Source organism: Lepus europaeus, chromosome 9 (genome assembly GCF_033115175.1).
Source record: "Lepus europaeus isolate LE1 chromosome 9, mLepTim1.pri, whole genome shotgun sequence".
NCBI classification, from domain to species: Eukaryota; Metazoa; Chordata; class Mammalia; order Lagomorpha; family Leporidae; genus Lepus; species Lepus europaeus.
The window spans coordinates 99,430,409-99,502,497 of NC_084835.1; positions in this window are offsets into that span (position 1 = coordinate 99,430,409).

Sequence of the window (72,089 nt, forward strand, 5' to 3'; positions counted from 1 at the left end):
CAAAGAAATTATTTGCACATACACAAACATATATAGTCTGAAAAACTTAAATAGTCAAATGTTGTTGCCTACAAGATGAAGAATGAACTGAGTTCTAGTGGGTACATTCTGAGCTGGCTGTTTGAGGTTGTACTCCACAATTCTTGACTGTATCATTCAGGTTTCTGGAACCCAAGAGTGTGTAATGGGGATTCCCTTCATCCCCCTGAAGCCTGGTCTCGCTGAGGAGGAGGGTGGAAGGTTGTGTCAATGGCGGCACTCCTTGGAAACATCATACCTTGAGTCCTACCTGAGATGGCTCTGGGCATTGCAAGGAGAGCAGATGGGGCACTTCGTTCCTCTCATGCACAAGGACTCCAGGCCTTTGATAGACAGGAACCACATGTCATAGCAAAGGCAGAGTATTAGGAGACAGCTTTATCTCAGTTTAGCTGTCTGATCTCATGAAATCAATCAGGACATACTTCCTTCTTGTCTGGAAGAGGTCTGGATTGGGTGGCCATCTTCAAAGGTTAACATCCAGCTTGAGTCTGGATAACTGTTCTTGGCTGACACAGACAACACCCCTATCGCCAGCACACATCTATACCAGTCTGTTTCTTTTCTGCATTCACTTTCCTGGGGGTTTCCACTGCTGTAATAGAGTAAGCATTGGAGTTTGGTGGAAAGAGGGTAAAAGGGTAGGAAATTTTCTCCCAGACCACATTCCTCCACTGAGCTTTGTGGAACGAAGCATTAAAGAATAAAGCTCTTGATACATGTAATGGGCTGTATTGTTTCATAATTCCTCAAATTTATATATCAAAATCCCAACCTCTAGAACCTAAGAATGAGAATATATTTAGAAATACGATCTTTAAAGCTGTGATTAAATAAAAATGAGACTATTAGGTAATGCCTGTGTCCAGTATGACTGGTATCCCTGTAAGAAGATGAGCTATAGAGGTTTGCACACACAGAGAAAGGAGCAAGTGAGGACATGGCAAAAGTCATCTGTAAGCCAGAGAGAGGCCCTCTAAGAAACCAAAGCTGCTAATACCTTGATCATAGACTTTCAGTTGCTATATCTGTGAGAAAATAAATTCTGTTGTTTAAGACACTTGGTCTGTGTTATCCTCCTAGGGCAGTCCCAGCAGGCTTATATGTTGTTGAAAACAGCTGCTGTTCTGATCGTGGCTTGGCAAAGCAGGTGCAGAATGGGCCACAGGGTGAGGACATCTGGGACTCTGGGGTCTCAGAGAGGCACTGCTTCCTAACTGAATGCCAGCATTACATTTGTATGGTCAGTGGTGAAACTTATCATCTCTTTTTTTTTATCTGTTTTGTATATTGTTTCTTTTTTTAATTAAACTTTTATTTAATGAATATAAATTTCCAAAGTATAGCTTATGGGTTACAATGGCTTGCCCCCTCCCATAAATTCCCTCCCACCCGCAACCCTCCCCTTTCCTGCTCCCTCTCCCCTTCCAATCACATCAAGATTCATTTTCAATTCTCTTTATATATAGAAGATCAGTTTAGTATATATTAGGTAACGATTTCAACAGTTTGCCCCCATATAGCAACACAAAGTGAGAAAAAATACTGTTGGGGTACTAGTTTAGCATTAAATAACAGTGTACAGCACATTAAAGACAGAGATCCTACATAATATTTTTTAAATTAATTAATTTTCTATGCCATTTCCAATTTAACACCAGGTTTTTCATTTCCAATTCTCTTTATATACAGAAGATCGATTCAGTATATAATTAGTAAAGATCTCATCAGTTTGTACCCACGCAGAAACACAAAGTATAAAAATACTGTTTCAGTACTAGTTATAGCATCACTGCGCATTAGACAACACATTAAGGACAGATCCCACATGGGATGTAAGTACACAGTGACTCCTGTTGCTGACTTAACAATTTGACACTCCTGTTCATGGCGTCAGTAATCTCCCTAGGCTCTAGTCATCTCTTACCATCCTGCTGAGCAGGAAGCACCAACTTGGACAAGCAGTAGCCACAGGTGGAATGAGAGAAGAGAGCAACGGATTCATACCAAGGTACATATCATGTGGGATTCCAGAAACATCTGGGATGGGAGTGATGTCCCACTCTAGGGTATTGGCTCTTTAGCCAATGGACAATTGCATCACACAAGTGTGACAGGGACCTCACATTGTACCATTGCCTTAATATATTTCCTGATTTTAGAAGTCCATATTTCGAAAAGCTTGCGTAATCCCTTAGAATATGTCACCTCTTCTTTTGGTGACTAACGTTCTCCCAAGTCCAAATGTAACATTTCCAAATGATTGATCTCCAAACTATCATAATCTCTTCACATAGCATAATTGTTCTGCACTTAAACCGAATCTCATATGCTTTAATGATTAGATCTTTTCACCCCCTTTAATTTATAAGCAAAATTGATTCTTCAGATCAATATTCCCAGTGGCACAGGAATCTAGGCTGCCGGTCGAGTCTGAGTGGGCCTGTCTGAATGTTAATTGTTGCTTCTGATGTCTCTAGGAGCAGGGATGCTGCTCTTATTTTCAGAGCCAAATTCTGGCTACATGTCAAAATCTATAGCAAAACACTGGGGTCATTTTTCTTCAGACCCCAAATAAAGGAGATTAATCACATTTGTCTCCCTTACTACCTTTTCAACAGAGAATTTTTATTTTTAAAAGCTGCTTGTTGACTTAGCTTTCGAAGGCTATAGAACATGATAAAGGATGATGGAAAGGTCTGGGAAAAGGCTCTATGTGCAAGACTCCTTCTACTCAGAATTAATTCTCTCTACTCACATCTTCATCAGCAAAGAAAATTGGGAAACAGAGGCAATAATTGTGAGCAGTGCTTTTCAAAGTGAGATCTCTAATTGTTGTTGTAGCATCAGCAGCAGCAGGAGCTGAGAATTCATGAGAAATTTAAGACCTAGGTGCCCATCCCAGACCCACTGAAGGCCAGGCAATATATTGTTAAGAAACCATCTGTGTGATTCTGACTTGGGTTGAGGATCACTGCTTTTGAGCTGTGAAAATTATTTTATTTTCTGAGAAATCGTTTCCGTAGTTTTTTCTTCCCTTTTTTTTTTTTTTTTTTTTGACAGGCAGAGTGGACAGTGAGAGAGAGACAGAAAGGTCGTCTTTTACCATTGGTTCATCCTTTAATGGCCGCTGCAGCTGGTGCACCGCACTGATCCAAAGCCGGGAGTCAGGTGCTTCCCCTGGCCTCCCATGCAGGTGCAGAGCCCAAGGACTTGGGCCATCCTCCACTGCCTTCCCGGGCCACAGCAGAGAGCTGGCCTGGAAGAGGGGCAACCAGGACAGAATCCGGTGCCCTGACCAGGACTAGAGCCTGGTGTGCTGGCGCCATAGGTGGAAGATTAGCCTAGTGAGCCGCGGAGCCGGCTTCTTCCCATTCTTAAATCTTACACACACAGGGTAAGATCATCATCATATTCTTCCTTGTAGGATTCCTCCGTGAAACCAGGATTCTTTCTCATGCAATTGTAACACTTTATTATTTTTTTAGTCTTTTTTTTTTTTTTTTTTTGACGGGCAGAGTTAGACCGTGAGAGAGAGACAGAGAGAAAGTTCTTCCTTTTTCCATTGGTTCACCCCCCAAGTGGCTGCTACGGCCGGCCACTGCGCTGTGCTGATCAGAAGCCAGGAGCCAGGTGCCTCCTCCTGGTTTCCCATGTGGGTGCAGGGCCCAAGCACTTGGGCCATCCTCCACTGCACTCCCAGGCCACAGCAGAGAGCTGGCCTGGAAGAAGGGCAACTGGGACAGAATCCGGTGCCCTGACAGGGACTAGAACCTGGGGTGCTGGTGCCGCAGGTGGAGGATTAGCCTATTGTTCCGCAGCTCTGGCCCATTTGTAACACTTTCTCACTCCAGTTCTTCATTTGCCTCCTCCCCTCCACTTCTGATGATCAAAAGAACTCTGAATGCATACCACTGAAGTCCAACAATTAAGTCTCTAATTTTTTTGTGTGAGGTTTTGTCTCCAGTTTTCTTTGATCTTCAGGATGCCTGCCAATGGGTTGAACACATAGTATAAAGACCTTCCTTATAAAAATATTTTCAAGTACTCATATATGGCAGGTACCGGGCTGCTTTGCCCATATATTTTATTTTCCTTTTTTTTTTTTTAAGCCAGGAGCCCAGAATTCCTTCTGAGTCTCCCTCTTGGGTGGCAGAGATTGAAGAACTCAAGCCATCACCTATTACCTCCAGGTGTGCCCATTAGCAGAAAGCTAGACCAAAAGGGGAGCCAGCACTCAAACCTTGCGCTCAGGTTTGGAATGCAAAGCAGTGTTTTACTGCTATGCAAAACGCCCATCCTCCCCTCCTCTGTTTTTCATCTATGAATCGTCTTTTTTTTTTTTTTTTTCTTGGTAATTTTTGAGTTTTGACATAAGGTACTTAAAAAATTTATGGAAATGAATTAAAAGATAAGTTTATTTGGTATAAGAATTATTTGTTTGAGAGCCAACCATACACACATGCGTGTCCATGCGCGCACACACACACAGAGCTCCATTTGCTGGTTCATTTCCCAAATGCCTGCATCAGCTAGGGGCTGAGCCCGGTTGAAGCCAGGAGCAGAGACCTCAATCCAGGTCTCCCACTCCTACGCCTGGGACCTAGCTGCGTGACTGACCACCTGCTGCTCCTCAGGGTCTGTGGTGACAGTAACCTGAAAACTGGGAGGGGACCCAGGACTCACACCCAGGTGCTCTGACACAGAACGCAGGGCATTCCACCAGCGTCTGGAACACTAGGCCAAACATTTTCTCCGGTGCAAAAAATGATCAAAATCCATGCATGTGACAAGGTCTGTTTCATAAAAGTCCATGAAAAATGAATTTTATGAAAAAACTACGCATGAATTTCAAGTTTTATTTTTTTAAAATTTTCCACAATATGTTCAAAGTACCCATGTTTTAAGTGAACTGTCCACTCTGACATCCATATTACTTTTTTTTTTTTTTTTTTTGACAGGCAGAGTGGATAGTGAGAGAGAGAGACAGAGAGAAAGGTCTTCCTTTTGCCGATGGTTCACCCTCCAATGGCCGCCGCGGTAGCGCGCTGCGGCCGGCGCACCGCGCTGTTCCGATGGCAGGAGCCAGGTGCTTCTCCTGGTCTCCCATGGGGTGCAGGGCCCAAGCACTTGGGCCATCCTCCACTGCACTCCCTGGCCACAGCAGAGAGCTGGCCTGGAAGAGGGGCAACCGGGACAGGATCAGTGCCCCGACCGGGACTAGAACCCGGTGTGCCGGCGCCGCAAGGCGGAGGATTAGCCTAGTGAGCCGCGGCGCCGGCCCCATCCATATTACTTTTTCCTCAAATACTGTGCATACTGTTGGGAGGGAGATGATGAACTAATATGACTTTCTGATGCCTTTCTTGATCCATATTTTTAAATTTTTTAAATGAAATCTTAATATATACTAAATCAATCTGTATATAAAGAAAATTGAAAATGAATCTTGACGTGAGTGGAATGGGAGAGGGAGTGGGAGATGGGGAGGTGCAAGTGGGAGGGAAATTATGGGGGGTAGGGAAAGTCATTGTAATCCATAAACTGTACTTTGGAAAGTTATATTTACTAAATAAAAAAAATCAATAGTACCTCATTAAAATAAGGAAATACAAGTGAAAAAAAATTTGTGTTAAAAATTTGAGTTTGAGTTTTCAGTCTTGATTATGAAACTTCCCTGCACCTCCCATTGCACAACAGCCTCTTCGATTTTCTTTCAGTGTGAGTATTAGGCATTTAGTTTTAAAACTTAAGTCTTTAATCCACATAAACATTTGAAGCTTACAGCCCAGTTTCAGTTTCTTCTGGGTGGATTGCTAGTGCTGCCAGAGCCAGTTGGTAATAATCCATCCTTTGCTTAATAATTTTGAATTACTGAGCATACCACATCCTTAACAGAGCTGGATCTAATTCTGGATTCTCTGTTCTGTTGAAAAACCTAACCATTTAATTTTTAATATTTTCTATAATTAAAATTTTAACTGTTTGACCTGGAAACATAAGTCCTCCTCCATATTTTTCTACTTTTACATAACTTTCTTTTCTATTCTCAGGTATTTGCCCTTTTGTATTAAATTTATTCCCAGTTGGGACTGCGTTAACTGCATACTAATCTTTGGGAGAATCATATTTCTATTACAATGAGTCTTCCATGTAAAACCATTTAGCTTGGTTTTCTTATATTTTAGTAATCTTCAATTTTATTCATTTCTGTGACTTTCTTTTAAAGTTTGCTTTTAATTATTTATTGTGTTCAGAGTACAATTCTTTAGCCATTTTTATTTCTGAAAATTTATTACTAGAATAGAGAATCTATTGATTTTTAAATATTCATCATGTGTTGATCTATTTTACCAAACTCTTGTCGTGGTTTGATGATATTTTAAATATATTTCACAATCTGTCACAAATTTTCTAGCTATAAAATCATACAGATTTTGCTTTTTTAATGTTTGTATAACTTTATTAGCTAAGACTGCCACAACAATTTTTAATAATAGCGATTATGAATTTCCTTTGTTCTTTTTAAATTGAAATAAATTTTTTTGTTTATCTTTGTGGTTGGCTTTTTTTAAAAAATTTTTTGACAGGTGGAGTGGACAGTGAGAGAGAGAGAAAGGATCTTCCTTTGCCGTTGGTTCATCCTCTAATGGCCGCCGCGGCTGGTGCACTGCGGCTGGCGTGCCGCGCTGATCCAAAGGCAGGAGCCAGGTGCTTCTCCTGGTCTCCCATGGGGTGCAGGGCCCAAGCACTTGGGCCATCCTCCACTGCACTCCCTGGCCACAGCAGAGAGCTGGCCTGGAAGAGGGGCAACCGGGACAGAATCCGGCGCCCCGACCGGGACTAGAACCCGGTGTGCCAGCACTGCAAGGCGGAGGATTAGCCTATTGAGCTGCGGCGCCGGCCAATATTTGTGGTTGGCTTTTAATAAATAAACTTCAGTTGTTTCTTTGTTATACTGTTATGTAAGTTTTTTAGAATTAAGAATGTCTGTTCGGATCTGGGTAAAAGGTCCATGAGAGTCTCACAGGCATGGAAAGCCATGACACGATGGCAAAAAACAATCTAAATGAAAGACCCTGGTGAACAAGACCCCAGCAGAAGGAACAGGCCATCAAGGAGAGAGGCGCCTTTCTCTGAAGGGAGGAAGGAACCTCCACTGTGACACGGCCTTGACTAAACAAGTTCAGAGTCGGTGAACTCAAGGGACTTCCATAGCCTAGACAGCTCATAGCAAGAGTCTCGGGTGATTGCTGACGTCACAAATAAGAGTGCCAATTGTTAAATCAACAACAGGAGTCACTGTGCACATGCTCCCCACACAGGATCTCTGTCCTTAATGTGTTTTACTATGAAACTTTAAAACACTACTAGTCGAACAATACCCTATACCTTGTGCGATTGTGTGAATGCAGTCTGTTGAAATCCTTGCTTAGTATATACTAAGTTGATCTTCAGTATATGAAGGTAATTGAAAATGAAACTCGATAAAGGGTGGGATGGGAGGGCCATGGGAGGGAGGGAGGTTGGGGGGGGAGCCACAACAATACAAAAGTAGCACTTTGTAAATTCACATTTATGAAATAAAAAATAAATAAATTTAAAAAAAAAAACAGTAAAAGATGGCCCAAGTGCTTTGGTCCCTTCACCTGCATCGGAGACCCAGAAGACACTCCAGGCTCCTGGCTTCGTATGGGTTCAGCTCTGGCTGTTTAGGCCATTTGGGGAATGAACCAGTGGATGGAAGACCTTTTTCTTTGTCACTCCCTCTCACTGTCTGTAACTCTGTCTCTCAAATAAATTAATAAATAAATGTTTTAAAAAAAAGAATTAAGAATGAACTTTAGGAAATGTTTTTCTGGAGTCTATAGGTGGAATCATGTATCCTATCCACTTTTATTTTTTGATATAGTGACTTACGTTAATACATTTCCTGATATTGAAATACTGTTGTATTCCTAGAATAACTTCAACCCTTCTATAAAGTATCTTTTTTAACAGCTATTTTATAAAGCTGTATTCTCTGAGACTGGTCTATAATTTTTTACTTTATATATTATCTTTTAAACTTTTGATAAAGTTATGCTATTTTTCAAATTGAACGAGAGATTTGCAACTTTGAAATTTTTCAGAATAGTTTCAAGTTTTAGATTTTCTGAGGTTTGCTATTAATGACTTCTCTAATCCTTTGCACAGTTCAGTATATTTACATTCTGTAGTGTTGCTAAGTAAGCTTCTAATAACTTATATTTGGCCACAAAAATGATCTCTTTCCTCTAGGACTCCACGATAACAAATAGATTTGTTCCCTCTGCATTTCTGCTTTTGACATCCGTCCTGTTTAGACTTCATTTTCTGTTCTCCATGTTCTGGGGCAGAAAGACTTGTCCTATCACAGTCGTCCTCCAGAAAGCCGGGTCTCGATCTGATTATGCTTTCTCTATTTGTTTTCTGATTCATGAATTTCAGCTTTTGCTGTCTTGTCTCACACTTTTGGGAGTCAACCTCTCCCTTCCTAAATTCTTTAAGAAAGTTCTTGTTCTAGGTTTGCTTTTTTCCTTAAATTATGGAGAATTTTAAGACTCAACATCTTTGCCTAAAAATATTGAATCCTGTACATTTTGGTACAATGTATTTCCTTTCAAATTGTTTTATAGATAAGTTATTTTCCATTTCAGTTTTTGCCAGAACTATATGGATATAAGTGTGTTGCTCTGATTAACAAATTTAATTGCTTTTACTTCATGGCTATTACAGTGTCATAACTTGATATATGCATACAATGTTAGGGGTCAAATCAGATTAGTTATTTCCATGTATTTAAATATTGAAAAAACGTATCTGGATTAACACTTTATGTTTATGGAAGAGTGTCATATTTTAATGTATATCAAACGTACTGATGAAATAATGTTAATTAACACTTCCATCTCCTTATCATCACTTTATGTTTTAGAGTCTTCAGGCTCCTCCTTTGTACTTACTTGATGGGTTACTGTGAGCTATAGCTACTCCGCTGGGCTATAGAATGCTAGAACTCATTCTACGTGTTTTGGCACCAGTTTTCTACCTCCATCTATTGCCTCTGCCCCTGACTCATCCCGGCCATGAAGAATCATTATTTCACGTTCAGGTCAATTTTGTTGAAGTTAGCATCTGTGGGAGCAGACATGCAGTGCTTCCCATTCTGGGACTGACTAATGCACTGAACATGATGCTCTTCGGTTCCACCCATTTTCATGTGAAGAATATCAATCTTTTTACGACTAAATAATATTCCATTGTGTATATTTACCACATTTTCCCTATCACCTACCTGTTGAGAGGCATCTGAGTTGATTCCATGCCCCAGCTATTGTAAATAGTGCAGATATAGAACAGCTAAAATCTTAGTCATTTGAAAAGTTTCGGTTTATAATCTTACTGCCTTACGATCAGAGAATATGGCCTATAAATATCATCATAAATTTCCATGTTTTCTTTGTGGTCAAATGTATTTTCTATATGACTTAAAAGAACTTATAGAAAAGATTTAAATGTCTATTTACTTGCACTATTAGATTCTTCTGTTTCCTTTTGTCTTTGATTTTTTTTCAGAACAAATTGATCAATTTGGAGAGGGTTTTATTTAAGCTCCCCCTTATTATATGATTTATCAGATTCTTCCTACTTTTCTAACTGTTTATATATTTAGCCTATTTAATTAATTAATGATTTGTTTAGGACCCTTATTACTCAAATTAACAATATTTTCCTTGCCCAGTGTTGCTTTTTTTCTTTTTTTTTTTTTAAGATTTACTTTTTTTAAAGATTACTTGAAAGGCAGAGTTACAGAGGCAGAGGTAGAGCAAGAGAGAGAGAGGTCTTCCATCCACTGTTTGATTCCCCAGATGGCTGCAATGGCCGGAGCTGTGCCAATCCGAAGCCAGGAGTTAAGAGCTTCAGCCAGGATTCGAACCAGAGCCCATATGGGATGCCAGCACTGCAGGCAGCAGCTTTACCTGCTATGCTACAAGGCTGCCCACCCCCTTTTCCCTCAAGATGTATTTATTTATTTGAAAGGCAGAGTTACAAACAGGGAGACGGAGAGGGAGGGAGACAGGGAGGGATGAGGTGGAGGAGAGGGGGAAGAGAGGGGGAGAGATGAGAGATGGAGGAGAGGGGGAAGTAGGGAAGGGGGAGGTAGAGAGGGAGGAGAGAGAGAGAGGAGAATCTTCTATCCACTGATTTACTCCCCAAATGGCCACAAACATCAGGGCCAGGCCAAAGACAGGATCCCAAAGCTTATTCTGGGTTTCCTACAAGGGTTCAGGGGCTCAAGCACTTGGACCATCTTCCATTGCCCTCCTAGGTATATAAGCAGGGAGGTGGATAGGAAGTGGAGCACCCAGGACTTGAACCAGTGCTCATGTGGGATGCCAGCACTGCAGGCAGATTCTTTACCTCCTGTTACAGTGCCGGCCCCAATGTATTCTTAATTTTTAGAACCACATTGTTTGCCATGAATTTTGATTCTTGTGCTTTCCAGTAGTTTGTACTGAATAGACAATTGTTTTGTCCAATACTGTTGTGGGGTACAGTGTGACATTTCAAAACATATATGGGCCGGTGCTGCGGCTCACTTGGCTAATCCTCTGCCTGCGACGCCAGCACCTCGGGTTCTAGTTCTGGTTAGGGCGCTGGATTCTGTCCCGGTCGCTCCTCTTCCTGTCCAGCTCTCTGCTGTGGCCCAGGAGTGCAGTGGAGGATGGCCCAAGTGCTTGGGCCCTGCACCCCATGGGAGACCAGGAGAAGCACCTGGCTGTGCATGGATATCCAGTTTTCTCAATTCCAGTTAGTGAAGGGACTGTCCTTTATTCAGGGTGGTTTTGGCAATTTTTTCAAAGATCAGTTTTGTGTGTGTTCATTTCTGGAATTTCTGTTGTATTCCATTAGTCTATATATCTCCTTCTATGCTAATACTATGGTTTTTTGGTTACCATAATTCTGTAGCATGTCTTAAAGTCTGCTATTATGATGCCTCCAGGGTTTTTTTTTGTTTTTTAGGGGGGGAAGGGAAGGAGAAGTGGATTTCTTTGACTGTTCAGGGTCTTTGTGTTACCATTGAATTTTTTTTTTAAGATTTGATTTAATTATTTGAAAGACAGCATTACAGAGAGAGGTAGAGACAGAGATGTCTTCCATCCTCTGGTTCATTCCCCAGATGGCTGCAATGGCTGGAGCTGCGCCCATCTGGAACCAGGAGTTTACTCCATGGCTTCCACATGGGTGCAGGGGCCCAAGGACTTGGGCCATCTTCTGCTGCTATTCCAGGCCATAGCAGAGAGCTGGATTGGAAGAGGAGTAGCTGGGACTCGAACTGGTGCCCATATGGGATGCCTGTGCTTCAGGCCAAGGCTTTAACCTGCTTTGCCAAAGCACCGGCCCCTAACATTGAATTTTAGAATATTTTCCAATTCTTTGAAGAATGCCATTGGTATTTTGATGGAGATTGTATTGAACCCATAAATCACAGGATAATATGGACATTTTAATCACATTAATTCTTCAAATCCATGTTCATGGGATGATTGGTTTTCTGGTTGTGTGTGTGCGTGTGTGTGTGTGTATCAGTTTTGCTCTGTTTAAATTTATTCCAAGGTATTTTGGTAGCTATTGTGAATGGGATTGATCTTATAAGTTCTTCTTGGTGTATAAAAATTCATATACTTGACCTGTTGATTTTGTAACCTGTAGCTTTATTGAATTGATTTATCAGTTCTAATAGTCTCATGATTGAACCTTTTATTATCTCTATGTATTAATTTGTGCTATCTACAAACAAGGATAATTTGACTTCCTGTCCTATTTGTGTGTCCTTTATTTTTTTCTCTTTCCTGTTGCATCTGTTCAAAATGTGCAATATTGATTTAGAGTAGTGAGAATGTCTGGTTTCAGATCTTGGGATGCTTTTAGCTTTTCTCCATTCAATAAGATTTTAGCTGTTGGTTTGTCATGTATAGCTTTTATCGTGTTTCTTCTTTGCCTAGCTTGTTCAAAGTTTTTGTCAAGGTGAATGTTACATTTTATCAAATCATTTTTTCATCTATTGATATGATCATATGGTTTTTATCCTTCTGATGGGATGTATTACACTCACTGATTTGCATATGTTAAGCCATTCCTACATCCCTAGGATAAATCCAACTTGTTCAGAATTCATGATATTTTGATGTGTTATTGGATTCTATTTGCTAATATCATATTGAGAATTTTTGCATCTATGTTGGTCAGGAATATTGGCAATATTTCTGTGTTGCATCCTTGTTTTGAAATCAAGGTAATGATGGCATTTCAGAATAAGTTTGAACAGGTTCATTCTCTTTCAACTTTGGAAATAGTTTGAGACTTGGTATTTTTTTTCCTTAAAGACTTGGTCTAACTCAGCAGTGAAGCCATCTGGTATTGGACTTCTCTTTGTTGATGGACTTACCAATCTTATTACTCATTATTGGTCCGTTAAGGTTTGCTATTGCTTTGTGTTTCAAATTTGGTAGGACATACTATTTCTAAATTTATCCATTTCTTCTAGGATGTCCAATTTGTTTATATACAGTTGTTTATATTAGTCCCTAATGATCCTTTGTATTCCTGTGTAGCAATTCCTGTGTATCAGATATTTTATTAATGATCTTATATGTGTATTATTTTTTCCTTAGTCTAGTAAAGGTTTATGTATTTTATCAAAACACCCACTCTTCATTTCATTGCTCTTTGGTGTTTTTAAAACTTTTATTTCATTTATTTATTCTTTAGTATTTGTCATTTATTTCAATCTATGATATATTTTTTCTTTAGACCCTTGAGATGAACTATCTGTTTATTCATTTGATATATAGTTTTCTGATATAGGTGCTCATTGCCGTAGACTTTCCCCTTACTTTTAGTTGTGCTGTATTCCATAAGTTTTATATGTTATGTTTCCATTTTCATTAGTTTCAAGGAGCTTTTAAATTTCCCTTTTGGTTTCTTTAATGACTTATTGTTATTTTTAAGCATGTTGTTTAGTCTCAATGTGCTTATATAATTTCTAGAGTTTCCTTTGTTATTGATTTTCAGTTATCTTCAATTGTGATTAGAAAAGATACATGGTATAATTTCCATTTTTAAAAAAAATTAAGACTTCTTTTGTGACTTAATACATGGTCTATCCTAGAAAATGTTTTATTTGCTGATGGAAAAAACTGTGTTTTGTGCAGATCTTGGTGGAATGTTCTTTAAATGTCTGTTAAGTCCACATGATCGATTGTGTTATTTAACTCTGTTGTTTCTTTGATTGATGAAAGTGGTGGGTTGAAATCCCCCATTATTATTTTATTGGCACTTCTCTCTATTTGGGAGATCTAATAATGTTTTATGAAATTGAGTACTCTGGAATTAGGTACATATATATTTGCAATCATCGTATCTTCTTGTTGAATTGATCCTCTGATCACTAAATAATGAGCTTCTTTGTTTCTTTTTACATTTTTTTGTCTTAAAGTCTGTTTTGTCTGATGTAGGTATAGCCAGTCCTGTTTGCTCATGGTTTCTGTTTGTATGGGGTATCTTTTCCCATCTTTTGACTTTCAGTCTGTGGGGATACTTACTGATGACGTCAGTATTTTGTAGGTAGCACATTATTCAGTCTTGTTTTTAACCCATTCAACCAATCTATATCTTTTAATTGGGAATTTAATCCATTTATATTCAAAGTTATTGATGATGAATATGGTTTAATCTTACCGTTTTAACTTTAAATTTCTTCTGTTTGTTGTGACAATCTTTGATTTTCTGCTGGGTTGCATACATCACATTTTCATGATGGCAGCTGTTCTTTGTTTCTGTATATAGGACACCCTTAAGCATCTTTTGTAAGGCTGGTCTGGGGTGATGAATTCCTTCAGTTTTTGCTTGTCTTAGAAAATCTTTATTTCTCCTTTGAAGGATAGCTTCACTTGGGAAAGCATTTTGGGTTAGTATTTTTTTTTTCTTTCAGAATGTGGAATATATCATGACTTTCCCTCCTGGCCTGTAAAGTTTCTGTTGAAAAATTTGCTCTTAATCTAATGGCGGTTTCCTTAAAAGTGAACTTGTGTGTTTCTCCTACAAAGTTTAGAGTGCTCTCTTTGTGTCATTCTTCAGAGTTTGACCATAATGTGCCATAGTGAGGACATTTTCTGGTCAGTTCTATTGAGGATCCTATGGGCCTCCTGTATGTGAATATCCTCATCTTTCTCCAGATTGGGACGGTTTTCAGCTGTTACTTAATTGAAAACGTTTCCTAAGTCTCTACTCATTTCTTCTCCTTTGAGGATTACCACAACTTGAATATTTGTTCACTTAATGGCTTTCCAAAGTTCTCAGGAGCTGTATTCATTTCTTATTTCCATTTTGTCTCTCTGCAGTATTTCAATAGACCTAGCTTGAAATACAGATACTCTTATTTCGCTTGAGTTAGTCTATTGTTGCAACTTGCAACTGTATTTTATTTAGGTTAATGTATTGATTTCTTTTCTAAAATTCCTGTTTGGTTATTTTTCAAGATCTCTATTTTTTGCTGAACTTCTCATTAATATCATGCATTGATTTACTAATTTTCTTTACTGTCTTTTTATTCTCTTGGATCCATTTGAAAATACTTATAATCATTCTTTTGAATTCTTCATCAGGTATTTCACCAACCTCCTCCTCTTTATACTCTGATACAAAAGTATTGTGCTCATTTAGGTGTATCATATTGCCTTGCCTTTTCATATTTCTTGTATTCCTGTAGATGTTGCTCCATTTGGATCATCAGTTGATTCTATTGCTTGTTAAAGGGGGGACTTCATGCGTTGAAGTCTTAGATAATGGTTTGGTAGGTGACTTTGGCTTTAGTTGCAGTTGGATGTTGTACTGCAGTATTCTTAAGCCTTCTTTTGCTGTAGCTGATCGCATAAGTGGTGGGAGTCAGCGTTATTCAGATCACTGGTACACAGTTCCTCTCCCTCTTCTCAAGGTAGGAACCAGAATCCTAGGACTCTGTGCTGGTACTAAAAGCAGCCTCTGCTGGTGCTACAAACGGACTGGATATGCAGACTCCCAACCACTAGCCAGTTAGAAGCTGAAGTTGAGACCAAGTTATGGCACTAGGAACAGGCTGGATAGGTGCCAGGAGCGGGTCAGGTGGGCTGCAGAGAGAGGAGGGGCTTACAGGCCACCAGCTACTGCTTGAGGTAGAGGGACACTGTTGCTAGGATGGGCAAGATGCATGTACTCCCATCTACTCTTGATGAGAGGAGTTAGAGCCAAGAACCAGCACTGGTACAGGGATAGGCAGAGTGTGCAAACCCTGGGCAATTGTCTGTAGGTGGGGTTGGAGCCATAGAAGTGGCACTGGTGCTGTGAAAGAGCTGGTTATGTTCACAGTTCCTTTGCATCCACATAGTTCTGAGCAGCAGTGGGCAGATCAGGGTGTGTCTTGGGAGCCCTGTGCTGGAGTCCTGGTGCGCACATACCAATGGCAGTGAACAATGCCCTGGATGGTGGTGGGGTAGGGATGGAGGTGGGAGAGAGAGGATCCATGTTGAAATGGGAAGATGCCCATACTTCTAGGGTTATATGCACAGGGTCCTGCCGCTGTTCTGCCTCCTTTTCCATTGTAGTGCTGGGCACTTTGTGGGCTAGCATACTTGGATCATTTTTGCTCTACTGAGTCTAACTGGATTCATGAGGCTACAGTCTTTTGCCAGTGCAGTGGCATGTCTGTGGGGCTCCATGGAGGCAGATGTGCAGGGGCTTCTGTCCCCTAGAGCAGTATGGATTCCAGCAGGATCTCCTTTCTCAAGATGTGCCATGGCCATGCTCTGGGTGCTGTGAGAGATATAATTTTGAATTGTGGGGCTGATTCTGAAAAATAGCAGGTAAGCTGCTGCCTACAGTGCTGGCATCCCATATGGGTGCCGGTTCAAGTCCAGGCTGTTCCACTTCTGATCCAGCTCTCTGCTATGGCCTGGGAAAGCAATAGAAGATGGCCCGGGTCCTTTGGACCATGCACCTGCATGAAAGAACCAGAAGAAGCTCCTGGCATCAGATCAGCGCAGCTCCAGCCATTGAAGCCATTTGGGGAGTGAACCAGCAGATGGAAGACCTCTCTCTCTCTGCCTCTGCCTTTCTCTAACTCTGCCATTCAAACAAATAAATAAATCTTCAAAAAATTGAGTTGTGTCTCTAAATCAAAGTGACTGAGTTCTCCAGATAGCTCCCCTTACTGGACTGCTAATCTGTGGGGTCCTCCCTTGCAGGGATTGCCCACATGAATTGTTCTGCAAATTGCTTTTGTTAAAGCACCTCTTTTTATCCCTTTTCCTGTGACAAAGATTCCCCCCATCACTGCAGCCAGGTTCTCAGTTACCAATTTCTTTGTTCCTTGCTCTTTGTTGCCATTCCAGCTTCTCCTTGTTCTTGGAGCTCTAGTGTTCTTCTTTGGGTCCTGACCTCAAGATGCAGCTATTTATTTGTTGTTTTGGCTCTTTTCTGTGGAAGAGTGTGCAAAAAGAGGACTTTACTGGCAATCTTGAATCTCTGTTCATTTCCTCTTTTAAACTTTGTCACTTTATTTTACAAGTATGTCTTCCAAATACCCTATAGTTGTGGTTAATATAATCTGACAGTTTTGTTCTTTAATGGGGTACTTTAGTAGATTTTTATTCAAAGCTATAACTTTGATACTTGGTTTTCAAATTAGTTTGCATTTTAGGATCAAAGTGTCTCTGGGTACTACTGACACTTGGACAGATTGTTCCCTGTTGTGGTGGCTCTTTTGTGCGTTGTAGGATGTTCAGACCTCTGGCCTCTTCCCACAAGATGCTAGTAGGATATCCTCACCCATGTTGCAACAAATAACAATATCTCTAGACATTGACCAATATTCTCTGGCAAAAAAATATTCCACCTTCCCTCTGCTTCCTCACCCCTGGTTAAGATGTGCTGTTTTAGAACTTTAACAACCTGGAGTAATTTATTTAGTCTGATAGTTTTACCCATAGGCTGTTCTGGGTAATTACTGGGGTGAACTTCATCTGGGTCAGGTGCACCTGTGACCAACTATATGGTTTGTCTGAACCATATGGATTTCTGTGACATACGACTTCCAGTGCCCAAATGGGAAAGTTTTAAATCCTGTTTTAATGTGGCAGTTTAAGCCGATGGCTGTAACACTGATATTCCATATAGAGAACATGTTTGAGTCCCGACTGTTCCACTTCCAATCAAATGTCCTGCTTATATGCCTGGGAAAGCAACAGAAGATGGTCCAAGCACTTGGGCCTTTGCCATTCACAGTGGGAAACCAGGATGGAGTTTCTGGCTCCTGGCTTGTGCCTGATCCAGCTCTAGCCATTACAGCCATTGACTTTACTAATGAGAACATATGGTAGCTTCCACTCAGCCCCCTAAGAATCCTCATTTCTCACTGTCAGATACCCCAGTGTATTCTTATCTAAGTACTTTCTAGACTGAGTTTCGCGATTACATGAAAAATCCCTAGGTTGATATATCTGAGAATCACACAAACATATTACTAGACAGTGATAAAAGTTGTCCTGTATCCCTTTAGGAATATATTGAACTATTTGTTCTCTACTTCTGTTTCCTGTACTCAATCTTTCCCCAAAATTGAAATCCTTTTCTAGATTTATTTGTTGTTTCGTTAGTCTTTTTTATCCTCCAAACATTTTTCTCAATTGGGATACTTGGTAAAATACTTTCTGATTTGTTGCTTATTTTTGAATAATTTTATTTTATCCAGAGAGGTGAATTGTAACTTAGCTAGATAGAGAATTCTTGGGTTTCAACTATTCTCTCTCTCTCTTTTTAAAGATTTATTTATTTATTTATTTGAAAGAGTTACACAGGAAGGGAGGGAAGGAGGGAGGGAGGGTCTTCCATCCACTGGTTCATTCCCCAGTTGGCCACAACAGCCAGAGCTGCACAGATCAGAAGCCAGGTGCTTCCTCCCGATTTCCCTGCGGGTACAGGAGTCCAAAGACTTGGGCCATCTTCTGCTTTCCCAAGCCATAGCAGAGAGCTGGATTGAAAGTGGAGCAGCTGGGGCCGAGCCATAGCTCACTTGGCTAAACCTCTGCCCGTGGCGCTGGCACCCTGGGTTCTCAACTATTCTCTTAGGACTCCTTTTCTCACAAGTTCTTCAAGCTTCTAGGGTTGTTTATAAGCAGAATTATGCCAGTAGGGTTGCTTTTGGTGTGTTTATATGTTATTTTCCTTGTCTTTGCTTTTGAAACAATAAGCACTAATTATTTTTCCATGCCTATTTTCCTGCTACTACTGAAGTCTTCATCCTGTGATGGTAGAGAAACAGTTTCGCGGGGAATGTAAATTGCTGCCTTCCACCTTTTTTGGGCCTAAGGTTGAATATCCATTCTCAGCAACTAGTTTGGCTTGATTTTAAGGAGTTACATATTATTGTAAGCAATTCCATGCTACACATCTGGGAACGCACAGATTCGATTCTACATTTCAGCTGCTTTAGTCCCCTCCTAGTGAAGTCAATGAGAGTAGCCTGGGAAGTAGCGTCGGTGTGAGTCTGTGATGCCTGCCTGTTGCCCAACCCTAGTTCTGACTGTTGTGAAGAACTTGAGAAGCTCTGCTGTGGTCCTGAACTGCTTCAGGGCAAGGATGCCATCTGGCTTGTGTTTTCATGCAAATATGACACCTGGAAGAATGACTCAGGAAATTTGTTTTGCATCTAGTATCTGAACCGCGTTGGTATGTGTATACTAAATGAGGAAGGGATTTCTCTTCTCTTGGAGCATAGATCTTCCTTTCTCTGGAAGCAAAATTTAAAACCTCTTCTGCAGTAGTCCCATTATCAGAAGACAGAGTGTGTGGGAGAGAAATCGGGCAAACACCCTTTAAAACCTCTGTGACTTCACTGCTGGAAATGGAAGGAAAAAAATGAACTGCAACACTTGCAGAATATTGGGAACCATCAAGAATGCATGTAGGGCTTTTATTTGATACTCTGGGGCTTCCTATTTTTGGATGAGTATCTTTGAACTTATCCTGCAGGTCTCTGTTCTTTTGCTACCTTCTGCATGAAGCTTATTAACAGGAAATGGTATCTTTCTGCTCTGAATCCAAGAAAAGGTTAAGTCACTCATGACTCTCACACTGTCTTGCGTATTGAGTTATTTTTGTTCACATCTTCTTTTTCCTTCTAGGAGGTCATTGTTGCAGGTATAGTCTGTTTTATCCATGTCTTTATTTTCCTTAGCCTTTAAACTCAGGTTTTGATGCACAATGGGTGTTTGATACTGACAAAGAGATGAATGGTGATTAGAAGGAAAGGGGCTGAATCTTTCTATTTGATTCTTATTTTTTCTTGGGATCAACTCTCTTCATCTATTTTGTAAATGTTAGCTTTAGGTCTATATTGCATTTCATTACTATATGCCTTCAAGCTATATAGTTTTTCTTCTGCTATTTTAGTCTAGTGCGTATTTAAATACAGATCAGAAAGCTCTTGCATCAGATAAGCCTTCAGGGTGTCAATAAACATCAGGTAGCTATAAAGTATCTTCTAGGCATTAATTTGCATCCTGAAAGTATTCCAGTTTCTTTTCTACCTCTCTTCTTACCCTTCTGACCCCTGCATCTTCTTGATCATCCTCTCTTGCTCACCTCTATATGTGGAACTATACACTGTGTAATATTGTTTATTTGCAAATACTCATGCATTCCAGTTCTGTTGAACATTTCCATAGGTTTTGTTTTTGCTAATATTAAAGATATTATTACCTTGGCAAGAAAAAAATCTTAATAGGATATAGATTTTAATATGACACAGAGATTATGAGAGAATTAGGGCTTTATAAGTTTCCACGGTATCACAGGATTTTGAATATACATCTTTGAGGCCTAACAAAAACCATTGACCAGAATATTAGTCTGTAGCCTTTTCTTATTTTCAAAAGTATTTCCCCAAATCCTTTACTTTATTTTATTTACACTTTAAAAGCAAGTAAAAAAAAGCATATTTTAAATTCTAGTAATTCCCATCAAGAATATTTCTTTAGCTGCAGGACTTAATTTCTGAACTTATGATATGATGGGATCCACCTAGTGACAGGTGTCTCTCCAACAACCCTTAGAAAAGGACAAACAAATGTGTTTGGGAATCAAGAATTATGGATCTGCCTATCACAGTACTTTAATTACTAGGTATGTTTATATTCCATTGGTTAGCACCATTTTTGGTTACAACAAGAGAAGGCAGCTGAAACTGGCTAAGAAGGACAAATGGATAGCCATGCCTGAAATATAGGGACTGGGACTACCAACTCTTCTTTCTTCTCTCTCTGTTGACTTCATTGACAGAGCTGGAAACAAGGCCACCAGCAGATCTAGTGCTCTGCATTTCTCTCTTATGCTTCCACAGAAAGATTGAAAACCAATTTCTTGATCCAAAGTTAAAAGTCATTTACCAATACCTAAGATTGACCCATTTATTGTGAGGGGCCAGGGCTGGCTCCATCAGTTGTTATTCCTTGACACATGGGCTAAGTCGATAGTGCTGCCAATATGATGATATTCACAATCAATAAAGCAAAGAGACCATGTCCCAGAAGACAGGGCCTCCTCTCCTAGGATGACTGAGCGCTAGATCTCTATTTTGCCTGCAACCTGTTGAGAAAATAAATGTTACGATGAAGAATTATGTTTTATTTTTAAGTTTTATTAATATAAACAGAACAGATTTAACATATTTCATAGGTACAATTCTAAGAAGATAACTATACTTCTCCCCCTCACAATGAAGAATTTATAATGTACGAAAATTAGTTCTTGCTGCTGGGTAGGAAGCGCTCTGAAAGATGAGAATTCCGGGGATGAGCTTCGAGGAACCTCGTTTCTTTCTTTTTAAGGTTTTGTTTGTTTATTTGAAAGGCAGCGTAAAAGGTGGGGGAGGGGCAAGAGGCTAAGAGAGAATTCTATCTTCCACCTGCTGGTTCATACCCAAAAGGGCCTCAATAGCCAGGACTGGTTGAGGTTGAAGTCAGGAACTCCACCCAGGATTCCCCTATGCAATTCATCTTTCACTGCTTTCCCAGGTTCATTAGCAGGGAGCTGAATCAGAAGCAAAGCAGCCTGATCTCAAACTGGCCCCCAGATAGGGGATGCCAGCATTGCAAGCAGCAGCTTAACCTGCTGTACTACAACGCTAACCTCTCATTTATTTTTTATGAAGTTTGATTCAATTATCTATTCCTTTGGACTATAAAATTGCAATGCCAGGTATAAAGCTTGGATGCTCAGTGGACCCTTGTAAACTTGACTTAGAGCTCTTAACATCTGAATTCCACAGTATCACACATAATTATGCAAAGAGATTGGGAAACTTCAATATTTCTAGAAAATGATTTGTGATTTTTTGTGACTGTCCAGTCACTCTGGGTAAAAGATTTGTGACAGGAGGGAAACGGAGGTAAGAAATATCAGATTGAGATTCTGCAGTACCTTAAGTATGCTGACTTAAAGACTCCATGTCTTAATCAGGTCAGACCTATATCTTCCCAGTGCATTTAATCAAATGCTTCCCTAAATGTCTATGAAAAAGTCAAATTCGGTAAGTTTTAATCTAAACTTTTGTTTCCAGATCCAAGAAAATTAATTAGCATTTGCTGGTAGTAATGATGCTTGGTGATTTTGTTTGGAATGTGTTGGGAATGTGTCCATCTAAGCTAAGAGTGTATCTCAGTTGGTCACAATTGATGGAATTATGTCAAGGAAACTCATTGAGAGGAGGATTCATGGACTCTTGTTCGACACAAGCAAATCCTTCATTAAATATTAGGTTATTATGATCCCAATTTGTCTATTCATTTAAAATACCTTTATAGCACTGGATTAGTCCTTGTGAGAAAATTGATTATTGTTCATGGATTTTTGTCATGGCCTCTTAGCATCAGAAATAGCTCTATATTCATGTAATTCAATGGGATCAAACTTTATTGTGCATCAGGGTAGTCTGTGGAAATCTTAAAGATGCAGATTTTGGGGACCCACCTAGTCATTTTGGTATAGGAAGTTGTTGTTGGTAGTGGTGGTGTTTTTTTTTTTTTTTTTTGACAAGCTTGCCATGTTATTCAACAGTAGTCTATAGTTGCACATTAAGAAACTTGGGCCGGCGCCTCGGCTCACTTGGCTAATCCTCCACTTGAGGCGCCAGCACCCAGGGTTCTGCTCCCAGTTGGGGCGCCGGATTCTGTCCTGGTTGCTCCTCTTCCAGTCCAGCTCCCTGCTGTGGCCCGGGAGTGCAGCGGAGGATGGCTTGGGCCCTGCACCCACATGGAAGACCAGGAGGAGGCACCTGCCTCTTGGCTTCGGATCAGCCGCAGTGCACTGGCTGTGACGGCCATTTGAGGGGGTGAACCAACGGAAGGAAGACCTTTCTCTCTGTCTCTCTCTCACTGTCTAACTCTGCCTGTCAAAAAAAAAAAAAATTGGAAAAAGTTCAAGAAAAATGGAATAAAGGATGTTTATTGTTGGTGCAAACATGCATAGTTTTTTTTCATAATATACATTTCCTTTTAATGTTCTGAAGGCCCTTTTCATGAGTCTGGCTTTGTCTTTAAAAGTATTGCCTTTTTGGTCAGTGGACATTCACTGTCATAAGCCAAGTAGTGAACTGGAAGGGCATGTATGGCAGCGGTTACATGGGTATCAAGTAGGGAGGATGTTTGGCACATCTGTTAAGCTGATGCTTGGGACCTCTGCTTCCCATATTTGTGTGCCTGCGTTCTAGTCACAGCTTTGCTTTGGATTCCAGCTTCTGGCTATGTGCTCCCTTGGAGACAGCAGATGATGGCTCGAGAACTTGGGTCAATGCCATCCACGTGGTTGATCCATTTGGAGTTTCAGTTTCCTGGATTTGGCCTGGCCCTGGCCCAGTTGTTGAGGGAAGTTAGGGAGTGAACCAGTGGATGGAAGGTCTGTCTATGTCTGTCTGTCTGTCTCTCTCAAATAAATGAAATTAAAAAAATGATAAATAACTGCCCTTCTTTTTCATGTCCTCGGCTATGCTTTCTTCTCTTTTTGCTTTTAAGGTAAGAAATAAAGCCAAACCACAAAACTTCTTTGTGTCCTTAGAATCTGCATTTTTATCTTTTCAATAACATCAATGACTAGTGATTACCCAGCCTCTCAGAATATTTCTAGTGAAATTATTTTAGTGAAATGTTACAAAATAGTCAGTTTTTGTTGTCAAATAACTCTAGTTCTTGGTTATTTACTAAACAAAGTTGCCTCCACACTGAGCCTTGTTCTATTTCCTGTGTACTATCCCCGCAAATCTGCTTTGTCCACAGTGTGGCTTTTCCGATATTTTGGAGACCTCTCTCTCACATCCCACTTTTTAAAGTGAACTTCACTACGTATTTTAGGTATGGTTTCTAGGTTTTGATTTTCATGTTTTTTATTTTTTTCTCTGAACTTGCTCTAATTATTAAAACATGAACTTAATTAAACAGAAACATCTAGATACAGTTAGACTCCTGGGGAAATCAAGGGGTTGGATTGGGTTTTGAGAGATAAGGTGTATGTATGGAGAGAAGGACTGAAATAGACAGCAGTCACTGACTCCTTCGAAGTGGAGACTGTGAAAAGATGCTCCTACTGGCTCTATTTAAAATGATCCTTACCTTAAGGAAAAGTCATATTTTGGTTAATATACAGCTTCAGGACTAAATACATTTCTAGATGACTTTTTTCTAGAACTACTCTATTTGACTTGTTTATTTGTTTTTCCAAACCCAGTGGAGCAATACAAATGGAAGAATTGGCATGCTTTGACCAGTATGGCAACTGTTTAGAACACTCCTTCCTTTTCCAGAAATAATTCTCTTATTTTATTCAATACTTCCAAGCCACAGAATAATTCCTAGTAAGTCTAATACTTTGAAATTTGATTGTTAACATTGGCAGTATTTCTATGTGTCCCTAAGTTGTGATACAGAACTCTTCCAAAACTGATCTTTTGATGTGTGGAAATTCTCTTCCCCACTTTTCTAAATATTGACAAATTGCAGAATATCTAGGTCATTCTTCCTCCAATTCCTATCTTTCCTGTGTCGAATTACCAAAGGACTTTTTATAAATTTCACAAGACCTTAGAAAACATGGAAGTTTTTCTCCTCATCCCCAAATCCCAAAGGCTTTGCTACACATCTGATGTGGGGTACAAATGCCGCTTCATTAATAGTTTCAAACAGTGGCAGGTGACTTGAAGTTTAACAATAGTATAGAAAAGAATGAGAACGTGACTGATACAAAATCTTGTTAGTATGCATTTTTTTCTTTATTCAACACCTTTATGTCTAATGCTGGTATGATTATTTTAAATTAGAAAATCTACGTGACATACTTGGAGACAATACCATGTGCACCTATTTGTGTCTATTATATAAATTATATATTATATGTGCAGTTTATATCATGTGTATATTAGAATATGCCTATAGATTTGACTTACATCTGAAATCTGCTCTGGTTGAGAGGAAGCATATGGTTGAAGATACTGTCAGTATTAATTACAGTTGTGTTCAGAACTAGATAAGTCACTCTAAATTAAGCATCTAAAGAAAGTTGAATCACAGAGGTAGCCTACACTAAAATGAGAGTCCATCTCAGATATGAGGAAAAGAGCAAACAAAATAGAATGCATAGTTTCTGCCCAAGACTCACATCCCTAGTCTCATTTAGGATGGCATATACCCCAAATGTATATTTTCCATTCTATGAATACAAACACTGGTGTATTAAGAATTCATTTTTGGTTGGGGGTTAATATCTATCTAAGTATTTTGGCAGAGAAAGAACATTTGACAATGCAAATGCCTTTCTGAATTTCTCCTAGCATTGTTCAGAGCTTTTAGTAATCAAGACAGGAGAAAATAATTTCTCTTTTCCATTAAATATTCAGTGAGCAAATACTAATCTGAAAGAAAATTGATATTCTCTCTATGGCACACTCAATAAATGACAGTTTAGATTACATTAGAAATATTACAATTCTCTTCAGGTCAGTTAACAGAGTTAAAAATGGGAAATCTAAAATGATGCTAAAACATTGTATTAAGTATTAAATGTGAGCCTTCTTCCCTAGACAGTGTGGGGTGGGGAAGAGCTGAAGACTCCGGAGGCATGACAAGCTCCAATGTGACCCTGACTGCTGCCACAGGAAGGTCACAACATTGTCCGTGAGTCAGGCTTTTCACCTGGATCCCTTGGGTCTCTCAACCCCCAAGCAGGTAAAGGGCCTGGCGAGACACTGCAGAGTTCAGCTCTCAATCTAGCCGGTTCCAAACCTGCATGATTCTCCTCGGAGGTGGGTGACTTCCTTCACTGAAGGACACCCAGGGCAACATGCCACCCACAGGGCTGAAATCGTCCTTCAAGGGCTCCCCCATTCTGTGCTATTTGGGGGCTGGAGTCCTTTCTGTAAGAAGACCTGGATGATCCTCTGAATAGCTTTCTGTTCTGAAATCTTTCCCTTCTTTTATTTCATTATCCAAGGAAAACATTCTTTAGGTCTCTTTAGCATCTCAAAGAGGTATTTATTCTGCTTGGTTCCTTGCGTGTGGTTTGCTAATAAGTTCTCCTGTTGCAGTGGAGTGATTCTGGACTGTTGCTAATTGCTTTGCTTCAGGCTCATCTTTCTCCTGCTGCCCTGGTGGGAAGTTCTGCCCCTTTGAGTTCTCTGATTCCCAGTGACCCCTACTTCCCATCACCTGGGGCTGCATGCTGCGTCTATGCCTTTTAGTCCTTTCTCTTTTGAGCTGAAGCAGAACCCCACAGTTTGGTACTAAAGGATGACCTCAGGGGTCATGAGAGGGACTGTTGGCTAAGGAAGGATATTTTCTCATGACCCACTCAGCCTTCTCCACAGCCCTCCCCTGAACAGTTCTGTTTTCATTCTTAAAATATTGTCTTTTGTTCAAAGATGATGGCTTGCTCCACAACACCCATTTTTAGGATCCTATGGTACCCTCTCTTACCTGGAAAAAAGAGGCTCAGAACTCCTTTTTCAGTGTCTTCCTCAGTACCCCTGGGTACTGTGGATGTTATTTAGGAGTTGTGAAACTATGATCTGTGTGCCTAAGGTTGTATTGTAAAACGATAAATTGATTCCTTTTCCCAATGCGTATGGTTATCTTTGCTCTACAAAGGCAGGGTAGAGTAGTTTCAATAAAGAATACATTTTATAGAGTCCCAAATACTTGCTCTCTGGCTCCTTAAGAGTAAGTTTTCTTATCTGAGCAAATCTAAATGAAAACTGAGCTGAAATGACAATGGAGATAATGTCTACTGGAGCTCTTGGTCACAGGTAGCACCTTTTTACTCTGGTAGGACTCTTGCTGTTTAGAACAGTAACTGTCACTGAAGGACAGAAACAGCAGAAGGAATGAGCAGGGAGCAGTGTCATCCATGCCATTCTGAAATTGCTGGCAGGTGGTACACTGCTTGCTTAGGATAGTCTTGAGATGGTGCATATCAGTTTTCCAAGTGTGGTCCCCAGATGATCAGCATTAGAATCTCCTGGGAACTTGCTAAAATGTAAATTTTCTGGCACCATTCTGATCCTGCTGAGTCAGAAACTCTGGAGGTGATGCCAGCAATCTGTGCTTACAGAACCATGGTTCTGTGTAAAAGGATTTAGTAGACCCTATGGGATCCTACAATCTGATATATGTTGGATCAGCCTTGATGTTACAGAAGGAAGAAGAAAAAGGCCATAGTTTCTATCTCCTCCTGGGTATCCAAGCATCTAAGGACCAACCCATGCTGTATTGAAGAGCATGCAGAACTAGATTTCTGGACTCCTGTGTTGCATCTTGAGAGAGAGAGGAGATAGTGTTGTTAACCACTGGGAAAGTGGTTCTAGCAAAGATTCCTGTATGTAACTATCTTTGAGGACCTATCATTTTCTGGGATCACCAGTGACAGACTTGTCAATGGCTTTTGACTAATGAGTGATCCTATGATGATGAGGAAGATAATTATCATTTTATAAAGAAATGAGAAGATCAAAGTGAAGTTCAGACATGAACTGATCTGAGAAAACCCAGCTGGTAAGTGACAGATCCAGGACATGGCCTCAGACTTGTCACCAGAGATCATGTTCTTTTTGCTACCACACATTTGCCAGGATGCAGGCCATAGTTCCCCAAGACCTTAGTAATGGCACCTGTTGTGGCTGCTTCTGATGAGCTATGCTGCTGTGGTCTGGCTGGGTCTGGACTTCCAGGATCTCTGAACATAACACTTTTAGAAAGCCCAGTATTTGGCAATAAGCACCAAGGGGGAGTCTGCTGTGTCTGTGAGTCTATGGAGCACAATGACTTCTGATTACCTCATGGAGGGGAGGGCATTGTTAGATTTTCTGTTCTGTGCAGCCCAATGAGCTTGGTAACCTGGGGAAATTAAGTCATCACCCCATAGCTTCCATGTATTCATTTGGTCCCTAGATTCTCAGTGAACTGCTCCACTCATGCAGAAAGAGTTGGTCGGAACCTCTGCAGGGATGTAGAGGGTAAAGTTTGCAAAACATTTTTAAAAATTCACAATTCCTCTTTTTTTTCTAAAATTACTATAGTTGTCTCTTGACAGAATCTTCTTGGATGTGCAAACAATCTACTATGCAAACATGTAGCTGGCAAGAATTAAAAAAAAAAAATTGCAGAATCACAGAAGTAGATTATGAACTCCCAGAGGATCCTTTAGGTCTTTCCTGAAGACTCCGTGTCTCTCCCTGCCTGGCACAGCACCACAAACATCGAAGGTGCTCAGAATATGTTCAGAGAATGGAAGGATGATCAACCTGTCAAGAGGCATTAATTATCATAGTGATGCTGGAAAGAGATTTCTAAGCACAGGAGGTCTATTTGCAAGACTATTTTAACACATGTCAAGGTCCTATACTATTATGATGGACATTAATAAATGGGTATGCTACAGATGTTGACAGCGTCTTAGTCTCTTGCCTATAATCTATCACCTTATAGACAATTCTTTTTTCTCCTTGTACCACTTCACAGCAGCCAAGTCATGGTAACCTTGGAAATGCATTTGCAGTTTGATAGGCATGTTATCTTTGACAGGTCTGTCTGTTGCCAGTGCTCTCTAGTCCAGAGGCCATTATAGTGGAGCAGCGAGCAGGCAGAGGTCAGGGAAGAATTACCCTGGGCTGGCCTTTAGCCTAGACCTGGCCATCCCAAGCCCAGGACCAGAGAAGAGAAATAGGAACACTTTATATTAGGCTTTTATTAATGTTGTGCTGCTGCTGGGCGGGGGATACTTGGAGGAGAATGATGAAGAGGTTTGAAAGAGACAAATAAATGCAATCAAACTCTGTTGGGTCCAAAAAACTTTGGAAAGAGTCCAAGTCAGTTTGGTGTAGATTGGGCCACTGCTGCTAAAATACTTTTAGAGAAAATCCAAATCTGTAGAAAATTGGTAAAAATAAAAATGAATCAAAATAAGGTATTGATTTCTTTTCCCCGCTCACCACCCTTCCTGTGATGAATTGCCTTCATCTCAAAGCGTTGCTTTCTTCTAATGAGAACTTTATTTGTTGACTGTGAAATCTGGCACAGTGGTCTCACCTGTTCTATAAAAGGGGCGAGTCATTCCTCTGACCAGGATGGGGGTGCTGAGGTCAGAGCAGTGACAGCTCCCAGGTCCCACATGGTGGCTGTGGTTGGAGCCTCCGTGAGAAGAGCCAGTTACCATGCACAACCACGGCAACACACAGATGGCAACAGGTTGGGTGGGATGAAGAACCTGGAACCCTCATGTGAAGAGACAGCCCCTGTCAGGTACCCACCTGCTGGCTGGCTGGCAGTTTTCTCACTTGTCCATAGAGCCTCCTTTTGACCAGATAACAGTGCATTCAGGAAAGGGTACTGTTGCCTGGGCCCCAGAGAGTGTGCCATGATTGATCTAAGATGCATATTTCTATCTTATTTTCCCTTTCTTGTGGTTGGTCTAACTGCAGGTCTTTTGAAAGCCACCAAGCTAATGATACCAAATTGAGGATGATTAGTGGAAATATGACTTCATTTTGTAATAAGAGATATCTGGCTTCAAGAAATTGAATATTTTTAAATTTTTAGTCATTCTATTTATTTGAAAGAGGGAGGGAGACAGACATACACACACACAAAGAGATAGAGAAACTTGACCAAGGTCCCTCATGTTGGTGGCAGGAGACCAAGGACTTGAGCCATCACCTGCTGACTCCCAGTTGTATATAATTAGGAAGCTAGGATTGGGAGCAGAACCAGGACTCAAACCTAGGCATTTTGATACGGGATGTATGTAACCCAAACAGTGTCTCAACCACTGCATTGAAATCCTGCCTCAACATGTAGATTTTCTTTGGAGAACATAACTTCATTTTTGGTTCCCTGTTCCACAGTTCAAGTAGGTTATGTGGGTAATATGAAAGGACTGTGAATTCCACAAGGATGGCCATCCATGGGTCTAAATAAGTTGAGTGTGTTCCTGCACATACAATTAAAAGTATCTAAACTTAGTTACATAATACACAGTTATTTAAATGTTTTCTTACATACCATAGTATTGTCTGTGCCTCTCACATCCTGGAAAATGTAGGAAGTGCCCAAAGACTTGTGTTTTTTATGGTAAATGTTTTTCACATTTTTACTTCTTGGCTTTGCCAACTCCTGCTGCTGGGATGATAAAGATGCTTTTAGTTGCAGAATAACATCTGTGTTAAGGTTTTACATTTTTGGACTTGTTTTGCTTGTGGTAATGTGTGTGAGATTGATCCTCTATGGGGAGTCCATCAAACTTCATTTTTATGTATCTTCCAATATCTTCATCTCTGCAATTTTGTTCATGGTTACTTTGCTCTTGTGTATAACCAGATTTCATGCATCATTCAGGGGCAAACTTATGACCTTGTTCACCGTAAAACATTTCCTGATAAGTCCAGCCAATACTGCTCTCACCGTATATGCTGCTTGGCATTTACAGTGCTTCTTGACTTTGATTAAAGATTTTAGATTCATCCATATCTTAGCATTTTCCTTCATTATTTTGTCTATCCAAGCCTTGTTTTCTCAGCCAAAGCATCAGCTCATTAAGAGGAGACCTGATAGTCTTTACTCCATCTGTAACCCTCCTTCCCAAGCAGTCCAGATTTCAGAGAGCTGGATTCCACATAAGGGAGGTCAGCCAGTATTCATCTTTCTGTTCCTGGCATAATGCCCTCTGAGTTTTATTCAAACTCAATAGTATCCCATTGTGTATATGCACCATACTTTCCTTATCCACTCATCTGTTTATGGGTACTTGGGTGGTTTTCATATGTTGACAACTGTGAACAATACTTCAATGGACAAGCAAGTGCAGCTAGCCCTAGAAATACTAATCTAATTTCTTCTAGATATGTACTCAGATGTGGACTAATTGGATCATATAATAATCAAAGGATACACAATTTTGGTTAGACAGTAGTTCAAAGGAGCTATTAAATGGTATAGTGTGCTATATAATTGAAAATTGCTAAGAGTTGATTTTACATGCTCTCACCACAAAAATTTATGTAGGAAGGTATTTCAGAAAGTGAATTGAAAATGGAATTCAAAAAAATTTTGGTGCAAAAAATTTGAATTCTGTAGTTTTTTTCTATAATATGAATTTTCACAAACCCTTTGAAGATCTCTTATGTAAGGTTAGTTTTAGTCATTCCATAAGGTACATATGTATTCAAAAGATGCTTCATGAACTATAAACATGTGCAATTTTTATTTATAAGTTTTAAATGTTTTAAGTGATTAAAAAAAAGCTAGACACATGGTAGTTTCTCCATGGATAAATTTTTTATTGAGCTTACCTAAATGAAATGCAGCTTGAACAGCCAGTCTACCAGAAAAGGCTGCCTTCCTTGGGTGGCGTCCAACATGAATGTCAACTGGGAATCCTGTTAGAAATAAGCTGGCATGGAGTGGTTATATGACAACCTGGGATAGTTCAGTTTGTAGTGTTGAAAATATTTTGTATGCCAGGTAATGCTTATATATGTCATCTGATTCTGTTAAAGACTTGATTTCCTAAGCTCTTTGCTCCTCCACACAAGTTGATTGGAACTGTCTGTGGCAGTGACTACTCTACAGGTAGTAGCTCATGAGGGTAGCTGAGGCTTTCAAGGTACAGTTTACTTCAGCTCAGAAACTCAGGAGTATAGTTTCCTGCAAAACAAGACTTCAAGAAAAGTGTTCTTAATCTCATGTGGTGGCCCTGTTGTATTAATGGACATCTGTCCATAAAGAGAAAATATACTTGTCCTGAGACTTGGGGCCATTGCTTCTCTGTGAACTGTTAGTAAATGGGATTTCCATATCTCCTCAGCCCTAGGACATGTTTCAGAAATGTCTTTCAGAGTTCACATCTGTGGACTCAGGATACAGCTTATAATCTTAACAGGCCAATTGCACTGATAAATAGAGGTCACTCTGGACATGAACAGAAAAACTTTCAGAATGAATAGTCATGGCCTGGAAGAAAATTCAACAGATCTTAGTTCATCAGTTTGTTAAACAGTTGAACCTTTAGTGAAGACTTGAGTGTGATATGGAGTACAAAAGAACAGGCATCGCAGAGCAGTCATAAAGTGATGAGTAAGTCTCAATTGCAGAATATGAAGTAGTGGTGGGATTAGCTCATTTTTCTTTTTTATGGCTTCCCAGAGTGATATATGAAAGTGGTATGAGTTTAAAAGAACTCTGTAAGCATAAAATTCAACTTTTAGATAATAAGAATGCTTTGGGGCTATTTTTTCTGTTGTTGACAGGATTATTTCTTAGTGATACAACTAGTTAGGGTAAATTTAACATGAGTGTTTTTCTTAAAACTTTATATGAGAGAAAGAAAGTGTGGGTGAATCAGGGAGCTCATTTGTTCTCCAAGTGCCCACAAGAGCTAAAGCTGGGCCAGGCTGACGCTGAGAGTTGAGATCTTAACCTGAGTCCCTCCTGTGGGTGCCGGAGCCATCCCTTGCTGCTACCCAGCATCTGTGTTGACTGGAACAGGTCTCAAACTTGGACACTTGTGTGAGATGTGGGTATCCCAAGTGGCATCTTAACCACTGGAACACATGCCTCTCCCCTGGAATATTTCCTTCAACACAGTAAAACCAACATGAAGGGATGGTTAATGATTGGAAAAAAGGAATTAAATAGTATTTTTCTCACACACTCTAAGATTCATGCATAGAATCTTAGAAACTGGGATGGGATCCTGAGTTCTTATCTCCTTAGTTACCATTTAGATATCTACCTTTTGAAGTGGCTCTTTTTCTCTGCTTGAGATTTTTGTTTTCATTGGTTTTGTGTTTTAATTAGTATTGGTAATCCATTGCTATTCTAGAAAGTAAAGCAGTAGCATTGGTGGGCATTTTATATTTAGCAGGCCTAGCACTAGCACTGAAGCCTCAGCTGGACAGTGAGCTGTTGTTTGGTGTCACATTTTCTAATCATGTGCTATGAATTAGCTCAAGTTGGAGAACACATTCAACCCCTCCACCCCACCCCCACTATGTGGATGGTCAGGTACCTAGATGGCTTTGGGTGTCTAGAGTGCCCTGTTAGGCCACTCTGCTAATTTATAACCTTTATTTTTCACTCTATTATGCTAAAAACATCCTTTTCTATATATGATCTGGCATGGAAAAGGCTATGAACACTGCTCTAATGAATTCACCATGGCTGCTGTAAAAATATGCAATAGATAAACTTAAGGATCCCTTGTCTCCAAATATCTTTCATGATTTAGAGAAATCCAAAGATCTTTCATGATTTGATCAAAAATTTTCCAGCTAGAATGACTGCCATGTTTGTCCCAGGATATTTCTCACCACACGTTCAGTCTTAGTGCAGCATGGATCAGAATTTATATTCATCTTCCCAACCTACTGGAAAGAGAAACCTTGGTTCTAAGGGCATCATTTCTACAGAGGTGGACCTCACAATGTGGGCTCTGGATCAGCAGTATCAGCATTTCTGGAAACTCACTAATAAGGAAAAAATCCCGGGTCCCTGCCCAGACCTACTGAATCATCCATTCATCTCTCTTTAAACAAGGATCTGGATGACTTTGTGGCTTGCTTTGAGGTTTGAGAACCACTTGTCTACAGCATTTCCATCACAGGAAAGGTAATGGAAAAAACACAGTTCTCTGATTCTTGACCAGAAGATACTAGAACATGGGCCTGGGAAAAGGGAAGCTGGTTTCTCTCTCCTACTCTCTTGTGGGCCTCTGGGCAAATGAACTTGCTTTGCTCAGGCTCAGTTTCTTCTGGTATAAAATGGAAATGATTTGTCTTTCTGTTGTCCTTATGATTTGTTTTCATTACCTCTTTGTGTTTTTAAGTTACATGAGGCTTGTGAGACATCGTTTAGCACAGCTGTAGAATCAAGGGCACAAGTGGGTGTTGGTATCTCTTTAGGATTCTTACCGCTGAGTAATGGAGGAGTCCTGTTTCTTTTATGCTGATGCAGCAGAAATTAGCTTAGACAAGGCTTCCCCTGCTTGGTGAGAAAGAAGAGATAGATGTGAAATGTGTGAGATGAGGTCTTAATTTTTTGTTTTAACCAACTTCTGGGTTCTAATCATGGCACTAGTATTAACTTTAGAAAACTAGTCAATAATACCAGGTAATAAGTCCCTGACTCTAGGTTTTTCACCCACAATATAAGAAATCAAATAAGGAAAAAGTTTAGGTATCCACTATGATCAGTAAAGAGCAGGTATCCAGCAACTGCTCCATTTTCTTCTTTTGAACTCAAATATTTTATTCTTTGAAAGTTGACAGTGTTAAAGATTGCTTGTAGACATTGATGTGGTTTCCCTGTTACTAAGCAGGTTTTCAAGACTGTCTGGATGGGAAGCATTTGTTGACAGCTTAGTGGTCCTGCTGTCTCAAATCACTGTCCTTGTCCCATTAAGCCTGAATACCCGCCCTTCAACCAGTATTAACTGAGAGCTCTCTGTACTTTTGAGGATTTGTTGCTTATGTGTAACAGCAGTCTCAGGGTAGTCCATAACCCAGCTCCCTCTTTAAAAAGTACACAGTATAGGGAGCCAAGATGGCGGATAGTGAGGACGTGTGCCTTAGTTTGGGAAAATAAACTTTCATAAAAGTGGAATTACTGTAGCCTCAGGAAAAGACTCAAAAAAAAAAAAAAAAAACTGCAGAGGAAACGCTTCCGGATCTTGTGGGTGAGACACAGAGGACTTACAGGGAACCCACCGCGTGGAAAACCAACCGAGAAGAGCCGAGCGGGAGAGGAGCCAGAGCCACAGAATCTCGCCAGCGCGGGAACGGAGGTCGGTAAGACAAAGACCTGAGAAGTCCGAGACATTGGGGGGAGGGGGAACAGAGGCCTCTCCCTTCACTCACCAAGCAAAACAAAGAGCACCGCGATTTTACATATGTAAAGCTCAGCCAAACTCAGTATCTTTAGCGAAACTGGAGAACACATTGAGGGCTGCATAAACTCTGTGTATGTTCCCAGGCATAGATCAAAGGAATACCCACAGAGGCTAGATTTCAACTATCCTCAACTCCACTCCCAACTGAGTCAAAAGAAAAAAAAAAAGAGAGAGAGAGAGAGCGCGTCCCAGCAAGGAGCAAGTAATCCGGGAGAGTCGCTCTTTACACAGCCTTAAACCTCAAGAAACAAGCATAGCTCTCTAGCCACACCCATCACAGCCCCTAAGGCTCCAACAAAACAGACAGCTCACTCAGAGGCACAGTATAACGAGAGAAAAACAAAAACAAAAACAAAAACAAAAACACCACAAATTATCTCTAACATGCCAAGCAAGAAACATAGAAGCGGAGGTACCAAAGATAAGGATAGCACTATGACGCCCCCAAGTGAACAAGACACGCCAATGCAAGATTATGAAGATCAAGAGTTAGAGCAAATGCACGAAGCAGATTGCAAAAATTTCATAAGAACATTAAGAAGTTCTCAAAAACAAATTCTTGAACTACAGAAATCCTTAATGGACAAGATAGAAAATCTCTCCCGTGAAAATGAAATATTAAGGAGAAATCAAAATGAAATGAAAAAATTAGTGGAACAGGAAACTGCAGTACTGGCAAAAAATCTCAATGAAATGAAGAACTCAATAGATCAAATGGCAAACACATTAGAGAGCCTTAAAAACAGAATGGATGAAGCAGAAGAGAGAATATCGGAATTAGAAGACAGAGAACAGGAAAGGAAACAGTCAAATCAAAAAAAAGAAGAAGAAATCAGTAATCTAAAAAATACTGTCAGGAATCTACAGGATACTATTAAAAAACCCAACATTCGGGTTCTAGGAGTTCCTGAAGGCATGGAAAGGGAGAAAGGATTAGAAGGCCTTTTTAGTGAGATACTAGCAGAAAATTTCCCAGGTTTGGAGAAGGACAGAGACATCCTAGTACAGGAAGCTCAGAGAACCCCTAATAAACATGATCAAAAGAGATCCTCACCAAGACACGTCGTAATCAAACTCACCACAGTGAAACACAAAGAAAAGATCCTAAAATGTGCAAGAGAGAAACGCCAGATTACTCTCAGAGGATCTCCAATTAGACTTACAGCTGATTTCTCATCAGAAACCCTACAAGCCAGGAGAGAATGGCGAGATATAGCCCAGGTACTAAGAGAGAAAAACTGCCAGCCCAGAATATTATATCCTGCAAAGCTCTCATTTGTGAATGAAGGTGAAATTAAGACCTTTCACAGCAAACAGAAATTGAAAGAATTTGTCGCCACTCGTCCAGCCCTGCAAAAGATGCTTAAAGATGTGTTACATACAGAAACACAGAAACACGGTCACCAATATGAAAGAAGGTAAAGGAAGGAAACCTCAGAGCAAAAGATCACAGGAAGCTCAAACCAGATATTAGAAAATATCTTTGGCAAATGGCAGGGCAAAGTTACTCCTTCTCAATAGTCACATTGAATGTTAATGGCTTGAACTGTCCAGTTAAAAGACACCGATTGGCTGATTGGGTTAAGGACCAAAACCCATCCTTTTGCTGCTTACAAGAAACCCATCTATCCAACAATGATCCATACAAGCTGAGAGTGAAAGGCTGGAAAAAGATATACCACGCCAACAGAAATGAAAAGAGAGCGGGCGTAGCCATCTTAATATCGGACAACATAAACTTTACCACAAAAACTGTTAGGAGAGACAAAGAGGGGCACTATATAATGATTAAGGGATCCATTCAACAGGAAGATATAACGATTATCAATGTATATGCACCTAATTACAGGGCACCAGCCTATTTAAAAGACTTGTTAAGAGACTTAAAGGGAGACTTAGACCCCAATACAATAGTACTGGGGGACTTCAATACTCCACTCTCAGAGATAGACAGATCAACAGGACAGAAGATGAACAAGGAGACAGTAGATTTAAATGACACTATAGCCCAAATGGATCTAGCAGACATCTACAGAACATTTCATCCTACATCTAAGGACTTTACATTCTTCTCAGCAGTACATGGAACCCTCTCTAGGATTGACCACATACTAGGCCATAAAGCAAGTCTCAGCAAATTCAAAAGAATTAGAATCATACCATGCAGCTTCTCAGACCACAAAGGAATGAAATTGGAAATTGGCAACTCAGGAATCCCTAGAGCACGTGCAAACACATGGAGATTGAACAACATGCTCCTGAATGAACAATGGGTCATAGAAGAAATTAAAAGAGAAATCAAAAATTTTCTGGAAGTAAATGAGGATAACAGCACAACATACCAAAACCTATGGGATACAACAAAAGCAGTGTTAAGAGGAAAGTTTATATCAATAGGTGCCTACATCAAGAAATTGGAAAGGCACCAAATAGATGAGCTTTCAAGTCATCTCAAGGATCTAGAAAATCTGCAGCAAACCAAACCCAAACCCAGTAGGAGAAGAGAAATAATTAAAATCCGAGAAGAAATCAACAAGATTGAATCCAAAAAAACATTACAAAAAATCAGCCAAACGAGGAGCTGGTTTTTTGAAAAAATAAACAAAATTGACACCCCATTGGCCCAACTAACTAAAAAAAGAAGAGAAAAGACCCAAATCAATAGGATCAGAGATGAAATGGGAAACGTAACAACAGACGCCACAGAAATAAAAAGAATCATCAGAAATTACTACAAGGACTTGTATGCCAGCAAACAGGGAAATCCATCAGAAATGGACAGATTCCTGGACACATACAACCTCCCTAAATTGAGCCAGGAAGACATAGAAAACCTAAACAGACCAATAACTGACACAGAAATTGAAACAGTAATAAAGGCCCTCCCAACAAAGAAAAGCCCAGGGCCAGATGGATTCACTGCTGAGTTCTACCAGACATTTAGAGAAGAACTAACTCCAATTCTCCTCAAACTATCCAGAGCAATCGAAAAAGAGGGAATCCTCCCAAATTCCTTCTATGAAGCCACCATCACCTTAATTCCTAAGCCAGAAAGAGACGCAACACTGAAAGAGAATTACAGACCAATATCCCTGATGAACATAGATGCAAAAATTCTCAATAAAATTCTGGCCAATAGAATGCAACAACACATCAGAAAGATCATCCACCCAGACCAAGTGGGATTCATCCCCGGTATGCAGGGATGGTTCAACATTCGCAAAACAATCAACGTAATACACTACATTAACAGACTGCAGAAGAAAAACCATATGATTCTCTCAATAGACGCAGAGAAAGCATTTGATAAAATACAACACCCTTTCATGATGAAAACTCTAAGCAAACTGGGTATGGAAGGAACATTCCTTAATACAATCAAAGCAATATATGAAAAACCCACGGCCAACATCCTATTGAATGGGGAAAGGTTGGAAGCATTTCCACTGAAATCTGGTACCAGACAGGGATGCCCTCTCTCACCACTGCTATTCAATATAGTTCTGGAAGTTTTGGCCAGAGCTATTAGGCAAGAAAAAGAAATTAAAGGGATACAAATCGGGAAGGACGAACTCAAACTATCCCTCTTTGCAGATGATATGATTCTTTATTTAGGGGACCCAAAGAACTCTACTAAGAGACTGCTGGAACTCATCGAAGAGTTTGGCAAAGTAGCAGGATATAAAATCAATGCACAAAAATCAACAGCCTTTGTATACACAGGCAATGCCACGGCTGAGGAAGAACTTCTAAAATCAATCCCATTCACAATAGCTACAAAAACAATCAAATACCTTGGAATAAACTTAACCAAAGACGTTAAAGATCTCTACGATGAAAACTACAAAACCTTACAGAAAGAAATAGAAGAGGATACCAAAAAATGGAGAAATCTTCCATGCTCATGGATTGGAAGAATCAATATCATCAAAATGTCTATCCTCCCAAAAGCAATTTATACATTCAATGCAATACCCATCAAGATCCCGAAGACCTTCTTCACAGATCTAGAAAAAATGATGCTGAAATTCATATGGAGACACAGAAGACCTCGAATAGCCAAAGCAATCCTGTACAACAAAAACAAAGCCGGAGGCATCACAATACCTGATTTTAGGACATACTACAGGGCAGTTGTTATCAAAACAGCATGGTACTGGTACAGAAACAGATGGATAGACCAATGGATCAGAATAGAAACACCAGAAATCAATCCAAACATCTATAGCCAACTTATATTTGACCAAAGATCCAAATCTAATCCCTGGAATAAGGACAGTCTATTCAATAAATGGTGCTGGAAAAATTGGATTTCCACATGCAGAAGCTTGAAGCAAGACCCATACCTATCACCTTACACAAAAATTCACTCAACATGGATTAAAGACTTAAATCTACGACCCGAAACCATCAAATTATTAGAGAGCATTGGAGAAACCCTGCAAGATATAGGCACAGGCAAAGACTTCCTGGAAAATACTCCAAAAGCACAGGCAGTCAAAACCAAAATTAACATTTGGGATTGCATCAAATTGAGAAGCTTCTGTACCTCGAAAGAAACAGTCAGGAAAGTGAAGAGGCAACCAACAGAATGGGAAAAAATATTCGCAAACTATACTACAGATAAAGGATTGATAACCAGAATCTACAAAGAAATCAAGAAAAACCACAACAACAAAACAAACAACCCACTTAAGAGATGGGCCAAGGACCTCAATAGACATTTTTCAAAAGAGGAAATCCAAATGGCCAACAGACACATGAAAAAATGTTCAAGATCACTAGCAATCAGAGAAATGCAAATCAAAACCACAATGAGGTTCCATCTCACCCCAGTGAGAATGGCTCACATTCAGAAATCTACCAACAACAGATGCTGGAGAGGATGTGGGGAAAAAGGGACACTAACCCACTGTTGGTGGGAATGCAAACTGGTTAAGCCACTATGGAAGTCAGTCTGGAGATTCCTCAGAAACCTGAACATAACCCTACCATACAACCCAGCCATCCCACTCCTTGGAATTTACCCAAAGGAATTTAATTTGGCAAATAAAAAAGCCATCTGCACATTAATGTTTATTGCAGCTCAATTCACAATAGCTAAGACCTGGAACCAACCCAAATGCCCATCAACAGTAGACTGGATAAAGAAATTATGGGACATGTACTCCATAGAATACTATACAGCAGTAAGAAACAATGAAACCCAGTCATTTGCAACAAGATGGAGCAATCTGGAAAACATCATGCTCAGTGAATTAAGCCAGTCCCAAAGAGAAAAATATCATTTGTTTTCCCTGATCGGTGACAACTGAGCGCCAAAGAGAAAACCTGTTAAGTGAAATGGACACTATAAGCAACAATGAACTGATCAGCTCCTGTCCTGACTTTAGATGTACAATGTAATACTCTATCCTTTTTAGTATTCGTTGTTGTTGTTGTTGTTCTAGTACTATTGGTTGAACTCAGTAATTAACACACAATTATTCTCAGGTGTTTAAATTTTAACTGAAAAGTGATCCCTGTTAAATCTAAGAGTGGAAAAAGAGAGGGAGGAGGTGAACAATCAGGAACGTGCTCAATCGGACTGGCCGCAAATGGTGGAGTTAGAAATGTGCAGGGGATTCCAACACAATCCCATCAAGATGGCATGTACCAATGCCATCGCACTAGTCCAAGTGATCAATTTCAGCTCACAATTGATAGCTCCGATAGGTCTGGGAGTCAAAGAGATCACACAAACAAGATAGGTATCTGCTAATACTGATAGAATCAAAAAGGGAGGGAAAGATCCAACATGGGAAGTGGGATACACAGCAGACTCATAGGATGGCAGATGTCCTAAACAACACTCCGGCCTCAGAATCAGCCCTCAGGGCATTCAGATCTGGCTGAAGAGCCCATGAGAGTATAGCAGGCATGGAAAGCCAAGATACCATGGGAAAAAAAAAAAAAAAAGACCTAAGTGAATGATCTCTGTGAGTGAGATCCCAGTGGAAAGAACGGGGCCATCAAAGAAGGAGGTACCCTTCTCCGAAGGGAGGAGAGAACATCCACTTTGACTATGACCCTATCGGAATAAGATCAAAGTCAGCGAACCCTAAAGGCTTCCATAGCCCTTGCAACTCATGACTGGAGCCCAGGGAGATTACTGACGCCATGAACAGGAGTGTCAAATTGTTAAGTCAGCAACAGGAGTCACTGTGTACTTACACCCCATGCGGGATCTGTCCCCAATGTGTCGTCTAAAGCCAAGTGATGCTACGACTGGTACTGAAACAGTATTTTTATACTTTGCGTTTCTGTGTGGGCGCAGACTGATGAGGTCTTTGCTAATTATATACTGAAGTGATCTTCTGTATATAAAGAGAATTGGAAATGAAAAAAAAAAAAAAACAACAACCTGGTGTTAAAATGGAAAAGGCATAGAAAATTAATTATTTTGAAAAAAAAATTATGTAGGATCTCTGTCTTTAATGTGCTGTACATTGCTATTTTATGCTATAATTAGTAATCCAATGGTAGTTTTTTCACTTGATGTTGCTATATGGGCAAAATGTTGAAATCTTTACCTAATATATACTAAACTGATCTTCTGTGTACAAAAAGAATTGAAAATGAATCTTTACACGAATGGAAGGGGAAAGGGAGCGGGAAGGGGGAGGGTTGCAGGTGGGAGGGAAGTTATGGGAGGGGGGAAGCCATTGTAACCCATAAGCTATACTTTGGAAATTTATATTCATTAAATAAAAGTTTAATAAAAAAAAAAAGTACACAGTATACCTTTATTTAAATGGAGGTAACATAAATCTGTGTGTTTCAAAAATCTTGGTTTAATTAAAATTATCCTGCCAATGAATGATTAGTAATAATTTTTAAGTAGTCACATATTTTACTCTTCATGCTATTTTTTCCTCTAACATCACAATTCTTAATATATGAGACACCTTCTTACAGGTCATCCTGTTTAATTCTTACAATGGTCTTGTGGGAGTGGTACTTTGTCCATTTGAGTAGCTTGCACAAGGTCACCAGTATGTGATGCACAAGAATCTGAACCCATGTGTTTTTCTTTCCAGGGCCAATGCTCTTTTCACAGAAGCAAAGCTCTCCTGAAAGTTATGTTTGCTGGATAAATGGCTTTAGTGTTTACATAAGGGCTTCTCTGATTCTGGAAGGTGCTGAGATGGTGTGAAAATTCGAGTTTAATCAATCAACCAATTAGCATTTATTGAATGCCTAGTGGTGTAGGATTCCACTTGGTGCTATGGGAAATAAACAACAAGAAAGAATCAAAATGATCACAATGCAGTGAAGAAAGAGAAGCAAATGCACACACAGCAAAGACCCATCCTATGAGGCACCAATGAACATTCCCAGTGAGAGCTAGAGCAAGAAGTACATGAGATGAGGGTTTTCCAGCCCCTTGGTGGCTGGACTAGTCGGGGAATATATTATACTCACCATGAGATTTCAAGCTCTTACCTGGAATCTCTCTCAAGTTTTAATTGTCTCTCTGGTATTATCTTTTAAAATTTTTACAATACTTTATCCCCATTTTATGGTTGAGTAAAACAAGTCTGAGATGTACAATGAGCTTCCTTGATGTCAAGAAACAGGTAGGCATTGGCACAATAGTTAACGTAGAAGCATGGGACCCCAGAGTGCCTGAATTTCAGTCCCAGCCCTGCCCCTGATCCAATTCCTGCTAATTGTGTATCTTGGGAAGCAGTGGTGGTGGCTTAAGTACTTGAGACCCTGCCACCAGTGTGGGAGATCTGGATTGAATTCTGGGCGCCTGACTTTGGCCTGGTCCAGCCACAGCTGGTGATGGGTTTTGGGGAGTGAGCCACGGGATAAATTCTGTCTGTCTGTCTCTCTGTGTCTCCCTGTTTGTGCTTCTCTCTATGTAATTTCTGCTTTTCAAATAAAACCAAACAAAAACAGAGGTATAATGAAACTTTGGTCTTTTGAGTGTAAGTCTGATATACCTTCTATGGCATCATTCATTACTATCACTAGAAAAAAAGCCTTATTAACATTTATACTTTCCCCCAAAATAGGTCTGTCATTTAAGAGCTAAGAAATGGGGCTCAAAGACCACAATATTGTATTTATTCAAGGGTTTTCATAGGAAAGAGTAGTGTCTCTTTGCAGAAAAGGGTTTTTTTTTTTCTTTTTAAAGGTTTATTTATTCATTTGAAAGTCAGAGTTACACAGAGAGAAGGAGAGGCAGAGAGAGAGAGAGATCTTTTATCTGCTGGTTCACTCCCCAAATGGCCACAATGGCCAGAGCTGCCGCAGATCTGAAGCCACGAGCCAGGAGCTTCCTTCAGGTTGCCCATGTGGGTGCAGGGGCCTAAGGACTTGGGACATCTTCCACTGCTTTCCCAGGCGATAGCAGACAGCTGGATGGGAAGTGGAGCAGCTGGGACTCAAACCAGCACCCATATGGGATGCCTACACTGCAGGCGGGTGCTTTGTATGCCACAGAGTAGGCCCCTCCCCTAAACTTCTAACTGAAGCAGTTAAGCTAGTGTGTGCTAAGCAATGTGCAAAAGATTCAAACTTGCTGAACATTAAAAAGAGTAATTGAGGATTTTGCGCAGCTTTTTCAGAGATACTTTCTCTACCCTCAAGTGCATTTTCCAGCCCTAAATTGTTTCTTGATGGGAGGGAGGCACAGTCTTTATGTGTTGGAGGCCTTTGATGGTTGTGGGAAGCTTTAGACAAGTAGGGCTGGGCTGGTGCAGGGGCAGGCTTCCTAGCGACCAGTTTTCTTGCTGTTTGTCTGATGGGGGATGAAGGACATTTCCTTCTACTTGGGAAGTCACCAGCAAGGCCAGGTAGAGAAATAATTTAAAACCATTTTGGAAAGTTCAGAGAGCTACTGAGAAGCCTTTCCCTGGTGTGGGGCTAGGAGCCTGGTAGGTGGCATCCATATGGTTACTTAGCTGCAGTTCTTACTTCAGTGAGCACTAGCCAGCAAGTAGCAAAGCAAGATGGTTAAACAGTGTTTCTTGCTTTGTGAACAGCAAATGTCAGCATAGCCCTAAGGAATGAATAAAAGCCCAAAGGGAAGCACAAGCAGAAGTATTTGCTTAAGGAGAAGATGTCCAAGGAGAAGGTTGAAGTGCTTGCTTTTGTTTTGCTTATGAATGAAATAAAAAATATTTTTGAAGCATGCTTCCAATGGTTAGTATATGAGGTTATCAAAGAATAATCAAATGTAAGAGGATGCTTGCTGCTCAGGGCACTTCTTGATAACAAATCAGCATTTAATTCCCCTAGTAGGCCCAAGAATGGCCCCAATTTAAATACTCAAAATACAGTCAGTTTCTTTCAAGTCCAGATTAAATAGCACATATGTGTATATATAAAAAACACATAGCGTATTTATTGTTAGATCAATCTTATTTTTTGCATCTTGAAGGCTCTTATCAGAATAGTGATGTTCTGCATTCTCATAATCTTGTTAGGTTTACCCTGGTGTTACTTTTATTGAATTGTAATTCATACAGAACTATTGACTCATACAGTAATGCAATTATTTGGAATTCAACTTGAGTGCCCCATGTCTATAACATTATGGTTAAGTGGACATAATATAAATAAGCATAATTTACAAATCAGTGCTCTGCAAAATGGATTAACCTAACAATCAGTTTTCTCTATGGTCATTCTGATAGTGCAAAGCTCTGTTGATTATTCCCTCTGTAAGATGTATATGGATTGCTACTTCCTACTTTTTTATTTCACCTAGCTTTTTAAAGCATAAATGTCCTAAAAATTCTTCCATAGTCAAAGATGTGTGAGCATTAACTATGGGTGGCAGCTGAGATTTGCTCTGCCCCAATTGTGGAGACATTAAAGATCCACAGAAGGTAAGCAACTTAGAAATAATTTGAGTAATGAAATTTTAGAACCAGAAGGAGTCCTAGCAATTACCAAAACTGGGCAACTTTCTTAGAGATAGATGTGGAATCAAAGGCCAGGGAAGGCCAGTGGCATGTTCAAACTTACTCAGTCAATGACAGCATGTGGTGACCACCCAGGACTCTAGAACATCATCAGTTGAGTGTTTTACCCATCAGATTACACTTGGCCCCTTCCTCTCTAGACTACTGGCTTGGGTTGCACCTGCTTTTCAGTCAGTGGTCACTGTCTCCCTAGAAGGAACATGGAGGGATGAGCTAGCATTTAAAATCTCTATTTTTCCTTAGTGCTCCTGAATTTAGTTGAAGCAAAAAACCAAAAGAAACAAAAAGCATGCCAACAATTTGGGAAATGGTAAAAATTACAACACAGTGATTTCCCTCTTGTTCACAATTATTTCCATTTCCTTATTTTACATTTGCTCATCAAACTCCACCCCTTCTTACAGCTGAACTTAGCTACATTCTCTATTTTCCCTTATTCAGTAGCCAACATTTTTCTTTTTTAAAAAGAAAAACAGGATTTTGCTCATTAATATGAAAGGAGCAGCGGAGAGAGAGAAAAAGAAGGAGAAGAGATAGATATCTATCGTCCATCCACTGATTTATTCCCCAAATGTCCTCAATAGCTAGGGCCAGGACAAAACTGAAACCAGGAGCTTGGAACTCTGTCTGATTCTCACATTTGAGTTACAGGGATCCAGGTACTGGAGTCACCACCTCTGTTTGTCTCAGGGTAAGATTAGTGGGAAGCTGGAATTAGAAGTGGAGGAGCCAGGACTCAAACCAGGCACTTCAATATGATATGTGGATGTTCTAAGTCCTTAGCTTTGGTGCCAAACACCCACTTTACAAAATTTTTTACCCAGGATTATTATCTGAAATACAGACAATATTTACCTGACTACCAGAAATTTCCATCTGAATCAAATTCGGAGCATCTAAAACAAATTCCATCTCTTTAATCCCTTCTTGTTCTTGACTGAATTACTATGAAGTTGTACAAGCCAGACACACAAACTTTCACCATCTCTTTTGCTACCCCTATTGACTCTTCCCCTCAAATAATTCTGCAAATGTCCTTTCTTGGCCCCTCCTGTTCTGCTGGCCTTGATTCATCTACTTTCCTAAAGGTGGGTAATCTCATCCTAGCTGCTCTCCTTCCTTCTAGTCCCCTGAGGTCCACCCGATGCAGTGCTTAAAATGCAATTTTGCCTAAGAAGCAAGATTTTGCCACACCTATGTTTATAATCCTTCAGTGGCCCTGTTTTTTTTTTTTTTTTTTTTTGGGTTAAGTCAAAATTCTTAAGTCTCACTTCTGCATTGTAGTTGATAGAATGTGTAAAGTCTCAATGTTACCTTAAATTCAGGATTTTATTGGCTGATGTTTGGTCATAGGGATGATCTGGGTCCATGTCCACAGTCAGAATGTGAAGCCTCAGTAGGCTTTCTCTACCCCTATTTTTTATAGTCAGCACCCAAAATACGCTGAGGGAAGTTGGTTATAGCCTTGTGTGCAGTGATAGAATGCCATTCAGGGCTGGTGCTATGGCGCAGTAGACTAATCCTCTGCCTGCGGCACCAGCATCCTATGTAGGTACCAGTTCTTGTCCCAGCTGCTCCTCTTCTGATCCAGCTCCCTGCTATGGCCTGGGAAAGCAGTAGAATATGGCCCAAGTCTTTGGACCCCTGCACCCATGTGGGAGACCCAGAAGAAGCTCCCGGCTTCAGATTGGCCCAGCTCTGGCCATTGTGGCCGTTTGGGAAGTGAACTAGCTGATGGAAGACCCTTCTCTCTATCCCTCTGTCTGTAACTCTCTCTCTGAAATAAATAAAATCTCTTAAAAAAAAAGAATGCCATTCAAAAGATTTCAATTGAGGCTCTTTTCTGTCTAGTTTTCTTGTACCTTCTTAGGTTTTTGTTTTATTTTTGTAGGCTAATGGAAGACTTTAACATTTTGGCTAATTGGAGTATCAATGCTACCCTTCTAAGCAACCTCGAACTCTACCTGGATTTAATATGCTTTTAATGATGACAGTAGCATTCAGAACATGCCTAAAATAAGAATCTCTCCTATTAGTAAATGAATTGGAAGGTAGTTAGATAGAACTATCTTATTTGATTTACCAAAAATTTTCCAGACATAACTACCAGAGCACATGCTAGGAATCAGATCAAATGAACATGTGCTATCTGCTTAAGGCTGCTTTGTCACTCTTGTCATCTTGTTTTTCAAGAGTTAAGGTCTAATTCACATACTGTAAAGTTCACCTGTTTGGGCATATAGCTCTGTAAATTTTGAACAGTTGATCTTTCGTGTAAGTACTCACCACAGTCAAGATATAGAACATTTCTATTCTTCAGAAAGTTCCTTCATGCCTCTTTCTAGTCAATCCCTTACTTGTACCCTGAAACTCAGGGAATCACTGATTTCCTCATCTGTATATGTACTATGCCTTTTCAATAACATTGTTTAAAAGGAAAAATTTAGTATAACAACATATTGATTTAGGTTATTTAGCATAGTGTGTTAAATAGCTATCCATGTTTTGCATGAGTTAGCAGTTCACTATTTTATTGTTCATTAGTATTTCATAATGTATATTTCACATTTCTTTGGTATTTGTATGTATCTAACTTACTGTGCTTATCCATTCCCCAGCTGTTAGACATTTAAGAACCCATGAAGGTAGACCGCATGAATGCTGCTTCCTGGTAGTCACATCTTTGTTGCATTTCCCCATGTAAGTGTGGGTAGAACCTGTGACTTGTTTCTAACCAGTAGAATATTATAGAGGTAAAGCCATTAATAATGTTGCCTTATACAACATCATTTTACTGCAGGACTCAGATTGGGGACTCATTGCTAGTTTGATAAAGTGCTGAATGAGTCCACATGGCAAAGATTTGGGGGTAGTCACTGAGAGTTGAAGACAACCTCAAGCTAATAGCAAAGACCTGGAATCATCAGTCCTATAGAAGCAAGGAAAAGAATTGTACCAATATGTGAGATTTGAAGCAAAATCTTGCCCAGTTAACTGTCCACATGAGACTTCAGTTCAGCTAACACTTGGTATGCAACTTTTGAGGACCTAAGCAGCGAAGCCATGCCCAGACTCCTGATCTATAGAAACTGTGAGATAACACAAATTCAGTGACTTAAAATGCAAATTTATTGAGTGGTTATACAGGATAGAAAATGAATATCTGTTGATTGTTTACAGATTTTTATGATTACAAATACAGAGAATATGCCTATATGTTTTAAGTTTTCACAGTTACTTTTAATTTCTTTTGAGTAAATAGTTAGGAGTGGACTTTCTGAGCCATCTGTAAAGTTTAACTTTTTTCAACTTTTTTTTATTTATGTAAGGTGAACAAATTTCTTATTTCATATATACAGATTTAGGAGCATAGTGAGAATTCCCACTGTACCCCACCTCCAGCCCATGCTCATAACCTCCCTCCTCATTCCTCTTTTATTCTATTAATTTTTCTAATGACAAACATTCAGTTCATTTTATAGGCATAAGCTTAACCCACCACTAAGTAAAAAAATTAAACAAAATGCAAGAAGGAAAACAAAACACTGCTCTTCGGCAGTGGAGACAGGGCTATAAACAATAAAAACTCAAAATGTCAATTATACTCCCATGCATTAATTTTCTTTTGTACTCTGTTACCCCAGATCAAGGGAAATTTTATATTTGACTTTTTGGTACTGGTTTATTTGACTAAGTATAATGGTTTCCATGTCTATCCATTTTGTTGTAAAAGGGAGAAATTCATTCTTTTTTACAGATGAATAATATTACATTATGTCTATATACAACATTTTCTTTATCCAGTCATCAATTGATGGGCATTTGGGTTGATTCCATATTTTAGCTATTGTGAATTGAGCTGCAGTAAACATGGGGGTACAGATAACTCTTTCATATACTGATTTCATTTGGGTAAATTCCCAAGAGTGAGATTGCTGGGTTATATGGTAGATCTACTTTCAGATTTCTGAGATATCTCCATACTGTCTTCTACAATAGTTGTACTAATTTACATTCCCACCAACAGTGTAGTAGGATCCTTTTTCCTCACATCCTCATCAGCATTTATTGTTTGTTGATTTCTGTATGAGAGCCATTCTTACTGGAGTAAGATGAAACCTCATTTTGGTTTTGATCTGCATTTATCTGATGGCTAGTGATCCTGTGCATTTTTTCATGTGTCTGTTGGCTATTTAAATTTTCTCTTTTGAAAAACACCTGTTGAAGTCCCTTGCCCATTTCTTGACTGGGTTGGTTGTTTTTGTTGTTGTTGAGTTTCTTCAGCTCTTTATATATTCTGATATTCTTGATCAACAAATATAGCTTGCAAATATTTTCTCCCATCTTCTTGGTTGCTTCTTCACTTTGTTGAGTGTTTTGTCTTTGTAGTACAGAAGCTTTTTAGCTTGAGGTAATCCTATTTGTTTATTTTTTCTTTGATTGCCTGTGCTTCTGGGGTTTTTTCCAAGAAGTCTTTGCCTATGCCAATGTCTAGCAGCATTTCTTCAATGTTCTCCTATAGTAATTTGATGGTATCAGGTCATAGATCTAGATCATTGAACCGTTGTGAGTTGATTTTTGCATAAAATGTTAGATAGGAATCTTGTTTCATACTTCTGCACAGGGAGATCCAAAGATCCCAGTACCATGTGTTAAAGAGACTGTCCTTTCTCTAGGAATTGATTTTAGCATATTGTCAAAAATTAGTTGGTTGTAGATACATGGATTGACTTTTGGGGTTTGTATTCTATTCCATTCGTCTACATGTCTATTGTCTGTTTTTTTTTTTTTTTGGCTGGTACCAGGCAGCTGTTTCGATGATAACTTCCCTGTAGAATGTCTTGAAATCTGCTATTATTATCTCATTGGCTTTGATTTTGTTGTATAAGAATGCTATAGCTAATATGGGTCTCTTGTGTTCCCATAAGAATTGTAGCATGAGTTTTTCTAGATCTGAGAATGTCATTGGTACTTTGATTGGGATCACATTAAATCTGTAAATTGCTTTAGGTGGTATGAGTATTTCAATGATAATAATTCTTCCAGTCCTTGAACATGGAAGATTTTTTTCTATTTTTGTGTCTGTTCCTTTCTTTAATGTCTTATAATTTGCATCAGAGATTTTTTATGTCCTTGGTTATATTTATTCCAAGGTATTTTAAATTTTTTTTTGCTATTATGAATGGGACTAATCTTAAAAGTTCTTTCTCAGCTATGGCATTGTGTGTACAAAGACAATTGATTTTTGTTTGTTGACTTTTGCATCTTGCAACTTTACCAAACTCTAATATGAGTTATTTTTTTAACTTTTATTTAATGAATATAAATTTCCAAAGTACAGCTTATGGATTACAATGGCTCCCCCCCCATAACTTCCCCCCCACCCGCAGCCCTCCCCTCTCCCGCATCCTCTCCCCTTCCAGCTTTCAGCAGTTTGCACCCACACAGAAACACAAAGTGAAAAATACTGTTTGAGTACTAGCTATAGCATTAAATCACAACGTACAGCACATTAAGGACAGAGATCCTACATGAGGAGTAAGTGAACAGTGACTCCTGTTGTTGACTTAACAAATTGACACTCTTGTTTATGGCATCAGTAATTACCCTAGGCTCTTGTCATGAGTTGCCAAGGCTATGGAGGCCTTTTGAGTTCACCAACTCTGATCATATTTAGACAAGGCCATAGTCAAAGTGGAAGTTCTCGTCTCCCTTCAGAGAAAGGTACCTCCTGCTTTGATAACCTGTTCTTTCCATTGGGATCTCACTCGCAGAGATCTTTCATTTAGAGTTTTGTGGGTTTTTTTTTTTTCTTTTCCATGGTATCTTGGCTTTCCATGCCTACAATACTCTCATGGGCTCTTCAGCCAGATCCAAATGCCTTAAGGGCTGATTCTGAGGCCAAAGTGCTGTCTAGGACATCTGCCATTCTGAGTCTGCTGTGTATCCCGCTTCCCATGTTGAATCATTCTCTCCCTTTTTTATTCTATCAGTTAGTATTAGCAGACACAAATCTTGTTTATGTGATCCCTTTGACTCTTAGTCCTATCATTATGATCAATTGTGAACAGAAATTGATCAAATGGACTAGTGAGATGGCTTTGGTACATGCCACCTTGATGGGATTGAATTGGATTCCCCTGGCAGGTTTCTAACTCTAACCATTTGGGGCAAGTCTGATTGAGCATGTCCCAAATTGTACATCTCTTCCCTCTCTTATTCCCACTCTTATATTTAACAGGGATCACTTTTCAGTTAAGTTTCAACACTTAAGAATAACTGTGTATTAATTACAGAATTCAACCTATAGTATTAAGTAGAACAAACAAAAAAAATACTAAAAGGGATAAAGTATTAAGTTGTTCATCAACAGTCAGGGCAAGGGCTGATCAAGTCACCGTTTCTCATAGTGTCCATTTCACTTCAACAGGTTTCCCTTTTGGTGCTCGGTTAGTTGTCACCGATCAGGGAGAACATATGATATTTGTCCCTTTGGGACTTGCTTAATTCACTCAGTATGATGTGTTCCAGATTCCTCCATTTTGTTGCAAATGACTGGATTTCAATGTTTTTGACTGTTGTATAGTATTCTATGGAGTACATGTCCCATAATTTCTTTATCCAGTCTACTGTTGATGGGCATTTAGGTTGATTCCAGGTCTTAGCTATTATGAATTGGGCAGCAATAAACATTAACATACAGACTGCTTTTTTTGTTTGCCAATTTAATTTCCTTTGGGTAAATTCCAAGGAGTAGGATGGCTGGGTTGTATGGTAGGGTTATATTCAGGTTTCTGAGGAATCTCCAGACTGACTTCCATAGTGGCTTAACCAGTTTGCATTCCCACCAACAGTGGGTTAGTGTCCCTTTTTCCCCACATCCTCTCCAGCATCTGTTGTTGGTAGATTTCTGAATGTGAGCCATTCTCACTGGGGTGAGATGGAACCTCATTGTGGTTTTGATTTGCATTTCTCTGATTGCTAGTGATCTTGAACATTTTTTCATGTGTCTGTTGGCCATTTGTATTTCCTCTTTTGAAAAATGTCTATTGAGGTCCTTGGCCCATCTCTTAAGTGGGTTGTTTGTTTTGTTGTTGTGGAATTTCTTGATTTCTTTGTAGATTCTGGTTATTAACCCTTTATCTGTTGCATAGTTTGCAAATATTTTTTCCCATTCTGTCGGTTGCCTCTTCACTTTCCTGACTGTTTCTTTTGAAGTACAGAAACTTCTCAATTTGATGCAATCCCAATAGTGAATTTTGGCTTTGACTGCCTGTGCCACTGGGATCTTCTCCAAGAAGTCTTTGCCGGTGTCAATATCTTGCAGGGTTTCTCCAATGTTCTCTAACAATTTGATGGTGTCGGGTCATGTCATAGATTTAAGTCTTTAATCCATGTTGAGTGGATTTTTGTGTAAGGTGAAAGGTAGGGGTCTTCCTTCATGATTCTGCACGTGGAAATCCAGTTTTCCCAGCACCATTTATTGAATAGACTGTCCTTGCTCCAGGAATTGGTTTTAGATCCTTGATCAAATATAAGTTGGCTGTAGATGTTTGGATTGATTTCTGGTGTTTCTATTCTGTTCCATTGGTCTATCCGTCTGTATCTGTACCAGTATTACGCTGTTTTGATTACAACTGCCCTGTAGTATGTCCTGAAATTTGGTATTGTGATGCCTCCGGCTTTGTTTTGTTGTACAAGATTGCTTTATCTATTCAAGGTCTCCTATGCCTCCATATGAATTTCAGCATCATTTTTTTCTAGATCTGAGAAGAATGTCTTTGGTATTTTGATTGGTATTGCATTGAATGTATAAATTGCCTTTGGGAGAATGGACATTTTGATGATATTGATTCTTCCAATCCATGAGCATGGAAGATTTTTCCATTTTTTGGTATCCTCTTCTATTTCTTTCTTTAAGATTTTGTAATTCTTATCATAGAGATCTTTAACGTCCTTGGTTAAGTTTATTCCAAGGTATTTGATTGTTTTTGTAGCTATTGTGAATGGGATTGATCTTAGCAGTTCTTTCTCTGCCGTGGCATTGCCTGTGTATACAAAGGCTGTTGATTTTTGTGCATTGATTTTATATCCTGCTACTTTGCCAAACTCTTCTATGAGTTCCAGTAGTCTCTTAGTAGAGTTCTTTGGGTCCCCTAAATAAAGAATCATATCATCTGCAAAGAGGGATAGTTTGACTTCTTCCTTCCCAATTTGTAACCCTTTAATTTTTCTTGTCTGATGGCTCTGGGTAAATATTATGAGTTCTAACAATTTCTTAGTGGAGTCCTTTGGTTCCCCATATAATAGATCATGTCATCTACAAGCAGGGATAATTTGTCTTCCTGCTTTCCAATTTATATGCCATTGACTTCTTTTCTTACCTAATGACTCAGCTAAGACTTCCAGAACTATATTGAATAGAACTGGTGAGAGTTGGCATCCTTGTCTTGTTCTGGATTAGTGGAAATGCTTCCATCTTTTCTCCATCCAAGTGGAAATGCTTCCATCTTTTCTCCATTCAATATGATGCTGGTTGTAGGACTGTCATTTATTGCCTCGATTGTGCTAAGGAATGTTCCTTCTATACCCTATTTGCTTAAGAATATTTATAATAAAGGATGTTGTGTTTTATCAAATGCTTTCTCTGCATCTATTGAAATGATCTTAGGGTTTTTATTCCTCAATTTGTTAATGTGATGTATCACATTTATTGACTTGCATATGCTGAATCATCCCTACATACACACCTAAGTTTTAAACTAAGTATCAAATTGTTTACCAAAATGGCTTCACTGTTTAACATCTCCACCTAAACTGTGTGTTCCTGTTGCTCCTTCACACTTAAAATGCTTTAAAATAGCGCTTGAATTGCAGTCTAATCTCCAGATTTTGGTCTCTTTTTTTATTCTACCCCTTGGGCTTCTTCATGTTTTTACCCATGTTCATATATATTTGAAATAATAAATCTAAGAATTTATCCAAATATTTTCCTTTGATAACCACTTCAAGGGCTTTTGATCCCTTATCTTCAGGAAGCAAGAGTTGAGGAGAGCTCTTCCAACTTTTCTATGTGCTCTGGATAGATATGAAGGTTCTTCAAAAAATTCACAGATATCCAAAATTATTTACACGAAAATAACGTTGTTTTAAAAAGTTCAATTGAAAGGCAGACTGGCAGAGAGAGAGAGAGAGAAAGTGAGCAAGAGCAAACCAGCCAGAGACAGAGGCAGATAGATAGGACACAGAGAGATTGAAATCCACTCCCCAATTGCTTGCAACAGCTAGTGCTGCGCCAGACCAGTGGCAGCATCCAGGAACTCCAAAGAGGTCTCCCCAATTGGTGGTAGGGATCCAACTACTTTAGTGATTATCTGCTGCTCCCCAGCATGCACATTAGCAGGAAATTGGATTGGAAGCCAAGTAGGGATTCAAACCCAGGCACACGGACATGAGTTGTAGGTGTCCCAAATGGCAGCTTAATTCACTGTGCCACAATGCCTTCTCCATGAATAAACTTTATATTCCATTTCCACAAACATTTTAAGTACTGTTTTATAAAGACTTCTATAGGAGTCATTCTCAATCATAGTTGCACATTAGTATTACATGTAGAACTTTTGAAAATCCTATTGCTCTGGGAGAGGACCCAGAATTAAATTTTCTTTAAAAAAAATTACATGGTGAAGGATTCAATGATAAGCTCCCAAGGGCCAGCATTGTGGCATAGCTGTTTAATCCACTGCTTGCCATCTCATATCCATCTCATATCCAAGGGCTGGTTCAAGTTCCAGGTTCTCTGCTTCCAATCCAGTTCCCTGCCAATTCACCTGGGAAAGCAGTGTAAGGTAGCTTGAGTGCTTGGATCTCTGCTACTCATGTGGAAGACTGGGATGGAGTACTGAGCTCCTGGCTTCAGCCTGGGCCAGCCATGATCTCTTTAGCCACTGGGGGAGTGAACCAGTGAATGGAAGATCTCTCTCTCCTTATTACTTTGCCTTTCAAATACTAAATAAGCAAGTAACTCCTAAGCAGGATAGATTCCTGCGTAATGCTACCATAAATTCAGAGCAATTGATCTGGGATGTGGCATGGGCATCAAGGGTTTCAACAGCTTTCCAGATGACTGGAATAATTGACCAAGTTTTCTATCCACAGCCCTCACAGGGTCCTCATTTTTGGCATGCAGAACTTTAATTTGAGCTGAAGACCCATACTGTAACAGTCAAACTTTCCATGCTCCATTGGAAGCAGGTGGGGAAATCTGCAACTCAGACTATGTCCTGATTTTGTAGGTTGTTGAACTTGGTGCTAATGACATTTGAATGTTGCAAAAATACCAGTTAGAGACATGCCCCAAGTTTTCTTCTCACAGACTGTATCATAACACCCTTACGGATCCTTAGGTTGGTAAATATGAAGTGGGCCACAGATGGGAAATCATGGCAACTAGGAAGTAGCTGACAACATTTCTTTATCAGCATTGTCCTTGGATGTGACTTTGGCAAGGAAAGCGGTGTCTCTACATCTTGTTGCTCCCTTTGTTTTGACTTTAGGAATTAATGGTGTTTCTTTGCTTAATGTATGGCAATTAATAGTGTTTACACTAGTGGAGGAGAATTGATGCTGTTGCATTGTTAGGAAACACGGAATATAGATAAAAATGCTTAGTAATCAACACATCTCCTGATGAGTTTGCTGCCCCCTTTTAGTTGGCTCTATGCATGGCTGCTGTCCAAGACTGCTCAGTGGGTTACTGCTGACAAAAAGCAACAAAAATTATGACCACTTGACTGAGACGTGGGAAAGCTACAGGCCAAGCAGAATATAACAGTGAAACAAATCCAGAATGAATGTTTTTTGTTTCGTTTTTTTTAATCTAGGCTCTCAGACAGTGCATCCCTGGGGAATTTGCCTCTTGAGCATCTTAGACTCTGTTCCTTTGTCTCTAAACACAACTCTTGTGACTGAGCTATGCTTTCACTATCTGGTTTCTGTATAATTGTCATTATTCCTTCATTCAACCCTGAGTTTTAAACACTTTAAAGCCCAAAGACTTTCTCCAAGTTACTACTAGGGAAATGTTATGAAGAGGTAAATAGCACACACTATTAACAACCGCATATTTTTATGGCCAGTGTCTGGAATATTTGAATACACTTCTTGCCCATACCTTACTTGACTTCTTAGAGCCAAACCCGAATGATCATCTTTGAAGTGGAGTTGTCTCATTCAAACCTCAGTAGCTTTACCAGACTATTCCTTGTGAAATGCTGATTGGCTAGAGTCTCTTTTCTGTTTTAACTTCTGGACTCATGGGGATGGAGTAGCTACTGCCTACGGTACAGTGGTATATTGGAAAGTTGTAGATAAGTGTGATCCAGCTCTGTCATCACTTCTCATATTTCATTAACTCATGCGTGTCATAAGAACACACCTAATTCTGTGCAATCTTATCTATTCCCAAAAAGAAAAATGCAGATACTTGGAGAACATGCAGGAAATCCTGTACTGAGTATTGTACCAGTTCACCCAGAAAAAAAATACTGAGAATTATATATTAAAAATGGCTAAAAGGAAAAAAATTCCCGTTTCTGAAACTGGCACTCTAACATGGGAGACCAGAAAGCATTCCCAGAGATGACTTTGGGGGTTTACTGGTTGATTATGGCTGTGAATATGAGTATAGAGAGCTAACACTTAGGGCCAACAGAAGTATGCCTATAAAAACACTCAATTTATACCCAAAGAATAAAGCTAAAGTAATTAGGGCCCAAAGCAGGGAAGGGATTTTTCCTAGCATCCTATGGTAGATGGACAGAAATGAAAGTAGAGCCCAGTTCTGACTCAGAATCTAGTGAACTTTGCATTATTATATTATTTGTGTTAATCTGCTGGTCCCAAGCAAAGTTTGAAAAATGTGCGCTCTCCTTTTCTTTCACCTATAGCAGTGGAGGACTCAGAATATGTGCATTTTGAATGCATTTGCCTCCAAGGATATCCTTTCTCACTCTGTTCTTTGAAGATACTAATAGGATTTAGATTTCATTGTTTATGGCTTCCCAGTGTCATTTTGTGGTGTGGGATTTTTCCTTAGTTTCATTAAGTGCGTGAGTTAGGTTTGATCAACATTGTGGTAATGTCTTATACAATCTGCCAGCTTGTTGGAAAATTGTTTTTCTTTCCCCCAGAGGAAGTGAATTCACCCCAATCAGAAGACAGGATTAGTCAGGTTTGACCTGGTAAATTGAATCAGATAGTTATATTGCATCAAATGTTCTTGGCATTGACCTTTTTAATGAGAAATGGATCTATTAGATCTGTTTTACTCTGCTATAAAATATTTTATGAGTTTGAGCAGAGCTTTCCATCATTTAGATACATATCAGGATATGGGGATGGGTTAGGCTGAGACCAAGTAAAATTAGCTTTAGAAGGCCGGGCCAGGTGGAACATGTCTAATTTGTTAACTTGCTGACCCTCTTTTTCTGTAAGCCAAAAGGCTCAAAAGACCAGACACTGCTGAATACCTTTTATAAAGAGAAGAATAAGACCAAAGCAACCCAGCAGAAGTTCTTTGGGAAAATCTCATAAAGCATGCAATCTCTCCTGCTGGGACGGACAAAGCATCTGGGTCTCTTTGCTTTCATGTCACATCCACAACTCCTGTCCTTAAATGCGGCTCTGGGGCTTGACAACTGGAGTTGACTAGTTAAGTAGATCTTAAGTTCCATCTTCAAAATCACCCAGCTGTTCTCCTTTCTCAAAAATAAAACCTAACCAGCTGGTGAGTGGGAGTTTCCCACTGTGACCCAGGAAGCTGAGGCCTAGAGACAGGTGTGGATAGGAAAAGTAGAGAGGTGGGGGTAGGGGGCGGAGGGGAGGCAGATGCTGCATCTCCCAGAGCCAAAGGCCTCCTGTCCATAGAAGCACTGGGGTGGGGCTGCCCAAGGAGGGGGTGGTGAGCAGTTGCTTGCAAAAGAGGATTATTTCTTGCTGTGCACTGTAGGTGGGTGGGAGTGCAGGGACAAGATACAATGGGACCATTGAATGTTAGAGCTGGGAGAGGTCTTTGAAGTTCAGTCCAATCATCTTACACATTATGATGCTGGGGTCCACAGGCAGATGTACTTGACCCACAGACCTGCAGCTAATTGAAGTCTAGTTATTTTGACTCCAGTGAGAGCTCATGATCTCATAACTCTGGAGACAGCCTGGTACAGGTAGAGTGATGTTAAACACATTGATTTACCACTGGGCAGACAGATCATTTAGACATAATATTTATGGAAAAAAAGAACCTTATATGTAATGCTAATGATATGCTGAATGCTCCCAAATAAGTCACTTAACCTCTCTAAGGAATTGAGCATCCGTACAGGAATATAAGTGGTGGTGCATGCCCACTGCTCTGGGGATGGGTCAGCAGAAAGGACCAAGGTGTGCTCTGATGCTCTCCCCAGCATGGCTGCTCACTGATCAGACAAAACACCCAGATTCTATGGTGGCATTTCCCCTCTCTCTGAAAAGGACCCTCCCCTGGCTCTACATCCTTGGAGTCTTTGCTGAGCTCGGTGTAGCCTCACTGCATTCTCTTGGAATATCTTCATCTTGTCCTTTGCTCAAGACTTTGATAAAGAAGTTTATTTCCCTGCAAGATGACCTTGTGGGCCATTGTTATTAATAAAGTGATCAGTGTGGGAAGGTGCAGAAAGGATGGCTACCTCAACCCTTCCCATGGCTACAAGTGACTTAGCAGGCATTTTGATGGCTGAAGTCAGCAAAATAAATAACACCTCATCTTGATTGTACAATCCCGAGTACTCTTATATAGATTCAAATGGGCTCCCCTCTTCATCTAGAAGCATCACATAAACTGGTGTACTCTGGGCCAGGAAACCTGTGTTTTATTCCTTGTTCTGTCACTGCTGTGTGATCTTGGATGAAGACTTAAACTTGTGAATCCCAGTTTCCCTCTCTTTAAAATGGAGACAAATATTTTTGTAAAATTTTTTAAAATTTGTTTTTGTGTGTTGGAAAGTAGGAGAGAGAGAAAGAGAATCTTTTAGCCACTGATTCACTTCCCTAGAAACACACAACAGCCTGGACTGGACCAAGACAAAGCCAGGAGCCAGGAACTCAGTCTGGGTCTTGCATGTGGGTAGCATGGATCCACTTACTTGAGCCATCACCTGCTCTACCCCAGGGTGCACATTAGAAGGAAGCTGGGCTGGCACTGTGGATCACTAAGCTAATCTTCTGCCTGTGGCGCCGGTACCCCAGGTTCTAGTCCCAGTTGGAGCACTGGATTCTGTCCCGGTTGCTCCTCTTCCAGTCCAGCTCTCTGCTGTGGCCCGGGAAGGCAGTGGAGGATGGCTCAAGTGCTTGGGCCCTGCACCCGCATGGGAGGCCAGGAGGAAGCACCTGGCTCTTGGCTTTGGATCGGCGCAGCGCACCGGTTGTGGCGGCCATTTGGGGGGTGAACCAACGGAAGGAATACCTTTCTCTCTGTCTCTTTCTCTCTCTCACTAACTCTGCCTGTCAAAAAAACAAACAAACAAAAAAAACCAAAAAAAAAAAAAAAAAAACTGGGATTGGGACTAGATTCCAGCACAGGCACTGTGATAGAAAATGCAGGAATCTAGAGTGGCATCTTAACTTCTGTGCCACACACCCATCCCTAGAGCAAGTTCTTGCTCTCTGTTCTGCAGGGTTGTTGGAAGTACCTAATGAGTTCCTGGGAGGACCTAATGAAGCTGTGTAACAACTTCTGTCAACAATGGGCTACGTATATAGGAACAATCCCCTAATATTATAATGGAGTTGAAAAACTCATATTTCATTCTGACCATATACTATCAAAATTCCTTGATACCTCACTCGTAAATTTGAGGGGATGCTGGTATTCATCTGCTATGCCAGCTGGATAAAAATTTAGAATGTGAATTATGTACAGTATTTAATAGTTGATATGATAGTAAGTAGCTACAGTACTGGTTTAGTACTTAGTATATTATTTACTGTTATTTTCGAGTGTGCTCCTTATATATGAAAAAGTAGACTGTGGCTCAGTATGTCACATTATGCTGGCAGTAACCCCATATAGCTGAAGTTACCACGTCTTGAGTGTAACAAGTAGCCATGCTGAGTGACTTACCAGCACCATCTATGTTTGTGGAATTGCCATGATGGTCACACAATGACAAAAGCCACTTAATGGTGCATTTCCCAAAATGTGTCTTGGTAAGTGACACTTGGCTGTCTGTGAAAGTACTAACTGGAGAGAGCCACAATTTCATGTCAATGAGAGGAAGGTTAAAAGGCGGATGTCTGGTGTTAGTTCACAGAGTACCCCTTATTGTAACTTGGCAGGTATTTTTTCCGCAGGTACATGTTTTGGAGGGGGATACCCCTGGAGCCTCATGTAAGGCTGGGTGAATGGATAAGAAAAGAAGGCTGATCAACGTTGAATTTTTTCCTCTTACCTTCCTAATTTTACTCACCTATTTCTACTTCTCTCCTATTTTCCCTGTTGCTTTCTCCCCAAGGAAACTGTTTTCCATCAACCTCATGTCAAGTTGCCCAGGAGCTGGCCTGGAAACCCCAGGTGATTCTAAGATGGCATTTCCTGCCCCCCTGCCAGGAGAGCACTGCACACCACTGGGCCAGAGTCAGAATGTAATCAACCCACTGCCCGTGCTCAGGAATTGTCTCCTCACTCTGTCACACACACTGTTCCCCTCTGATCTCAGCGGATAGGTTGGGACCACCAGCCAGTTGTGCTTAGGAGGAACAGCTGGGCCACATCTGGACTGGCCTGGAGGCTGTCAGAATGTCCATTTCTCATGAAGAACTTGACCTACAAAGATTTTTCTGGCCAGATAATCTTCTGACCAAAATTATGAAAACAGTGCTAAGCTCTAAGAAAGGTGACCTTGATGATATTTTATAGTATTGCTGGCCTGGGGCCATTTAGAGGGTGGCAGCAAGGGAAGGTACAAGTTGGATTTAAAGGAATTCGGTCCCCTGGCATTTGACAAAGGGATATAGGAGCAATCCTTGCTTCACTGGGAGAAGCAGCGAGCTGGTCATGGTGTTTTGATGAAGCACAGTTGTGAGGGCATCTGGGTTCTGCTGGATCCTCATGGAGTAACTTTTTAGATGTATTCTCAAGGGGAGGTCAGTTTGAGAGAACACCTTTAACTTCTCCTGGAGGCAAACCCTGGTTGTAATCAGGTAGACTTCAGTTCTGTAGCCTTTGCCCCTCCCAAACTTAGACTTTGCAATGTGATGCAGTTTTGCCCAAGGATCCTTATATGAAGCAAAACAAACTCATTAAAAATAAAGCTGAAAAATAACAACAAAGCAGCAGCCAAAATCTAACTCTGCATTCCAGTGCACACTTACCAGCCTGTATTTAGTCACTAGTACATTTATTCTTTAGCCGTCACAACTTTGAGTGCTAAGATATCCTAGGCACAGTGTAAATGAGCCAGTACCTCTTGTTCCTGGTCTCAGAGTATGGCACAGGGAAAAGCTCACAGAGTTCAAACAATAATTGACATTCAGACACCATCCTACTCTGATGGTGGGATGAGGTCATTTCTAGGAATCACATGTAAAATATGTAGCATATCACACTCATGCTTTAGAGCTGAAAATATCCCCTCTGAGAGGTACCTCCTAATCTGCTTTATTTGTTTTTATTTTTTTAATAGATTTTTTTTTTTGGACAGGCAAGGTTAGACAGTGAGAGAGAGACAGAGAGGAGAAAGGTCTTCCTTCTGTTGGTTCACCCCTCAAATGGCTGCTATGGCCAGCGCTGTGCCGATCCGAAGCCAGAAGCCAGGTGCTTCTTCTGGTCTCCCATGCAAGTGCAGGGCCCAAGCACTTGGGCCATCCTCCACTGCCTTCCCAGGCCACAGCAGAGAGCTGGACTGGAAGAGGAGCAACCAGGACAGAATCTGGTGCCCCAACTGGGACTAGTACCCGGGGTGTCAGCGCCACAGGTGGAGGATTAGCCTAGTGAGCCGCGGCGCTGGCCCGTAATCTGCTTTAATAAGATAAGCTACTTGTAGCTAGTTAATCACGATGCGGTGAAAACTTAACTGGAATGAACATCCTGGGCCCCACCTGACAAGCTGTCTTCACTTTTCTGAGCATTGCTTTTGTACCTTTCAACCAAAAGTGCAAGATTGAAAGCTGACAGGCTGTTTGCAGCAGGAGAACTTGGCCTGTGTCCTTGGGTCGCTGCCATGACAGAGGAGGAGGCAAGTGTGTGAAGCTGGGTTTGCCCAATAAATTGCAAGTAGATGGCCCAAGGAGTGTTGTCCAATGATGCTCTGAATTACAAAGCTGATGCAAAGAATACACGGCTCTGCTGACGAGAATGGCTCTGTGACTTCAGTTTCCCCAGCATCAGAATTGGCCCGGGGAGAAGTGCCTCTCTGAATCATCAATAACTCAGGGAAGCCTTGCTCGCACCATCTGCCTACTGGGTAGGTCTGATCACACATCCAGCCCTGAATTTTTCAATACCCAGAAATTCAAAGGCAAATTAAATCTGTGCAGTGTTTCAGAACTGAAAAAGGTGAAATAAGCTAAGGGAGCCATAAAAGCTGGCAGGGCAATGGATGTCAGCTGTTTGCTTCCATCTAAAAAAAAAACATCTTTTTTCCTCTTCCTCCCTGTGTTATAGTCCTGGGAAAAGTGTCCTTGTGCTCTGCATTGCTTTCAGGGGTCCTGTGGGGACAGTGAGCCTGACATGCCTTGTACTACACCGGACTGATGAGATCCAGCCTCGTAGAGTTGTTCAGATCCTGCTGTGCCTCTGATAGTTGGATGTTGGTTGGATGGAAGGCTCTTCACTATGCATTTCTTGGACTCAAATGACCACCAAGGGCAGCTTTACACGTGAAAAGTAGTCATGGTGTATGTGGAGAAGATAAATAGTTGTCTTTGTCTTCGAAGAGCAGAGAGAGGCTAATTATTAGTACTATTTATGTGGACTTCACCCAATTAAGCTTTTGTTGAAGAAAGAACTATCCATGCTGCCAAGCCCAGAGCCAATCCCCAGTTGGCTAAGCCCTAATATAGAGGTTTTTGCTAGCTACAGATGTTCCATCTGGCCTCTGGAGCAATTTCAGCAGATCTCTTACCAGTTATGATTAATAGGATATGGCAAGATAGTTATGCAAGGCAGAGCTCTGGCTGAAGACAGGAGCCATACCTCAAGGCCATACCACTGACTACACAACTCTGAAGAAACAGGAAACAGCAGGGACTCAGACATCTGCTCAGTATGATCCTCAGTGGGACAATCAGGAACAATACATCATTTTAAAGACCTTTGAGCCATCAGTGCTACTTTGTACCATCTTGCTACAAAATTCTGATAGTGGGGCCAGTGTCGGTAGTGGGTTGAACTGCCACCTGCGATTCTAGCATCCCATATGTGAGCCAACTTGTGTCCTGGCTGCTCTACTTCTGATCCACCTATCTGCTAATGGTCAGGGAAAGTAGTAGAAGATGGCCCAAGTGCTTGGGCCACTGTACCCACATCAGAGACCTGGAGGAAGCACCTGGCCCAGCCCTAGCTATTGAAGCCGTTTGGGAAGTGAACCAGCAGATGGAAGATTCATTCTCATTCTCTTTCTTCTCTTTGCTCTTTTATGTAACTCTGACTTTCAAATAAATAAATCTTAAAAACCCCAATCAATAGCTGCTGGATAAGTGAGCTCTACAACAAGAAGGAATGAAATGTTCTGTTGGAGGAAAGTGAAGGTTAGTATTGGATAGAATCAACATCATTAGGCCCCATATCCATTGTTCCCTTTGTTGCCACTCCCATAGTTACTCACCGTTGCAATTCAAGAAATGTTCTTATGGGGATGTCCAAAATCCCATGCTGGAGTGATGAACAGGACCTTCTTCCAGACAAAAAGAGTGATAGACTATCTCTACCAAGATTCTGTCTTTAAAAGACCACAGTCTGGATGCAGTTCTGGTCCTGGAGATAGATTCGTAACACGTTATTGATTGGGAAGTCCAAGGTAGTCCTACTACCACCATAGGCTCTCTTTTCTTACTAACTTTTTTCCTGCCTAATTGGTTTCCCTGATCTTTCTCCTTACAACTTAACTGGAATTTTGACCTCAGAGTTTGCATGGACTCTTAGTACTTTTATACTGATTTATGTTGGCTTGCTTATTTTCATTGTTATTCTTGAAAATTTACTCAGATAATTATTTTCAAATAATGTTAAAATGAATACTTCTGACCAACAGGAATATATATATACACACATATATACTATTAAATATTAATATATATCATACATGACTCTCATTACTTTTGGCAAGTTAAGCATTACAGAGTTGAGGCTTTGTAGATCCACCTAAACTTTGAGCTGCTGCTTGCTTTGAAACTGACCTAGAAGGCAGAGAGGAGCAGGAGGGTAGCCCAGTGTCTTCAGATAGGAGGCATAAGGCTTTATTGAGCAAATCTGCAAGTTCTTGATTCTGTTCTCAGAGAATTTCTCCCTTACTTATTGTCTATTCTTTAATGACCATGATTTGAGGGGCCAGAGAGAAAGATCTTACTTCTTTAAGACAAAAGAATGCTCACACACACACAGACACATTACATTTTCAAATAAAATGATAGAAAACATGTACTTGGAAGGTCAGTGTCCAGTCTCAAAAAGTTACTTAACATTTTTTGAGAACTTAAAATATACAAGTCTTTGTTCTAGGGGTTAAGCATGTAATCTCTTCTTTAATCTTTTGATTGAACAAACTAGAATATGAATGTTATTTTCCCAAAGCTTCACATTTACAGTGGTGAGCTAAGATTCCATTTAGAGATTATGCCAATAGAGACTGTATCATTAACCAGAACTATCAGATTGTCCCCGAAGTGATGTGAATTGATTGGCTGAGTGAAGGTCAACTGCCTTTCTTTCCCTTTTGCCTTGAATCCCACTGTGTTTATCTTTTAGGGATGTGATAATAAATAGGCACAGACTTTTTTACTTAAAACTGTAAAAATCTATCCTATCAGGATTTTACAAGATGAAAATGCCAAAACCAGGGTGATGGTATGGCTTTGTGCCTCCAAAGACACTAGGAAAGAATCCTTACTTGCCTTTTCAAGCTTTTGGGGACTCCCAAGTATCCCTTGGCTTGTAGCAGCACAATTCCAGTCTTTTTCTCTGCCTTTACACACTTTATTCTGTTTCCTCTCTTCGTATGAAGACATAAGCCATTGGAATCAGCACCCACACCCAACACAGGACAACGTTTATGTTGAAATCCTTAACTGATTACACCTGCAAAGATCCTACATCTAAAAGTGGCCACTTTCTGAGATTCCAAGCAGACATTGATTTGGGGGAACTCTGTTCAACACTCCTTTGAACATTTGGTTCTTTTGAGTTCATGATTGCTTTGTCTAGACCCCTATTTTAACAACCACATGCACCTAGCAAGGACATTTTGTGGATATACTTAGGAGTTTATCCTAGGACAATGGCAACCCAGGAATCCATGCAGAATGCTGGAATGAAGATGAGACACAGGGAGGGCAGATTGGAGGGAAAATACTGGAGGGAAAATACTGAGCACAAATTTCAATGAATTTGTAGTTTGGATAAAGGTTTTATTGAGAACATATTCTCCTGAGAAAGTTTCACAGAAGGAGAAAGAAGAGAAAATCAACTGGCCAGTGAAGAACACCTGCCAGTTTGCTAACATGAGTTCTAAGTTGCACTGGGGCCTGCATAAATTTTTCGAAATTGTATTCAGAAGTACAGATTGTAAATCTCACTTGCAACAATAAAAACAATTTTCTAATTGCATAGAAAGCAAACTGCTACCAGCAAAGCATTTCACAATTGTCAACTCCAATGCCCCCTCATTTTGCAGAATGTGAAAACTGTCTCTCAGTTACATTTCAGCCCCAAAATGTCAATTTTGAAGAATCCATCTGGCCCTTTCCGTGAATATTTTTTGGAGCATTTTAGGAAAAGAGCTACTGAATGACTAAGACAGGGTAGGGCTGAGCAAGAGACTAAAGCCATTTCCCACTGAGATCTCAGTGACCGTACGCCAGCCTTTCATGTCTCATTACCCCAGTCTCTGAGCCAATTTACCTCCCAGGGATCCTGTGAGTATTACAAACACACATTTAGATGAGCGTGCAACCTTAGTGCCAAAAGCATGTAGTGAGCTCTGTGTGTAATTGTGTGCCTCAAAGTGCTATGTGCACAGTGGTGGGAGGTGTTAACTTCTTTCTAAATAGGCAAGGCTTCATCAATCCCTAGGAAGTAGGGCCTGTGTTATCAAAATAATCCCAATGTCCTCATGTCCCAAATAAAATAAGAACAGTCAAAGATAGTCTTTAAACAGTGCTATTCTGGAAAAGGTACAACTAAATTTGCAAGTGTTATATGTTTCCCAATTTTAAAACATTGAGCGTGATGTATTGAGTTAAATGACTTGTCCAAGGTGAATGATACAGGATACTAAGCAACTCCTATTAGAACCAGAGAGATTTATATTAACATGTTCATTTAACCAGCATCCTTCTATTTCTACCTTCATGATAAATCCAGAATCTAACCACCTCCCACCATTGCCACTTCTGCTCTATTCCAAGACATTATTTCCCCTACTTACAGCTCCTAAGTTTCTATTTTTTTCTACTCTTGCCTATCATCCAGCTTCTAATCCGAGTGGCAATCCAAGTTAAACTGTCTTTAGGTCACAGGGATCTGTGGTCAGTTTGTAGTTTTCATCTCACCTAGATTGCTTTGGGAGGCAAAGTCTACGACCATTTTTTCCACTTTCGTATCTCTTAGTTCCTAGCATGATGCCTACAGTGTTGTGAGATGTTCACCACTCTTAGCTAACTGAATGACCCACTCCTTGTATCTAATTGGAAATAATAATGCTTGCTTTGCTTTTCTTAGGATTTGGTGGGGGTTGTAAGAGATCCTAAATGTGAAAATGCTATGAAAAATTTTAAGCACTAGATCCTAATGTGAAATGTGTTATTATCTTTAGCCTGTGGTCTAAGGTAAGCCTAGATTAGAGCTTTCTTTGTATTTAAGAGAGCAAAGTGATACTCCCTTGGATGACTTTTTAACATACTTTGTAGTATGAGCTAATTTAAGTTATTAGTACTGTTGATTTGTAAAGGTTTGAAAAGTTACATAGTCCAACAACTTATTTTATACTGAAATTTGCTTTACCACATTCCTGACATCCAGCCTCTGCCTAAATGTCCCAAGTGTCTGGGAGCCCCTCCAGCTATCCTTAAAGGCAATTCCTTTCAATTGGGTACATTTTTTTAAAGAAGGGATTTTTTTAAAAAAGATTTACTTATTTATTTGAAAGTCAGGGTTACACAGAGAGAGAAGGGGAGGCAGAGAGAGGTCTTCAATCTGCTGGTTCACTCCCCAATTGGCCGCAGTGGTCAGAGCTGCTCTGATCGGAAGCCAGGAGCCAGGAGCTTCTCCCAGGTCTCCCACATGGGTGCAAGGGCCCAAGGACTTGGGCCATCTTCTACTGCTTTCCCAGGCCGCAGCAGAGAGCTGGATTGGAAGAGGGGCAGCTGAGACTAGAACCAGCACCCACATGGGATGCCAGCACTGCAGGCAGAGGATTAACCCATTGTGCCACAGCACCGGCCCCAACAGTAGGGTACATTTTAGTTGTTAAAATGTTCTCACCCATGACAAGCCGATGCCTGCTATCCCGTAATATCTAAACCATGATTTTGCTCCTTCTCTGGAATCCATATAAAACTCTGTACTGTTCTTTGCAGGTTCCGTTCTTCATCATCATCCATTCATCTTGCTTGCTCGGGTCAGTGGAAATCTGGGGACCACTGTTGTCCGAATACACTCAGCCATTCAGACAAATATGTCTATAATCATGTAAGCTACGGCTCAATAAGAACCTGTGCCAGCTGCTTCCCACTGGGGTTCCCACTAGCTTGTCGGTGCCTTCTGCTCCCTTCCTGCTTCCATGACAAAGACATGCAGTTGTCAAGCACTTTCCCCAGGTCTCTGTTTTGTCTCTTCTCAAGTGCTCCCAGTTGGAACCACTCACTTAGGTGCCTATGTCTTTGCTCTGATGTCCTCCCAACCCTCCTCTTATTGTCTGCAGGAGAAGAAATTATTCTTGGCTTTGCTGTTAACGGGATATGTACAAGCCATGTCTTAATTCTGAGACTTCTTACTCTTTTAGGTGTCTTTAAATAAAACAAATTTTTAAAATTCTGGTGGAGTCCTAGTTGTAAAAATTAGCATTAAAATATTTATGTTCAGAGGTGGTTAAGAATTTAATTGGGGGGCTGGCGCCGTGGCTCACTTGGTTAATCCTCCACCTGCAGTGTCGGCAGCCCAAATGGGCACTGGGCTCTAGTCCCGGTTGCTCCTCTTCCACTCTAGCTCTCTGCTGTGGCCCGGGAAGGCAGTGGAGGATGGCACAAGTGCTTGGGCCCCTGCACTCGCATGGGAGACCGGGAGGAAATACCTGGCTCCTGGCTTCAGATCGGCGTGGCTCCAGCCGCGGCGGCCATTTGGGTGGTGAACCCATGGAAGGAAGACCTTTCTCTCTGTCTCTCTCTCTCTGTCTAACTCTATCTGTCAAATAAATAAAGAAAAAATTTAATTGAATAAATATTAACTATTCATGAGAGGGCCATATCTAGCTTTAGATACCAAAGATTACAGAATAATCCTGAATCTTTTCTCACTCCAATTAATCTTCATAGAGAAATAGATAATAGATTTGAAAAACAAGAAATCATTGCATTTTGGAAGTGAATTCAACTTGGATGAACAAAAAGAGAAAAGTAGTAGGTAACTGTTGATTATATATATTGGAAGTTTACATTTTATACTGCTTCTTTATGGCTAAGCTTATTATTTAAGGGCACAGTGTTTAGAATTATATCACTTGGTTCTGAAATGTAGTTGCTTTCTACCAGACAGGTGAAAAGAGGTGTTATTTAACCTCTGTATCTCAGTTTCTTCATTTGAAGGTGGATGTGTTAATAAATTATCCTGTAGTTTTGATGTGAGGAAAAATAAGTTAATACATAGTGTCCTGGGTAAGGAACTCTCTGTGCCTACGTTTTCATTAAATGCTAGCTCTTTTTTTTTTAAAAAAAAGATTTTATTTATTTGAGAGGTAGAGTTACAGACAGTGAGAGGGAGAGACATAGAGAAAGGTCTTCCTTCCACGGGTTCACTCCCTAGATGGCCACAACCCCTGGAGCTGCGCCAATCTGAAGCCAGGAGCTTCTTCCAGGTCTCCCATGTGGGTGCAGGGGCCCAAGGACTTAGGCCATCTTCTACTGCTTTTCCAGGCCACAGCAGAGAGCTGGACAGGAGGAGGAGCAATCAGGACTAGAACCCGCACCCATTTGGGCTGCCGGCACTGCAGGTGGAGGATTAACCTAGTGCACCACAGAGCTGGCCCCTAAATGGTAGCTCTTACTACTGTTGGTGGTGCTCTTGATTGTTTCATATCTAACAGAATCTGTTCTATGTCCTTGGGTATTTGGTTTCCTCTTCTACTTGCATTTCTACTGTTTAGTGCACTGGAATAGTAAGGAAAGCATAAAAGTTCCAAATATTTTCAGAATAGGAGAAAGATTAGCATTTCACTTATGATTTTTGTGATGCATGTTGTGGACATTGGGATGGAGATAAAATCTCTGGATATGATGGTAGTTTAGGGTTGTTTAGGAAAAAAATAAAGTCCCAGTAAAAGATAAAACATTCCTTTTATGCATGTCTTTACATCAAGTAAAAATAGCAGGAATTTATATTTCAGGCAAGGTGGTTTTGTCAACGATTAGGTCATGGCTCTTGAGTGGTGGGTTTAGTATATCTCTAATGATTTAAGATTATAATACTAAATAATACTCACAGAAGAAGAATATCTCAATGCTAGATGCACATTATGCATAGCCCTGATTATGCTATCATAAGGGAAAATGTAACTATAAAACTGTGACTTAGACATGCCTAATGTTCTGGTTGATGGCATTTACACTAGAAATGAAATAATCTATTGGATTGGTTTTACTAATCTGAAGATTATATTGCCTCCAACCAGCTCCCAACCTCTCTTTTATCCTAGGTGAGGAGAAAATGTGACTTCTTCATTCGGTCTCCTTCCATTACATATTCATAGTTGCATTAGGTTCAATAAGAACTCCACACTTTCACTTCTGTAGAGTGGGAGGAACTTCTTTTATGTTTCTCTTGGTCAATGCTAAGTACTCATTTACTCCTTTTTCTTTAACCTTGTGAGCAGAGAAAATGTCTGGTCTAGAGAAAAGAACAAGTGCCCAGACTCCTTTTTGCTTTCCTTTCCTCAGAATATGACAACATTAGACAGTCCATCCTTCAGCTTCCATGTTCCATAATCTAGCAGATAAAAACCTGTTCAAAGATGTTAACTTTTTACAATGGCTTCTGGATCCAGAGTCAGAGCATCCATAGTAGTCATACTGAGTTCCGTCATCATCTAGTGGTCATATATAGTAGTAACTGAAGCTAGTTGAGATTAAATGGAGGGAGGCCGGTGCCGTGGCTCAATAGGCTAATCCTCCGCCTTGAGGCGCCAGCACACAGGGTTCTAGTCCCGGTCAGGGCGCTGGATTCTATCCCAGTTGCTCCTCTTCCAGTCCAGCTCTCTGTTGTGGCCAGGGAGTGCAGTGGAGGATGGCCCAAGTGCTTGGGCCCTGCGCCCACATGGGAGACCAGGAGAAGCACCTGGCTCCTGCCTTCGGATCAGCGCAGTGCGCCGGCCAGAGCACGCCAGCAGCAGCGGACATTGGAGGGTGAACCAACGGCAAAGGAAGACCTTTCTCTCTGTCTCTCTCTCACTGTCTACTCTGCCTGTCCCCCCCCCCCCCAAAAAAAATTAAATGGAGGGAAATGGAACATCACATTTGAGTGGAACATACTGGGTTTGAATTCTAAGCTTACCTGTACTAGTTGTGTGATTTTGGATAATAAACTTATATTTTAGAGTACTAATACAATAATTTCTAGTGGAGAATGATTCCCCAGAAGGTCACTTAAATGACCAACCTCAGAAACTATAGATTATAAAAATTACTTAATGACAATGCACCATACTGTAGGCAAGATGTAAGTTTCGACACCCAAGAGAGCTCCCAGTGAGTGTGCTGAAATTATTCTTACCTTAGGCTATGCAGATTTATTCCCTTGAACTCTGCTTCCTGGAATTGTATGATTACTGATTTACTCACAAAATATTCCCTATTGAGTTTATATGAGACATAATGATAATCAGACATAATGATAAAACCTAGGATGCAATGGTAAGTATTGTACATATTATCTTGTGCTTAGGAATTTCCAGGTCTCAAAGGACCAGTACTCTCAAACAATGCAAAAACATTCCTAGAGAATGGGTTAATTTCAATACTTACTGAATGGATATTCAAAGTTTTGTAGATGGGATTTCAATTGACCTCTTATCAATATACCCACTAGAGTCTTTTTTCTTTCTTTTTAAAGATTTATTTTGTTTATTTGAAATACAGAGTTACAGAGAGAGGTAGAGCCAGAAAGAGAGGTCTCCCATCTGCTGATTCACTCCCCAGATGACTGCAATGGCTGAAGCCAGGAGCTTCTTCCAGGTTTCCCACTTGGATCCAGGGGCCCAAGGACCTGGGCCATCTTCTACTGCTTTTCCAGGCCATAGCAGAGAGCTATATTGGAAGAGGTGCAGCTGGGACTAGAACTGGTGCCCATATGGGATGCTGGCACTGCAGGCCAGGGCTTTAACCCATTATACCACAGCGCTGGCCCCTAAAGTCTTTCACATACATGTTCATACATATATGATGAATATGAAATCAATGAATGAACAAAAACCCAAAGACTATAGTACAGTGTAGGGACAAAGACCCTACATACAGATGATATTACCTTGAGGACAAAGATAAGTGCTGCATTTTAGCAAGTTTATCTTTCTGTAATTACATACACATACTATGTATATCTTTCACAGATTATAAAACTGTAGCTGAGCTACTTAAATATTTAATTTTCATATAGGAAACTTGAAAATAGAGAAAAAAATCTCATGTCTATGATAGGTTTTCTCATGATTCATGGGAACTCTATTTTGATTATAAATGAAGATAATATTGGGAACCAAACACTCAGAAATATTTATTCCCATTCTTAATTTTTACAATGATTTATTTTCAGTTTACTTTTTACTTGTAAGATTACCTCTGTGCTAAGTAAAGAGTTCAGAAAATAGTAAGAACAACAACAATAAAAAAAAAACTGTTATTCAACAGTGGAGACAAGGGCTATAAATAATCACTGAATCTCAAAGTGTCAAGTTCACTCATATAATATATTTTTGGTACTCTATTACCATATATCAGGGAAAACATTGTATTTGTCTTTTTCAGACTGGCTTATTTCACTAAGTATAATGGCTTCCAGTTGCATCAGTTTTGTTGCAA